Consider the following 72,089-nt stretch of genomic DNA (forward strand, 5'->3'; position numbering starts at 1 on the left):
AAACTGGCTGACACTGACGGCGGCGGTGCACAAATGCTGTGCAGCTAGCGCCATTCGACGGCCAACACCGCGGTTCCTGGTGTGTCCGCTGTGCAGTGCGTGTGATCATTGCTTGTACAGCCCTCTCGCAGTGTCCGGAGCAAGTATGGTGGGTCTGACACACCGGTGTCAATGTGTTCTTTTTTCCATTTCCAGGAGTGTATTTTGAAGAATCATTGATTATTCCTAAGGGATGAGATCTGTGTAGCGGTCCGGATGTAGATTCGGGAGTTTGCTTTTGGAAAGCAGTCTCTGACCGATCCATGTAGGCACGAATATATAGCTGCCCTCGCCGCTTCGAATCTGTCAGTTGCTTTCGCGTGGGCTATAGTCCTCGCCGAAGGTTCCACATGACGTAGCTATTGTTTCCAGGATGAATCATTCAGTGTGCAGAGGAACGAGCGCGTTTCCAAATCTTCCTGACAGACTTCAACTGTCTGTAGGATCGGCTCTCAAAACTAGAATATTTCGCGGCTTCATTCAGAGCATCAGTAGTTATTGACAATTTACAAAAAAATATTTCCAGCTTTTGGGAGTGCTGATAATTATGATAGTAAATAAATGATTAATTCGATCCCTATTTATTACTAGTGTGGTAAGAAATAAACTAAAATTGTCTTTCTGTTCACAAGTAATATCAAGGATTATTTTGTAACAGTGCACATATAAATTTATAGTGTTATTTTAACAGTCAATTCGCTGTTCGTCTCCTTCTCTCTCATATCCCTATCTATCTCCTCCTCCCCCTTTCTCTGTCCATTTCTTGCTCCCCCCGCCTCTGTCCACCTCCTCCCTTCCCCTATCCGTGTCCAGCTCTCCTCCCCCTTCTATGTCCGTTCATCTGTTAATCCCCGCCCTCCAACTTTCTCGCCTTCATCTCAATAAGGGGTTAGTGGTTCTTAACTATATGATATTTATTTCCAATCGTAACTGATATGTGTACAAAATTTGGCTCACATTGTTCCAGAGGTTTTGGATGAGCTTCTCACCCATGGTCTTGCCCGCGTACGTACGTTTCAAATACAGTTCACATACATTTAACGTGCTTTACACGCGTTTATACACATAATTCACATGCATATCAAGCAGATTACGCCCTCGATTTTCGTTTGCACACAGCTCAATCGTTATGACTTTTGCAGGTAATCCCACTGGCATATGTGTCTACTGTATGTGAAATGAGAATTCCTTTAGCAGCAAAGAAGTAAAACATCCCACATGGTCGTGCTGTTTATCACGCTTCTCGGTGTTTAAGGCGTCATTTCTCCTGAACTGTGAATCGTAAAATCATAATTTTGTAGGTACATTCAGCAACATATATGAATACCGTCTGCTAAATGTGTTGCAAATAGAATTAGTAGCAAACAAGTAATAAATTGAAACCTCAAGCATGATAAGCCAGTTTTTCACGTATTTCAGTGTTTTCTGAACTATGTGTTGTAGAGTGATATAATTTTGCTAGTAGCTTATGTAATATATTTGAATACCGTCTGAGAACTGTGTGACGAATACAGTTAGTAGTAAAAGAAGTTATAAATTAAAACGCCTTTTTTCGCGCAGCGGTTTTAAAGCATCAACAGCGAAAATATTATAAGAGACAGACTTTCTCCCTTTAATCATTTTGTTGGGGTTGTCACCGAGAAAAGATTCGTAAAGGTTTTAAACTACGTGTAAAGTTTGTTTCAGGTCACGAAGTATTCACTTTCTCAAATACTGGATGAAGAATATATGGGTAACATCACGTTGTGACGTGTACTGCTTCTTCACCACTGCCGTCACCATTTTGACATGTAGGTGATTCTTACATTCATATTAACTTTTTCTAGACAGTAAGGGATTTGTGTACCAACTTTGGTTGAAATTGGTCCAGTTGTTTAGGAGGAAATGCAGAACATACATAAATATGTACATCCACTTTTATAATATGCATGGATTATTAAACTCTACACACATTTATAAAAGTCTTTCATCGCTCCTTTATTTCAAAATTCATGGCACAACAAACTAAAATTTGCCCTGATGCATGCCTGTATATTTGTTTATAATTTGCCTAGATCACCAAATAAAGAAAAATAAACATCCGTATAACGAAGCAATATTCTGGGTGGGGATGGGGGGGTTACAGTACTCCTCTCGGTTGCACACTTGAATACCACCCTCCATGACTTCATCAATCCTACCTTGGCCCAAACTGCCCCACTGTCCGAAAGCGGTTGTGTTCATGTCTTGAGAACAGATGGAGCCCTCCAATCTGGTGTTCCTTGCATGTTGCAGTAGACGACATCTTTCGATCGGTACAGCAACAATCACAACAGCAACACACCTACACACCTACACGACTTACTGGGTTGAAGTATAACTTTTTGTAACAGCATTGTATTACCTTTTTTTGGTTGTCTTTGAATGAGGATGTCAGGCTGTTGGTTAACTGCTACATTTTCACTGGTAATTAAGAGGGTTGCTGCTCTGATAAACCTCATGTGGGAATGTGTATTTCTGGAGTGGATAATTACTGCTCATGTAGAACGTTTACGGAATCATCTTGATCCCTACTGGCTTATTATTTAATTTTATTATCCAGAAAAAGTCATTTTGAGAAGACACTCAGTTTGAATGAAGTTAAATGGCTGGCTCTGAGCACTATGGGACTTAACATCTATGGTCATCAGTCCCCTAGAACTTAGAACTACTTAAACCTAACTAACCTAAGGACAGGACACAACACCCAGCCATCACGAGGCAGAGGAAATCCCTGACCCCGCCCGGAATCGAACCCGGGAACCTGGGCGTGGGAAGCGAGAACTCTACCGCACGACCACGAGATGCGGGCTTGAATGAAGTTATTACCCTACAAAAATTACTGGTAGCCATTACTTTTATTAGAATCGCTAATGGGAAGTCAGCGAGGATAGTATGAATATAACGTTTCTCCACCAACACACATACTGAGAAATAATTAAAATTCCATTAAGAGTTGATTAAAATTGGTGACAGCAGTCAATTTACAGAAATAACAGATTAATTCTACATATTCAGATAATATCAAATGTCTTGTTCTCATGGCATTCGTTTTATACTCTTTCCGAGATCCCATTATAGTCAGAAATGATGGATGCCAGAAACAAGTTGCATATTACAAAAATGAAACAGTATTTCAGTATTTAGGTAATTTAACAGCAATACAGAGAATAATAATTAAAGGCCACCCAAAAAATTCAATCGTCGAAATCTACAACAAAGTATCGCTAATGATATTACATAATAAACTGAAAATTTGTTTCCAGTATGAGATGAAATTAGTCAAAATAAATTTTCCGAAGTTGGTTTGAAACAATCGAATAATAATATTTGAATTTATTAGTCACTTACAAAAAGAAGCTTCACACAAAATAAAATTTAGATATGGGAAATGTGTGGCGATGAGAAAACATTTGGACCTTAAATCATGTAGGTTATCGATATGAATACAGTTTGTAAATGTAACTGTTTTATTTCTAAAGCTATCAAATTGAAATTCAAAAAAGTGTTTTAGTATATAATTATTTTTGAATAATTTGAGCAAATGACTAATAGGTAACGGAACTCTTTTCAACATGTATTACATTTTTGAAAAACAGCGGATCTAGAAAAATAGTTGTTTGAAATCAGGTTCCTCAGTTTGCAATTCTGTGTAGCACCTAATAACTCAAGTTATCTATTTTATTGCCACCAGGAATTATTTTATTACGTTTGTTATTTTTTAATTTGTAAGGGTGCTGATAACATTGCCGTTGAGCTCCCGTGCAACCCGATCGCATATAATATAGTTTCAATTAATCAGTATCTCAATGAGCAAATATGCTTATTGTAATACGTCACTGAATTATTCAGGGTGTGAGAGTGATCTGACTTTTGTTCCATCGACGAACTGTAGCAATAAAACTTGTGTTAAGGGGGATCTCACTGTCTTAATATCTAAACCATCTCTTGTCAGGTATCAAGGACACTGTATTTAACAGGCACATATTTTTTGCCACCTCCAGTGTAGTCACAATTTGTCGAGTCTGCATTACACAAGAAACGTATGGTACACTCTTCATACTGGGAGCTGTCTCGAAACACAACAGAAAACTTAAGGTACCTGATATACTGTCATTAATTTGAGATGTGTCTCTTATTTGTTCTATCACTTCTTCTACATCTAGATTCGTGTTCTACTAACATGCTTTCTATCTTTTATTAGCCTTTGGAAATGTCCCATACAAACACACACACACACACACACACACACACACACACACACACAAGCACGCATCTGTTTCTTTCCCTTTACAAACAGAATAATTTTTAAAATGGAATTTTATCTACCCATTCGACAGATTAGCCTAGTGTGATTCTCCTTACCGATGTGTATTAACAGGGACACTAAAACATGAAGAATAACCAGTACTCCAGCGCTGATTGCTACCGCCATCCATAAGCATTTCTCAGTCGCCATAGGACACTAATTTTTCCTCATGTTTTACTGTTATTGTTAATATATATCGATAAAACGAATAACGCATCAGACTAATTTAGGGGCGCTGTATGGAATGGACAGTTAAATTTCCAATATAAAAATCATTCGGTTTGTAATGGGAAATAAACCGACGCTTACTGTGGACACTGGGCATCGTATGAAAGAAGTGATGAGCAGGACTTGTTTGTACTGACCACAGAGCTACACGCCGCAAAAACGGAAACACAGATATATATATATGTTTTTTTGTTTATTTACTGAAAACACTACCACTAGACCACGGGTGCATCTTACTCTTACACTTTTGAAATGTAAGGGAAAAGGAACATGATCGAAGAAGTGTAAATTAATCTTGTTTATTTCAAGTATGTTTTATCAAACTTTTACATCAGCACGGACTTTTAAAATCAGGTGAGGACACATACTTGACTTAATGGACTATACAAGGAAAACTTTTTTAATTTTACTTTGTTATACTAATTAGTTATGTACGCACACAGGCCACCCGCCCACCCCCCCCCCCCCCCCAACACCTGCACACCTGCACACCTGCGTGTGCGCACACACACACACACACACACACACACACACACACACACACACACACACACCTGCACGCACACACACACACACACACACACACACACACACACACACACACACATACACACACCTGCACACACACACACATACACACACACCTGCGCGCGCGCACACACACACACATATATATATATATATATATATATATATATATACACTCCTGGAAATGGAAAAAAGAACACATTGACACCGGTGTGTCAGACCCACCATACTTGCTCCGGACACTGCGAGAGGGCTGTACAAGCAATGATCACACGCACTGCACAGCGGACACACCAGGAACCGCGGTGTTGGCCGTTGAATGGCGCTAGCTGCACAGCATTTGTGCACCGCCGCCGTCAGTGTCAGCCAGTTTGCCGTGGCATACGGAGCTCCATCGCAGTCTTTAACACTGGTAGCATGCCGCGACAGCGTGGACGTGAACCGTATGTGCAGTTGACGGACTTTGAGCGAGGGCGTATAGTGGGCATGCGGGAGGCCGGGTGGACGTACCGCCGAATTGCTCAACACGTGGGGCGTGAGGTCTCCACAGTACATCGATGTTGTTGCGAGTGGTCGGCGGAAGGTGCACGTGCCCGTCGACCTGGGACCGGACCGCAGCGACGCACGGATGCACGGCAAGACCGTAGGATCCTACGCAGTGCCGTAGGGGACCGCACCGCCACTTCCCAGCAAATTAGGGACACTGTTGCTCCTGGGGTATCGGCGAGGACCATTCGCAACCGTCTCCATGAAGCTGGGCTACGGTCCCGCACACCGTTAGGCCGTCTTCCACTCACGCCCCAACATCGTCCAGCCCGCCTCCAGTGGCGTCGCGACAGGCGTGAATGGAGGGACGAATGGAGACGTGTCGTCTTCGGCGATGAGAGTCGCTTCTGCCTTGGTGCCAATGATGGTCGTATGCGTGTTTGGCGCCGTGCAGGTGAGCGCCACAATCAGGACTGCATACGACCGAGGCACACAGGGCCAACACCCGGCATCATGGTGTGGGGAGCGATCTCCTACTCTCCTACACTGGCCGTACACCACTGGTGATCGTCGAGGGGACACTGAATAGTGCACGGTACATCCAAACCGTCATCGAACCCATCGTTCTACCATTCCTAGACCGGCAAGGGAACTTGCTGTTCCAACAGGACAATGCACGTCCGCATGTATCCCGTGCCACCCAACGTGCTCTAGAAGGTGTAAGTCAACTACCCTGGCCAGCAAGATCTCCGGATCTGTCCCCCATTGAGCATGTTTGGGACTGGATGAAGCGTCGTCTCACGCGGTCTCCACGTCCAGCACGAACGCTGGTCCAACTGAGGCGCCAGGTGGAAATGGCATGGCAAGCCGTTCCACAGGACTACATCCAGCATCTCTACGATCGTCTCCATGGGAGAATAGCAGCCTGCATTGCTGCGAAAGTTGGATATACACTGTACTAGTGCTGACATTGTGCATGCTCTGTTGCCTGTGTCTATGTGCCTGTGGTTCTGTCAGTGTGATCATGTGATGTATCTGACCCCAGGAATGTGTCAATAAAGTTTCCCCTTCCTGGGACAATGAATTCACGGTGTTCTTATTTCAATTTCCACGAGTATATATATATATATATATATATATATATATATATATATATATATATATATATATGTGTGTGTGTGTGTGTGTGTGTGTGTGTGTGTGTGTGTGTGTGCGCGCAGGTGTGTGTGTATGTGTGTGTGTGTGTGCAGGTGTGTGTGTGTGTGTGTGTGTGTGCATGCAGGTGTGTGTGTGTGTGTGTGTGTGTGTGTGTGTGTGTGCGTGCACACGCAGGTGTGCAGGTGTGCAGGTGTGCAGGTGTCGGGGGGGGGGGGGGGTGGCCTGTGTGCGTACATAACTAATTAGTATAACAAAGTAAAATTAAAAAAGTTTTCCTTGTGTAGTCCATTAAGTAAAGAATGTGTCCTCACCTGATTTCAAAAGTCCGTGCTGATGTAAAAGTTTGATAAAACATACTTGAAATAAACAAGATTAATTTACACTTCTTCGATCATGTTCCTTTTCCCTTACATTTCAAAAGTGTAAGAGTAAGATGCACCCGTGGTCTAGTGGTAGTGTTTTCAGTAAATAAACAAAAAAACATGTCGTCGGTCCTACGTTCCAAACGCACCACAGCATAAATGTTGATTAATAAACAGCACTGGTGGTCGAAGACTTCCAGCATAAGAAGTCACTCTCATTCCGCCAACGGCCTTGTCAAAGAGGGAGGAGGAGTGTGCAGATGTTAAGTTCTTTTCTATGGGGTGAGAAACTGCCCCCAAAGGCGAAACAACCAGCAATGATCAACGGCATGAACATCCAGATGGCGATGGAAACCACTGCATTGAAAGACACATAACGTGTATCCATAGGACATGGGACCTGTAATTTAAAAACTGTAATGATGACCTCTCCAATACCAAAAGATTCCGGAATAGTTCGCCATTCTGATCTCTGGGAGAGGACTGCCAAGGTGCAGGTGACCATCTGAAAAACCATGAATAACCAACGAAAGGATAACGGTCTACGAGTCGGATCGTGGCATCTCAGCAGCCTGAGCGTGGTAGGGAAACTAGAAAATTTGAAAAGGGGAATGCAAAGATGCGATCTAGAAATGGGAAGAAGAAATAGAAGGAAAACAAAGATTTCTGGTCAGATGAGCATAGGATAAATATCAGCAGCAGCAGAAAATGGCCTAATGGGGGTAGGATTCGTTATGAATAAGAAGGTAGGGCAGAGAGTGCCTTGCTGTGAACAGTTGAGTTATAGGATGGTCCTTAACAGAATCAACAGCAAACCAAAACAGACAACGATAGTTCCGGTATGAATGCCAATGTCGAAAGCTGAAGACGAAGAGGTAGAGAAAGTATATGAGGATATTGAAAGGGTAATACACTATGTAAAGGGAGAAGAAAATTTAATAGTGTTGGGGGACTGGTAAGCAATAGTAGGGGAAGGAGAGGAAGAAAAGGTTATACGAGAATACGGGCTTGGGACAAGGAATGAGAGGGCAGAAAGACCAATTGAGTTCGGTAATATATTTCAGCTAGTAATAGGAACTACTCTGCTGAAGAATCACAAGAGGAGAAAGTATACTTGGAAAAGGCTGGATGATGCGGGAGTAAACCTAGATTACATCATTGTCAGATGGAGATTCCGAAATCAGATACTGGATAGTAAGGCGTACACAGGAGCAGATATAGAGTCGTACCACAATGCAGTAGTGATGAAGACTAGGCTGAGAACAGTCAGGAAGTGTGGACTCTGTAACACCTGAAAGGTAATATGACGTTTAGAGAAATTTCTGTTGTGTTCAGACCACCTGATGATATTTTCTGAATGATACCGCTCGTTGCTTAATTTACGGACCTTTATGAAGGCAACATCACAAGCTGAAGATGAAGATGTAAAGAAAATAGTAGATGATATTGAGAGGGCAATACAGTACATAAAGGGAGATGAAAATCTAATAGTCATGGGGGACTGGAATGCCGTTGAAGGGGAAGAGCAGAAGAAAAGGTTACAGGAGAATATTGGCTTGGGTCAAGGAATGAGAAAGCGGAAAGACCAATGGAGTTCTCTAATAAATTGCAGCTGGTAGTAACGAATACTCTGTTCAAAAATTACAAGAGGAGGTGGGATACTTGGAAAAGACTGGGTGACAAGGGAGGATCTTAGCTGCATTACATCATGGTCATACAGACTCTCCGAAATCAGGTACTGGATTGTAAGGCCGATCCAGGAGCAGATATAGACTCAGATCACAATATGGTAGTGATGAAAAGGAAGCTGAAGTTCAAGAGATTAGTAAAGAACAATCAATAAGCAAAGAAGTGGGATATTGAAGTACTAAGGGATGACGAGGCACGCTTGAAGTTCTCTAAGGCTATAGATTCGGCAGTAAAAAATAGCTCAGTAGACAGTACAGATGAAAAGGAATGGACATCTCTAAAAAGGGCAATCACAGAAGTTGAAAAGAAAAACATGCGTACAAAGCAGTAACTGCGAAGAAGCCGTTGGTAACAAAGAAAAATTTCAGTTGATCGATAAAAGAAGGAAGTACAAATTGTTCCAGGAAATTGAGGAATACAAAATACAAGTTGCTGAGGAATGAGAGAAATAGGAAGCGCAGAGAAGCTAAGAAAAATGGCTGAATGAAAAATGTAAAGAAATCCAAAACAAAATTAATTTAGGGATGACTGACTCATCGTATATGAAAGTCAGACTAACCTTCGGTGAAATTAAAAGCAATGCCGGTAACGTCAAGAGTCCAACCTGAATTCCACTGTTCAATGCAGATTGGAGAGCTTATAGGTGGAAAGAGTACGTCGAACGCCTCTATGAAGGGGAGATTTGTCTGAAGTGATGGAAGAAGAAACAGGAGTCGATTTAGAAGAGAATGGGACTCCAGTATTAGAATCCGAATTTAAAAGTTCGTTGGAGGACTTAAGATCAAATGAGGCAAAAGGGATAGATAACATTCCATCAGAACTTCTAAAATCATTGGAGGAAGTGGCAACAAAACGACTATTTACGTTGGTGTGTAGAATGTATGAGTCTGGCAACATACCAACTGACTTCCGGAAAAATATCATCCTGACCTTACCGAAGACTGCAAGAGCTGACAAGTGCGAGAATTATCGCACAGTCAACTTAACAGCTAGTGCATCCAAGTATCTTCCAAGGATAATATACAGAAGAATACAAAAGAAGAGGTGAGGATGTGTTAGATGATGATCATTTGGCTTTAGGACGTTGAGGTTGATAATGGAGTGAAGACTAAAGAAAAATCATGACACGTTCATACGGTTTGTCGACCCGGAAAAGGCGTTCGACACTGAAAAATCGTACAAGATGTTCTAAATTCTGAGAAAAACAGGGGTAATCTATGGGGAGAAATGGGTAACATACAATGTGTATAACAGCCAAGAGGGAACAGTAACAGTTGACGACCAAGAACGAAGAGCTCGGATTGAAAGACAGGGATGTAGTGTTCCGCCCCTACTGTTGAAACTATACATCGAAGAAGCAATGATGGAAAATGAAAGAAAGCTTCAGCTGTGGAATTAAAATTCAAAGTGAATGGATATCATGATACGATTCGCTGGTGACACTGCTATCCTGAGTGAATGTGAAGAAGAATTACGTGATGTGCTGAATAGAATGAACAATCTAATGAGTACAGACTGTGAATTGAGAGTAAATCGAAGCGAGATGAAAGTAATGAGAAGTTTCAGAAATGAGAATAGCGTGAAACTTAATAGCAGGATTGATGGGCACGGAGTAGATGAAGTTAAGGAATTCTGCTACCTAGGCAGAAAAATAACCAGTGACGGACGGAGCAAGGAGGGCGGAAAAGCATATCACTGGCATAAAAGGTATTCCTGGCCAAGATAAATCTGCTAGTATCAAACATAGGCCTTAGTTTGAGGAAGAAATTTCTAAGGAAGTACGTTTGGCGCACAGCATTGTATGGTAGTGAAACATGGACTATGGGAAAACCGGAACTGAAGAGAATTGAAGCAGTTTAGACGTAGTGCAATAGACGAATGTTGAAAATCAGGTGGACTGATAAGGAGACGAATGAGGAGATTCTGCACAGAATCGGAGAGCAAAGGAATGTTTGGGAAACACTGTCAAGCAGAAGGGACAGGATGATGGGGCATCCGTTAAGGCATCATAGAATGACTACCATGGTACTAGAGGGAACTGTGGAAGGAAAATACTGTAGGGGAAGACAGATATTAGAATACATCTAGGAAAGAATTGGGGACTCAGGTTGCAAGTGCTACTCTGGGATGAAGAGTTTGGTACAGGAGAGGAATTCGTGGTGGGCCGCACCAGCCAGTCAGAAGACTGATGACTCACAGCAGCTTGCCTTCGATGTCCTTGTTCGTTCTGTCTTCAGTTACGTCTTCAACTTCAGTTTCAAGGAATGGCTCGTTCTGATGCGAAACCTACGTTTCGGGCGTATAACGACGAAGTGGTGGATGCTGTCCACCATAGTGAGGAGTTCTCTTGTTAGGGGGAGACTGAAGTTCATAGTCGAATCATTGATGCACAGTTTAATATATGCTGAAGTAACATTCTTACACTACGGGTCTTCGATGATGATGTTGTTCCGTGGGCTACTGCTGTAGACCGGTATACGTGACTGGAGGTCATTGTCTGGTCTGTCCTAATTCCATAGATCTATTCTCGCCTCAGATCCCTTGAAAGACAGTGTGGAACAAATTTGGTCTTCTAGTTCATTTAATGGCAGTGACAGCTTCTTGGAACAGTGCCGAAAAAAATTAGATCCTCACTAATGACCGTTTGCTCGGAAATGGGGTCAGTGACACGGACAAATGCAGTAAGTGTGCTCTTACAGATACCATAAAGCATCGATTTATCTTCTGTGGACACTTGACGAACAGGTATTGGCTCCGGGAACACCCGTCTTTCCTTACCAGATCTGTAGACACTACCTACACCACTGACACTGTTCTGCGGCCTGTAACTTTGTTTTTTCAGAAAGTGGAGATCAGTGCAGTAATGTGGCTGCTTGGTCGTTTAGTTCACTTCGTCGTATTGGTGATAGGGTGAGACGATAACATGGATTTTCACCAGTAAATGCTCTCTTCTTATTGTTGCAGCCGACAATTGGCTCGCTTTTAGGACTCTTTTGCCAACATGCTCACTCTTACGTTTTACCGGCACGGCATTGACCGAGGCCGGATGTGGGTGGCGGAGGTTTGTGATGGAGTGGTATGTTTCACAACTCAGTAGAAACGAGATGAGTTGACTTACATTATTGGCAGATGGCTACTGGGAAAAAAAGGTGCAAGCGTGCTAGGGACAGAACCCAGAGGCCCATGCATCGTAATGACCGAGCGGTTCTAGGGGCTTCAGTCTGGAACCGCGCGACCGCTACGGTCGCAGGTTCGAATCCTGCCTCGGGCATGGATGTGTGTGATGTCCTTAGGTTAGTTAGGTTTAAGTAGTTCTAAGTTCTAGGGGACTGATGACCTCAGATGTTAAGTCCTATTATGCTCAGAGCTATTTGAACCAACCCATGCATCGTAACCACGCTATTCATTCTTGCTGTAGACATTTTTGTTGCAGTTGTGCCATACCCAAGAAACGTTCCACTTTATTTAAAGAAGAGCTGTCTGTTCTTCCTGATGAAGAGCTTTAAACCTTCGACGAAAAGCATTTTTTTTTTCAAAGCGGACGTTTTGTTATTTAGGAAGTAGAATTTTTATGTTATATCGCAAAGGAGTTTTACAATGCTTTCAGTGCTTTCGAAGTAGAATTACAGTTTTTTGACGATCTAGAATTATTGATTTATGGCAGAGAAATCATACATCATTAGTTAAAAAGAAGGAAAAGGCTACTAAGGTCCCGACTGGGGAGCGCAGGATGTGTTTTCGATTCCTACATGCATTCCGCAGTTGTTTTTTTTTTAAATTAATTTGTATATTTCTCTGTATCTAAACTTGAGAGGGGGGAAAATGGCGGTAGGCGACTGTCTGAAAACCGAGAGCTCGGAAAAAAGTCATTAGCTTTCTAATCCGTAAATGCTGGAAAAAGTCCCGTTAATTTTTTAAATGTTCGTTTTTTTCCAATACTGGTCCTATTACACGGCTATAATCTTTTAATAATAACCAAAATGTCATACGTCTCTGGTTAGAATCTAGTTGCTGCTTAATATTTTGAATAAAAATTATGAGCAAGGATGGGCCGATGCCTTCTGGCATTAAGGAGCCACACTCGTTCTCCCAATAGCCTTGTGACGCAGAAGAATTAGGAATTATCAAAGACACGAGGATGCAAAGGGCAATGGAAAACACTGAAATAAAAATACAAGATGTGTTCACAGGACATTTGGCATGTAATTGAAAAAGTATCGCGATTATCTCTCCATTGGCGAAAGATTCCTTACTAGTATCCCATTCTCATATACAGGTGGATACTGTCAAGGAGGAGGTGATCTCGAAAAAAATATGGAATAACCAGCGAGGAGATAACATTCTGCGAGTTAGAGGATGGAATGTCAGAAACTTAAACGTACCAGGAAAGTAAGAAAATCTGGAAAAGTTTCTGCAAAATCTCACTCCAGATACAGTGGATGTTGGTGAAGTGAAATCGAAATACGGTAAAGATTTCTGGTCATACGAAACAGAAAAATGTGGTACAGCGAGATTAGGATTCGTTGTGAATATGAAAGTAGGTCAAAGAGTGAACGAGTATGAAAAGTTCATTGACACGATTTATCTCAACGGATTCGACAGCAAACGAACGCCGACAACGATAATTTACATAAGCTTGCCGACGTCGCAGGCAGAAGCTGTTCAAATGTTCAAATGTGTGTGAATTCTTAAGGGACCAAACTGGTAAGGTCATCGGTCCCTAGACTTACAAACTACTTAAACTAACTTAAACGAACTTATGCTAAGAACGACACACACACTCATGCCCGAGGGAGGACTCGAACCTCTGACGGGAAGCGCGGCGCAGTCCGTGACATGACGCCCCTAGCCACGCCGCCACTCCGCGCGGCTGGGCAGAAGCTCAGGACGCGGTGAAATCATATGAGGATAGTAAAGGGGTAATTCCTTTACGTAAAGGGAGATGAAAATATAATAATTTTGGGGCCTACATATCTGACGTCTATTAATATTTGACATTATCTAACAACTGGAAGGCAATGAAATCCTTATTTTTTTGGGGTACAGTAATATTTAGTCGTAACAGAGGAAGTGATTATCTGAGTTAAACACTATTTCTTACTCAAGCACGGATTCGTTAACAAAGGCTGAATGTAGTTAATTCTTCTTAAATTTTTAATTCCTTTTTTTTCATAAAACACATTGATATTTCGCTCATGCCAATGTTACTGAGCAGTTTCAGCTTGTACGGCTGCGTTTGAGAATCTTTCTTCTAAAAATTAGTCGAAATCTCGTGATCTAGTAAAAGCATCGAACTTCAAAGTAAGAGAAATATGTGCAGGTTACGATAAACGGCAGATGTAAGAAACTGGTATTCAGAATTAAACAAGTTAACTGTATGACGCAAATCCACCCTAGCTTCTATCAGTAGAGTGACAGTGACCACATTTAACTTAAATTCTTCATGATAATAAGAAGGTGAAAAACTATGCAAAAGAAGTTAAATAGTTCTTTTCGATTACTATGATTCCAATGAGAACAATAAATTTACAATCGTTATTACAGAAGTGCGTTCAGGAACTCGGAGCCCTAATTCCTTATTTATTGGGTTGTGACCCTTAGACGAACAGGGAAATGTAAATAAATAATATCACTGTAAGATACACCCACTATCATAATATACACGTACAATTAAAGTAATAAATTAATAAACGGGAACTCTTTCTAAAATCACTAAGTGGTTCATAAAGAGGTGTCACAATTTTAAAGCAATTGTAGATGAAAGAGTAGAAGAAAGAGCGTTACAAATGAATGAGGGAGAAGACTAATTGAATTCTACAATATATTTCAGTTGGCAATAGCGAATACTCTGGTCAAGAATCACACGAGTAGGAAGTATACTTGGACAGGACCCGGAGACATGTGAAGATTTCAACTGGATTACATCATGGCCAGTAGAGATTCGAAAATCAGATAATGGATTGTGTGGCGTACCTAGCAGCAGATATACCTGTGGTGATGATGAGCACACTGAAGTTTAAGAGAGTCGGGCGAAAGAATCAGTGTGTAATGAAATGAGATACTGTAGTACTGAGGAATGATGAGGTGTATTTGAAGTAAGATAAGGATGTGGATTCTAAGGATTGTCACAGATTGCAGCTCAGTTGAAGAGGAGTGTACATCTATAGAAGAGGCAGTCACAGATACTGGACAGGTACAAGGAAGGTAGTTTCGAGGAAACATTGGATGGCGGAAGAAACACTTCGACTGGTCGGCGAAAGCAAGGAGTACAAATATGTTCAGGGAAAGACGAGACTAAAGCAATATAACTCTCTTTAGAACAAAATCAAAAGGAAATCGCTGGAGGAAGAACATGAACAAATGGAGAAAAAATCATCGTCGGAACGACTGACTCTGCATACAGGAAAGTGAAAACAATCATCATCGAAATTAAAAACCAACGTTCGTGCCATCAAGATTGTAACGGAAATTAGAGTGTTAAATACAGAGGAGAGATCTTAGGAAAGAGCGCAGTGATCACCTCTTTTAGTGGAAGTAATTATCTGATGGCTTGATAGGAGATGAAACTGGAGTCGGTATGGAAGATGTAGCGTATTCAGAATTAGGACGAGAAATTAAAGAAGCTCTGGAAGATTTGAGATCAATTAACGCAGAAGGAGTAAAAGACATAAAATCAGAATTGCTAGAATTATTGGGTGAAGTGGCAACCAAATGACTACTTAACATGGTGTGTAGATTCAATGAGACTGGCGACATACCCTCAGCAGTTCAGTAAAATTTTGTCCGCACAACTCGGCAGATAGCAACACCGGATGTTTGTTGTTGTACCCTTCAGTCCTGAGACTGGTTTGAGGCAGCTCTCCATGCTACTCTATCCTGTACAAGCTCCTTCATCTCCCAGTACCTACTGCAACCTACATCCCTCTGAATCTGCTAAGTGTATTCATCTCTTTGTCTCCCTCTACGATTTTTACCCTCCACGCTGCCCTCCAATGCTAAATTTGTGATCCTTCGATGCCTCAGAACATGTCCTACCAACCGATCCCTTCTTCTAATCAAGTTGTGCCACAAATTTCTCTTCTCCCCAATCCTATTCAATACCTCCTCATTAGTTACGTGATCTACCCACCTAATCTTCAACATTCTTCTGTAGCACCACATTTCGAAAGCTTCTATTCTCTTCTTGTCCAAACTATTTATCGTCCATGTTTCTCTCCCATACATGGCTACACTCCATACAAATACTTTCAAAAACGACTTGCTGACACTTAAATTTGTACTCGATGTTAACAAATTTCTCTCCCTGAGAAACGCTTTCCTTGCAATTGTCAGTCTACATTTTATATCCTCTCTACTTCGACCATCATCATTTATTTTGCTCCCCAAATAGCAAAACTCCTTTACTACTTTAAGTGACTCATTTCCTAATATAATTCCCTCAGCATCACCTGACTTAATTCGAATACATTCCATTATCCTCGTTTTGCTTTTGTTGATGTTCATCTTATATCCTCCTTTCAAGACACTGTCCATTCCGCCCAACTGCTCTTCCAAGTCCTTTGCTGTCTGTTACAGAATTACAATGTCATCGGCGAACCTCAACGTTTTCATTTCTTCTCCCTGGATTTTAATACCTACTCCAAATTTGTCTTTTGTTTCCTTTACTGCTTGCTCAATATACAGATTGAATAACATCGGGGAGAGGCTACAACCCTGTCTCACTCCCTTCCCAACCACTTCTCCCCTTCATGCCCTTCGAGACTATTATAACTGCCATCTGGTTTCTGTACAAATTGTAAATAGCCTTTCGCTCCCTGTATTTTACCCCTGCCACCTTTAGAATTTGAAAGAGATTATTCCAGTCAACATTGTCAAAAGCTTTTCTAAGTCTGCAAATGCTAGAAACGTAGGTTTGCCTTTCCTTAATCTTTCTTCTAAGATAAGTCGTAAGGTCCGTATTGCCTCACGTGTTCCAACATTTCTACGGAATCCAAACTGATCTTCCCCGAGGTCGGCTTCTACCAGTTTTTCCATTCGTCTGTAAATAATTCACGTTGGTATTTTGCAGTTGTGACTTATTAAACTGATAGTTTGGTAATTTTCACATCTGTCAACACTTGCTTTCTTTGGGATTGGAATTATTGTATTCTTCTTGAAGTCTGAGGGTATTTCGCCTGTCTCGTACATCTTGCTCACCAGATGGTAGAGTTTTGTCAGGACTGGCTCTCCCAAGGCCGTCAGTAGTTATAATGGAATGTTGTCTTCTCCTGGGGCCTTCTTTCGACTCAGGACTTTCAGTGCTCTGTCAAACTCTTCACGCAGTATCGTGAATTATCGCCCAAACATCTTAACAGCTCACGAAGCCAGGATATTGGCAAGAAAAACATACATATAAATGTAAAGGAAAATTGAGGATCTTTTAGACGACGATCAGTGTGATTTAAGGAAAGGTAAAGGCACCAGAGAGGCAGACCTAGATTTGAGTTTATGAGTTTGATAATCAAAGCAAGGCTGAAGAAAGAAAATCAAGTTATGCTCGTATGATTCGTCGCTACAGAAAAAGCATTTGCTACAGGGGAAGGTCGGTGATATTAAGCACATACAAAGAGGGAACAATAACAGTGAAAACTGGAGACCAAAGCGCTTGGTTTAAAGAAAGCTTAAGACAGCAATGTAGTCTTCCGCCCCAACAATTAAATATTCTACTTTGAGGAAGAAATGAACGGAAATAAAGAACGGTTCGCGAGTGGTAATTGAAATGCAGGATGATAACATCGGGATCCTTATTGGAAGTGAACAAGTATTGTAGAATCTGCTAAAAGGGGTGAATTGGCAGAGAACATGGACTGAAAGTAAAAATGAAAAATTCAAAGTGTATAAGATATAACGAGGTCACTGGCGTAAAGACGACGTCCTTCAAAAATTTTTTATGACTGTGAATCCCAGCTACAACAAGTTTATACATATCTCTTAATTTGGGGAAGAAATTTCTGGGAATATACACTGGAGCACAACAATATATGTTAATGAAGTAGCAGTGAATCAAAGGTAGTGGGAAATCTGGGAAAAAAAAATCGAGGCGTCTGAGAAGTGCTGCTGTAGCAGAATGTTGAAAATTAGGTGGACTGGTAAGGTAAGGAATAAGGAGGTTCTCCGCAGAATTCGCGGAGAAAAGAACGTACGGAAAACAGTAAAAAGGGACAGGACGTTGGGATACCTGTGAAGGCATCAAGGGAACAACCTTCATGGTACCAGGGGGAGGTGTAAAGGCTTAAAACCTAGGTGATCACGGGGATTGGAATCCATCTAGCAAACAATTGAGGAACTAGGTAGCAAGTGCAACTCTGAAATGGAGAAATCGGCGTAGGAGAGGAATTCACGGTGGGCGCATCAGAAGACTGCTGCATAAGAAGAAAAAAAGGGGAAATTTTTACATGCATACAAAAACGTTGTTCGTAGCAGAACACGTTATTTGCACATGAAAATACCTCTTACATTTATTTATTCGACCAATGATTTAGTCTATAAATGGTATCAAACTATACAGTTTATTTCAACGACATTGGAATACCGCCTGTGCTCGGAACAGGGGGTCCCAAATGGTCGTCTGTCTAAGCAGTCACACGTGTCACTTCATGGTTCACCGCTACAGACAATGGATACACATAACGACAAGCACTGCACATTCGTTAGAAAACTGGCACTGAAAGCCAGACCTGCTGGAAGTACAATGTTTCGAATCTTTCGCTTAGTTCACATTTTGTGTATTTCATAATCAAAACCCTTCATTTAGACAGAGCAGCGTTATCAAATTCGTTATACTTGTTGCTTGTACGTATGATTTAGTTAGTTTTATACTAATTTTATTTGTCGTCTAATAGCTGTAGAATACTATCGATAAATATTGTACTCCGTGAAAAATAGTACAATTCTTTCAGGGTCATTCATGTGTAGCTTATTTTCCACACACGCCAAAAACTTGTTGTACATTAAAATGTTTTTGCCACACACAGTTATTACATAAATGAAGATAATTAGTATTCTTACTAACAACAGTCGTTAGAAGCTGTAATGTCAAGTTTTACCACTGGGCCCATCCAAGTTATATATGATACACTTCTATTACACCGAAGTCACTAAGCAGATAAGACGCCACTTAACTGTTGTACGTGCAGCACTCGCGGTAAGGAAATGGATAGCTTACCAATTAAAAGACACACCAGTTCCTAGAAGTGAAAACAATGGAGGACATTATAAATTAGCAATCTATGCTTCAAAGCAAAACTACCGAAAGAAATTCTAAAGGAGATCAAAGATACGTTGTGTGAGAGTACCAACAGGCGCAATGGAAGGAAAAACGTTTTATGCGAGTCTGGAATCTTCGAATCTGCCTAAAGAATCCGGTAGGGATACGATATGAGCTCTTGAGGAGGTAGATAAATAGCTTGTAGAATTTACATTTTCTCGTCGAGAAACCAATTATGATCTTTGAACCCAATATTAGGCTACTCCAGGACTTCTTTCCCGTGCAGATACAAATCGTCTATGTTCCATCACTAGCGACTGTTTGGGCAAACCAGGAGGTGCTCCATGTCTTGGACAGCATCAGAACTCCCTTGTCACCACGTTGCCATGACCCCACCTGTTCATGTTTGTTTTTGCTATGCACTACCCTGTTCTTATGCACTTCAGCGTCCTCCATGTTTCCCAGTTTGTTGTGGAGCGACCAAGCCCTGACTGTGCTGGTGAATGGTCAGGCGGTGGTTCTTCAATGACCGTGTTTAAGGTTCGCACTCAGAGACAAATAGAGGATGTCAATCATCGATAGTTTGTCTGAATCTCTCTGTAAATTCATTAGATATTTTCGGAGAGCTGGTACCCGCAAGGCCAGTACTTCCGTATAGCTTTAGTATGGGTGTTGGTTTCATACTCTCTATTGTTGTTCGATGTTTCTCATCAAGGCTTATGTCGACTTTCTTGGCCGTGGTTGTTCTGGTCCACACCGTGCAGGCGTATTCAGCTGCAGAGAAGCACAGTGCTTGTGTGGTGCTTCTCAGGATAGTAGGTTTTGCTCCCCATTTACCGTTTACGAGTTTCTGCAAAACATTATTTCTGGATGCCACATCCTAACGGATCTTTCCACGGTGGTGTCCTTGGGTCAGAGATCTACTTTAAGTCACTTCCAGAAAATATGGTCTATCTGCTTGTTCCAATCTGGTATTTTTTCCAACAAACGTGTTGCTTTCGCATTGTTTTTTGAGACGGAAAGCGCTTGCTTGAGTCATTGAAGGATTCTGTTTAAGGGAATTATTTTGATAAAATTCTTACAAGATTTTCAGTCCTTCTGCCGCGACTGCTCTACATCCTTGAACTTGCTCCCCTGACCTATAATTGCTTGGTCATCTGCATACCGAAATGCTTATTACAGTTAGGTACTGGCTGATCGTTGGTGTATAGGTTAAAAAGGGAGTGGGCCAGAACGCTTCCCTGGGCACGTTCATTTCTTTGGTTTCTCCGTCATCTCTTTTTTCCGTCGAGTACGGCGTAAAATTGTCAATTTTTTAAGAGAGACAACATTCTTGAGAGAAATCTTAATCTCTGAGTTAGTTATACAGTTTCTAGAATGGCAACCTACTGCCGACTGTACCGTATGCAAAGCTGAGGTCGACCACTGATAGACCTGCAATCATTTTAGTTTCTTTCCCTTCTTCTGTATATTCTGTCAGGTACAGAATATGGCCGGTGCTTGATTTCCAGCTCGAACCCTGTTGAGGGATAAGTTTCATATCGAAAGTGTCTGCCACGCGATTCAAAATGAGTTTCACATACAATTTGTACAGGTGACCAAGAACTGATGTAGGTCGGTAGTTCTTTCGTGACTCGGGTTTCTTTCCATGTTTCAGCCGCGCCACTATCCTTGCACATCTTGCGCGTCTTTTAAGTTTCGCGGTAATGGCTGAAGAGCCACAGGATCCACATTTTGACACTCAGGCCAAAAGGTTTGATCTGGTCATTGCATATATCATCGACCCGAGCCGCTTCAGAAGCTTTCATAGTACTGTGGCCCCTGTGGAGTTCTTTCACTGTGAAACATGCTGAGAACGTATGGGTTTCCAATCGTAAGCCGGTGTTGATTTTTACTTTTTGGTGTTTTGCATTAGACTTTCCATTCGATACGAATTAATGGGCCACATGCTTGGGTGTTGCCTCAGCAGGCTGTCTGGAAGCTTTTGTATCATCGTTGAGCCTTTTGGTAAGATTCCAAGATGTTTTGCAGCTCTATGGGACTTCCACACTTTGCAAGTTGTCAGTTCTTTTATTTTGCTTGCTTCGTTTAGCATTTACATCAGTGCTGTAACGCATAGTATGGTTTCTCCATGAAAAGGGTTTTTCTGCTATAGTTTCTTGTATTTAGCGAGGAGTTTCTTAGATGTCTGTGAGAAACCGGGAATGAATTCTTGTCTGCAGCCTCCTGGTATGTGTTGTCTCGAGATTGCTGGCAATATTTTTACAAATGCATAGTAATTTGCAGATTTGGGTATGCGATTCAAAATGGTTTTGTCAAGTTTCTCCTGAAAATTCTTGAGGATATTTTTATTCTAAGCATACTTAGAAGTACAAAAACAAACACTAAACAAAGGTGTTTCTGAAAGTGTGCTGTGAGAACGACAATAAATGCACAGTGTTTCAGAACAGCTACAAATTAAACAAGAATTATCAATCTATAATGCAGAAAAACAACAATGTGTTTGCAGATGGCATTTCTCGATTTGTCCGCAGCTTGTGACCTGGAGGTCACGTTCTCGCTACATGAGCACTGGGTCCCGGGTTCGATTCCTAGCGGGGTCAGGGATTTTCGCCTGCATCGAGATGACTGGGGGTTTGTGTTGTTATTATGATTCATGAATGTGGCAGATTGGACTGAGCAAAGGAAATAAACTAAAAGTAGCGCCCAACAAAACTGTATATTTAGTGCTGAGACGGATACTACAGAGGAATTCAATTTGAACATTAGAAAACCTTGGCACTCAGAGGACGCAAGCCAGGGGTTGTCTAGGACTGCATCTTGAAGAAAAACAGATTTTCTACTACAATTTCTGAGTCATCACTTCTTGCAGTGCTACTGGCAGGATAGTTTCTCTGTCGAAGTTACGCGCTTTGGGGCATCCTGGTTGGCTAGCGCCCTCTATTAAGAACGGCCGCGGCTCGCGAGGCAGGACTCGGTCGGGCGTAGTGAAAGAGGAAGACAGTGCACGGAGCATTGTGAATAGTCAGTCTGCGCTTGGTGTACTGCGAGGACGCACGGTGTTGATATTCCGCCGACTGGGCCTGGCGGAGAGCGAAACTGGAGAGCTGAAGCAGTCACTGGTCAACATAGGCTCTGTTTAACAGCCGTGTCTACCTGGAATCCTAAGGAGAGCGTGAGAATCTACCCTGACGTGCATATTAACAGCGAGCTCCTCGACTAATTTTAAATGGTGAGCCATTTTGTGGTAGAATTTTTGGATGTGATTGCTCCGTGTAGCCTCTTCGATTTTCACTGATCATTCCTTAAACCACTTGGACTTGGGTCCGGGATACTTTGTATTGCATGACCATGTAAATGCGCTGTGCCCTGGTTCCGCTGCATTTATCTTGAATTACAAGTGTGGCCGATATTCGGTGATTCCTTTTTTTATTATTATTAGTAATATGTTAAGTGAGCAATTTTATTAATCAAAGTTTATTCTCTGTATAAAACGTCAGCCGCTAATTTAAATTGGAATTGCAAACCTCTTCCTTGTTGGCAGCTATAATAGTAACAATTTTGCGCCGTCAAACAGTGCTTTGGTATTTAAGGTAGTGTGCGGATTGTCTGGTCATTATCATCTTGAGCTAGTTGTGGATTATAAATTTATCAAGTGAAATTTCGCGACATTAGAGATTGTTTAATGAACTATTGCCTTGATAGTAACTGCGGTTGTCACACTACAACGTTTAACATCTCTTCCTGCATTTGGCGCTACCCAGTGCTTCGCTGCTGGTTTTATTATTTTAGTGAACTGTGTATTAATATTGGGTTTGTGTGTTCTAGAAGCCGTTATTGATGTGCCCAGGTCCTCCTGCCTGTTGCTGTCACTTGAGATCTCTGGCACGGAATTCAGAGCGCGGCCGATATGTGATATCCACATGGCCTAATAATTATCTTAATTTCGCAACTAGTGAGCTCAGATCTGCAGTTATGTTAAAGTTACATTTGTATAAAGTAATTTTTTATCAATTTAAAGTTGGGGCCATCAGGCTGTTTTTATTTTAAAAGTTTTTGAATTATTCTCATTGCTTTTATACAATTAAATAATCGGTGTAGATCACCGCAATTAGCAAATGCTAATTAATCATTGTGTTGTAACCAAGGCTCTGTTTTAATTAACGTGGTGAAAATAAATCTTTGTATCCTCTAATGCAGTCAGCATTCCACTCCAGCAGGGCATCTGCCCTGCTTACCAATCCTATACCTTACCAATATCAAACTAACAATTGACGAAACCTCCAAAATTTTACAGGAACTAGCAAGACTCAACACAACTCAGTACAAATTACCTATCAAGACGATAAGAACCGACCACATTGCGGTGTTAAGATCCATCGCATGCTTCGCCGCAGGTGCTTGGGCTCACAGACAGAACATACAGACTAACAAGACAATTGCAAGACTAAATAAACATAATGTACTCCTGAGAATGAGCGGAGCCTTCACCACTACATCTCTACAGGCACTTTGCGTTGTGATGGAGACATACCCTATGCACATAACAATACGCTATAGAGCTGCACTTTACCGACTTAAGAGGAACAGGCTCGATAAAAATGACAGGAACCAACATTGTAAGCAAAACACAAGTGGAACAATGTCAGATTAAAACATGCAGAGAGAGTGGGACGCTTCCGACACACGTTGCCGAGTACACTCTTTCTTTCCTGACGTACGCGAAACATTACAACTGAAACATGTCCACCTAAGACGGGGGATGCTCCATTTCCTGAGAGGCCAAGGGCCGCATCCAGAACTCACATGGGACTAACTGACGAGGAAATATGCATTTGCGGAAAAACTGGAACACCAGAACACTGCTATGCCACACGTTAGCACATGTGAGACCTATACAGAACGGAAGTGACTTGTCCAGAATAGTGCGTAATCCCGATGATTGGAACACAATAAATAGGGTAGCCGATATTGTATCGAACATATTGCACGAAGAATAAAAGCGCCAAAACCCACTTGGAAAGACGCGTAGATAAGTATAAACAACACAACAAACCACTTAGGAGTTCAATAGCACGAGCGAGGAAGGAACCAACACACACAGTGACACGATTCAGTCGGCCGCGGAGGCCGAGCGGTTCTAGGCGCTTCAGTCCGGAACCGCGCGATTGCTACGGTCGCAGGTTCGAATCCTGCCTCGGGCATGGCTATGTGCGATGTCTTTAGGTTAGGGAGGTTTAAGTAGTTCTAAGTTCTAGGGGACTTATGACCTCAGATGTTAAGTTCCATAGTGCTCAGAGCCATTTGAACCATGATTCAGGAGGGATCAACACGTAAGGGACCCAACCTACAACATATGACACTGCATGTCATAACACAGTCACAAACAACACAACTACCAGTGACAATTATGAAACAAATAAACATTGACACCACATACTAAGACTCTACTAGTAAGGTAACGCCGCTTGGGAGGAGAAGGCTAGAAGAATTTTTATTGCGAGGCTCCTCCTCCCCAACAACACACTGCATATTGTGGAAAGCACACTGCACACAAGCAGTAATGTCTTTTCCATCTTATTTTGTGCAGATAAGTATACTCTCTTCTTTACGTAAAGGTGAAATCATCGAATTTTATATATCAAATTTAATTTCTGTATAATGTATGTATAAAACTAAAAATATATTGATTCCGTTATTTAAGGAACACTGCTTTCAAGTAGCAATGAACTACATTCTACTAACAAATTTATAAATATAAGTGTATTCTTCATGTTAAGCTAAAATTGATGTATTCCATGTATCAAATTAGAATTTAATATGTGTAATATCAGGTGTATGTACTTAGGATGTCATATAGTATATACCACAACTACCAACAATACGACAAACAACTACTGAATATCATGTAGCGGCCTGGCATGCAACAGTTCAAGTAACATATCAATACACAGGAACAGAATAAATATACACAAACACAAACCGCTTCAAGAGAGAATAGCTCGACGTTCTACAGAGACCTTCTCACCTGAAACAGGTACAAAAAGGCTATTATAAACCAACAAGCTACTTAGACTGTATTGCACATCCAAATATAGCATATCACTTCCCTCTGCATATTCAAACTTATTTTCGTAACACTAATTGTATTACATTTTTTTCTTTAACATTGGCATTATATAAATCATATTCTCATCAACTAGGCAGAAACAAATTATATATAACCACTTTAAGAATTGTTAAGCATTCAAGTCCCGGTAACCTTAGAGAAATTATTAGGCATTATGGTACTTACATTATTTAAAGAAAGCATTAACAACACCATGCCAATATCGATTGTGGTAGTAAGAAGTCTACTGTTAGATTTAGAAGCACCTGACCCACGTTGTATTTCAAGGCGGTGGATTACTCTGTAGTGTTAGTGAATAAATAAATGTCAACCACTGTGATACATTGTCAGTAGTAAGAAACGTCTAGGTCGCAAAAATACCATCTGCTTAACTGACGCAGTTCGGCTTTTTCTGAAGATCCTCAGAAAGGCATCTTTGACTGTTTTTATAGTCAATACGAAAAGAGTGACACAAAAATATTGCTCTAAAAAATTGGGACAGAAGAAAAATGAATTTTATTGGCATAAATTAACCCTAACCATGCCCATCAATTTTATCAGCGACACCTCCAGCTAGCTAATGGCTCCACGCTCTGCTTTGAGACCTCTCCTTTCACAGAACAAGGCCTGCGTAACTAATCTGCAACACGTGTCGATTAAAATAGCAGAATTTGCCTTCTGCTACTGGGAACTCACTTTTTGTTGTCTCAGTCCTCATTAATGCAGTTTGCGGAAAGTACCTCCTCCGGACTTTGAAATACACAGCGGGAACACCATATCCGCCACAGCAGGCACACGACTTATATACCTTCATTATGGCTGCCAGCCGACACCGCGACTTAGCGGGTGCCAGGTCGCCCCAGTAAATTATTTAACATTCAGGCGCTTCATTTCCTGTCCGCCATAATAGAGCTTCTGCGAAGTTCTGCGTCCTCGCTTGCTGCCAGCAGTGTTGGAACCGGCTGCTACTCATTTAGGAGGATTAGGGAAAGAACAGTCCGTCATCTTCAGGTCAAATAAAAAACCTCCTTTCTACCTGAAGCTAGTGTGACTACCAATGACATACAGGTCAGTCGCACATGGGCGGGTAGGAAATGACCTTTGCTGTACGCCATGAGCTGCATGCGCAGTATTACATCTGCAGACCGGTAATATAGCATAGTCTCCATCGTTAGCAGCACAGACTGAGGACAGAAAGTCATATGATGCCTCCTAATATCGTGTCGGACTTGCTTTTGCCCAGAGTGGTGCAGGAGCTCGAAATGGCATGAACTCAACAAGTCATTGGAAGTCCTCTGCAGAAATTTTGAGCCATGCTGCCTCTATAGCCGTCCATAATTGCGAAAGTGTTGCTGGTGAAGAATTTTGTGTACGAACTGACCTCCCGATTATGTGCGATAAATGACCGATGAGGTCCGCCTCGGCCGTTCTGGGTTGCCAAATCTTTAGCTCGCACTGTTCAGAATGTTCTTGTGATCAGTTGTGACCCGATTGGCGCATTGGCAACCACAAAACTTCCATCGTCGTTTGGGAGTTGGAAGTCCGTAAACGGTTGCAGATGGTCTCCAAGTAGCCGAAACCATTTCCATTCAATGACCGTTTCACTTGGACCGTTTGGACCGAGTCCGTTCCAAGTAAATAAAGCCCACACTATTATGGAGTCACCAAAAGTTTGCACAGTGCCCTGTTGACTACTTGGGCCCATAGATTTTTGGCGTCTGTCCCACACTCGAACCCTGCCATCGGCTCTTACCATCTGAACTTTTCTGACTAGATGACGATTTTATGGTCGAGGGTCCAACGAGCCCAGGAGAAGCGCTGCAAGCGATGTCGTCCTTTTAGTAAAGGAACTCGCGTCGATGTCTGCTGCTATGGCCCATTAACTCCAATCTCGTCGCACTGTCCCAACGGATGCATTTGTCGTACGTCACGCACTGATTTCTGCAATTATTTCATGCACTGTTAATTGTCTGTTAGCACTAGCAACCCTACTCAAACGCCGCTGCTCTCGGTCGTTATGGAAAGACAGTCAGCCACAGCGTTGTCAGTGTTGAAAGGTAATGCCTGAAATTTGGTATTCACGGCATACGCTTCATACAGTGGATCTCGTAATAGTAAATTCCCTAACGATTTTTGAAATGGAATGGCCATGCCTTTAGCTCCAACAGCAATTCTTGTGCGGCCATAATCACGTCGGAGAGCTTTTCACATGAATATTATGTGTATAAATGCCAGCTCCGCCAATGCAATGCCTTTTTATACTTTGTATACGCGACACTACCGCCATCTGTATATCTTAATATCGTCAGCCCATGGTTTTTGTCATCCAAGTGTATATTACACATGTCCATATCAAATGACGTGCGTGTGAATAATTAAATCTCTATTATGAGAAATTCGATGTGGATCTCTTGAGTACACATGTCTCCGCGCGTACTTGTCGCAGACGCCTAATTTCCAAATGCCCACGCTTCCCGCTCTTAGCATTTTATACGCCTCTCTTGGTGTATATCACGCGGTTTTGCAACAAATACCTACAAGCTGCGGTGTACCAAGCACATAAGACCTTCAGGGAATGGTAAGTTAAAATTTTTTACAATAGTAACGTAGAAGGTAAAGCACAGAATTCGAATTCTTGGAGAAAATAAAAATAAGCTTCGAAATGTGATATCTGCTTAGAAATAAATTTCACTAAGCTATTAGTGTAACTGCACAGCGTATGAATGTACTACTTGACAGAGTACAGATTTCATTCGATTTCAGGCTTTTATCATTATAAATGCAGGAGGTTTTTTAAACGACTAATCGAATTATCATAAAACGGAACGCCAAATAGGTAACTTCTGGGCCGAACCTGGTCATCAATGGAAAGAATGAATCCACCAATCATGAGAATGTATATTCTGTGGTAATCGTAAGAAAAGGTACAATAATGACAGTAAACAATGTGTAAGATAATACTTCTGCAACTACAGTTCGCTAGCATAGACTACGGAGAGTAGCTACAATTGTATCGATGTGTTTAGCAGTACAACACTCCAGGCTGAAGCCTAAACAGACTTCACATTATGACCAACACAAGCGGAAAGTTCCAACGCAGTACTGTTGCGTCCCAGAGTAATTTTTCAGACGGACGTTGAAAATTTTTATGGTTTTCCTTGACCTGTGACAGCGTCAGAGCTGATACGAAAGTAGGCACATGCGCAAAATTTAGATTGCAATGCCGACAAGGAAGCATAGCCAATATTGCTTGTGCCATCGGTGTACCACACACCACCAGCGATGGAGAATCAAATCTCTGATGCATCACAGTCATTGCCCAGAGAAGGGAGTCGAACATCATCTGTTGCACAAATTCAGTAAAATAACAGTGCGGAAGTCACAAGCAAGAGCGACTGTACAGTAAACAGACGCTGCAGTAACCAAACTGAATATCTGAAAAGAAGAATCCAGTGTGCAGTTGCAAGGTCCAGCAAACTAGGCCATATTGGGTCAAGCTTGCCACATTATCACGTTATCGGCACAGACCGAAAGGTAAAAATACTCTGATTTTCAAAACTCACAAAGGAAAATAGGAGCGTTTCAAACCAATAGTGAACAACTGCAGTCTGATTCAAGAGAGCTAGGAAACTTGTTGAGCATAGCCTTTCCGTCCATTGGAACAGTAATAGCTAACTTAATAACTTAGTTTTCGGGAAGAACAACCAAAGATGTATCGTTGATAGTTATTAGTGTTGTAAGGGCTGCCACTGTGTTAGGCAACTGATTAGACAAACTTGTTTAAATATGGTTATAGTGATGCAAAAGCTTATATTACCTATCACATGACTTTCAGCAGTGCCAATTTTTGACCCAGCAACGTATCTATCTTGTCCAGCGTTATTGTAAAAACAGAAGAGCACGAGGTTTTTAGGAGAAACTCAGTGGGTTGGCTCAACAGAAGAGCACGAGATTTCTTGGGAGAATCTCAGTGGGTCACCTCAAAAGCTTGGTGAGGCAGTGGAACGACTTCCTGGCAGTATTCGATCAGTTAACGCACAGATGCATGAGCTAGCGCATAGTGCAGAGGTTAATAGAGACAGCATGCGTGAGGAGGAATACAGGGTCGTATATGTATCTGTAAGGGGCATTCTAACAGACATTTCGAGAAAAGTCAGAATGGAAATCCAAGTGGCTTGTCCACTGCCATTAGGATTACCACATAACTAGAAGAAATCTGTAATACTACTCATCGCCGTGTCAAGAAACAATGTTGCCAGCTAGAATGTTATGCATCTGCAGAAGTAGGATACAGGGCGTGTGATGGCCGAAACAGGAATCGAGATAAACAGCGTGTGGGTAAGTGTTCGTGAAACGTGAAAGCGGGCATTGCTAGTGGAACAAAGTAAGCAAAATAGTAACCAGAAATTGAATGCGCTTCTTAGTCGTAGTGAACAGTAAAGAACATAAATGTTCGGTGAATACATTGGCTCATGTGGAGGTTGTGAGTCTGGACCTACGTAGGCAGAAAGAGAGTGAAGACAGCACAGTAATGGTTACTTGAAGTAGCTGAGAATGGCGTGACGTCATTAGGGATGGCACTGCTAAGCTTCAGTGTTGGAACTAGAAGTTTCCAGAAGCACATGGAAATGTTACCACAAGCTACTGAAGGGGGCTTTGTAATTCTAGAACTCTACTTCCTTCAGAAACATCACGCAAGAACTGACCTTACACAGCGTGCTATTGAAATCGGTGGGACTGTGTTCCCACTGGGGGCAATAACTGCCAGTGAGACAATGTTGCAGGGTCCAGCGATCATGAACATGTTACCAAGTACATTGTGAAGATGTACGCTGAACATCAATTCACATGGTAGCATGCAACCAGATACAGGAAAGCTAGTCTGGGTTATTGTAGGTGCAGACTCACCAGAGGAAGTGTTACGTGTTGTAGAACCATTATAAAGCAGTGATGGATGGGATAAGTCACTTTACTTGGTATGCAGAATCGTGGGATGTGTGATTGCAATGAACGGAGTGTTGGTTCCGTCTAATCTTGATAATTCAGACGTGGGCGAGGTGGGTTTTCCAAAGTTTTTGCTGATTGCTAATTTAGATGTTCTACATGATGATACAGACAAGTAAAGTGAGGACCTTTACTAGAAGCAAACCATTGGTGCATCTGCATCACGTGAGAAAGTAAAGCACGTACGACTAAACTCTAGAAATCAATGTAACCCTTGTTACTGCAGTTTATGGATTTATGCAATCCAAGTACTCCACTTCTAGCAGCAACACCAGTCACACAGTGCAAAATACCAACAGGCAATAATGCACAGGCATATAAGAAACTGTACAGGGTCCCAGGTTGTTTGCAACTTTTGATGGAAGAATTTGTTATCAGCATCTTTGTGATGATATTATTGAACATAGTGGGAGTCATTGTAGCGCACCCATAGTCATTTCCCCAAAACGTTAGTGGATGGAGCTAGGAAGTACAGATTCTTCTCTGACCATCGGTAGCTTAATGCGAGAACTGTTACCAGTGTTTACCTCATACCAGACATAACAGAGGTTCTACACAACTTTGCTTGGTATAAGTATTTTTATACGGGGGCTTCAAGTAGTTGCCATAACCAACTAGGAGTAGTTACAGAGGACCAGTCGAAAACTACATTACTGTTCCACGGGACCACTTCTAGTACGAGTATACCGAACGCCGTTCGGACTCAAATTGCACTGGGTGCTTTTCAGAGACTGTTGGATGGAGTACTGAAGGGGTTAAAACCAAACGGTGCATGGTGAATCTGAATGCCATCATAGTGTTTTCGAAGAACATGGAAAAACATCTACACGAGTGGAGGAGGTGTTCAAGAGACTGTGGAAATCATGTCTAAATCTGAGTATTAGTACATATAATTTTGCAGCAACACAAGTAAACTGTGCCGATGTGAGTTATCTTTACAACACATTCGCTACTCCCAAAATAATTTTAGCTTCACCCTACAGCAACCTCTTGTCCTCACACCCTCCACCCAATAGTTTCTGGCCTGTCTGTCCTCACCACCTCCCAATCCACATATCCTCATCTCATTGTGTGCCGCTCTCTACCAACGCACTCTCCTGTCTTTCCCCCTTCTCTGGTCCTCTTCTTTTCCCCCCAACACTCCTTCCCCCCACCACAACTCCATGACGCTTGTAACACCACCATCTACATCCTGCACACTCCATCTGACCATGGTGAGTTCTCTCCTGAGCAGCTGTAACGTCTTACTGCTGGCCTTTCCCCATCCCACTCTGGACTGCTGCTTTCATTTGACATGTCGAGTTGCATTCTGTCAGAGTGGCTGGAGACCGTGGTCACAGGTGCATTAGGTGTGCTTGCTTGTGTGAATAACTGTGTGTGTGTGTGTGTGTGTGTGTGTGTGTGTGTGTGTGCGTGTGTGTGTTATTCCTTTTCTGTATAAGGATTTAGCCCAAAGCTCAGTATGTAACAGCCCTTTTGTTCTTAGCTGCAACTCGACATGTGATCTTTGTGGTGAGGAGCCACCTGTTCTTTTCAAAACACTGTTGATAATTGATGTAATTTATGATATTATTTTCTACTACTCAAATGCAGGCAATCTTTTTTTACATTAAAGCATAACACTGATTAATCAATTTTTTTGAATTATTAGTGAAAGTAAAATAGCTCCGTAATCATTAACTCAGACGGGCAGGGAAAAGTTAAGACCGAATGTAAGATATCAAAAGATTGGAGATTAAAAATACAATAAAAAGAATTCTAAAAGACGACTGATATAGTCTAAAATAATATTTAAATATTTCAGTTCATACCTTAGGGTGTTTCCATACAGTAGAAATATAGGACAGTCGATCTCAGAACTCCTGTTCACACCTGGTTTAGTTTCCAAGGCAATGCTTACGTTTAAATTTTGTGATCGGAAAGCTCTGGATGAATCGTGTCCCTGAAACATGCAAGTCAATAATCACATACCAGAAAAAAACAGAGGTTGATGAAATATTTGTTTCTCAAGCACGTGATCAGTGAGGAAGGTGTAGAGACTACTCTGGCTGTGATGTCAGCACTTCGTAATTTTTTGCCGCCATAGACAGTGAAACATCTGAATCAATGCCTGTAATTTATGGTAACAATGCACAATGAAGATGCAATGTAATAATGGAATAAAGGCAACAAACAAAGGATCTACTAACGAGAACAGTAGATGTAGATTTTAACGAAATGAAAGTGATCAAGAGAAATCTTCGAATGTATGTAACAACGCAAGTCACTAAAAATGAATCCAATTCTGATTTATAAATATATAGACCAAAATTCGGGATGAAAGAGTCATTCAGATGATCCTCCGATTTATAACCAGACTCGGGTATGAAAAGATGCAATCTATCACCCTTCCGTGGTCGATTCTGCTCATACAAGGGGAGATGAAGAAGTTTCTGTTGAGGGCGCCGCTGCATAGAATATGCAACGTAGCGCGAATCCGATGCGGATGTATAAGCATCGACATCTAGGACAGCAATTAATGTGACATTCGTGTTGTTCCGACGTGTGTGCGGCAAATGCGGAAACGAACTACTGCGACACTTTTACCATGTGCTTTCAAGAAGGACCAACGCGTTGTTATTCTTGGCCACCGAAGGACAAACACTGGTACATATCTAGTGGACAATTAAGAATATATACGGGACAGCACCTCTGTGGGCCAAGTTTGTTGCAGCACACGTCCCCATATCGCAAATATGGTACGGACGAATTTACGTCAACTCAATTGGGAAAAAGTTGAGCACCCACCGTATAGGCTTGATCTCTCACCATGAGCTTATCACGTGGTTGTCCCTTTAAAAAACATCTTGAAATGCCACGACTCATGTCGGACGAGGATTGCAGCTGGCAACTGGAAACTTCTTGGCGCAGCAGCTCACTGTGTTTTACCAAACTGGTGTCTTCAACCTGGCCGCACCGATGGGATGATCGCCTCAGCGCTCACGGAGATTTTCTCTATTAGGCATGCTGACTCTGGGCTGTATGACCTCTGATCGGAATCATTTTCGTTCCCGCTGATAGAGTCATCCTAAAGGCAAATAATCTGCCTAAAAATAACAAAGAATTTATGTGCTTCCTCAAGTTTAAACAAAAAAAAATCGGAACCAATGGAAATCACACAACGTTATTATAGACCTTGTGCGACCCCATAGAATAACCGAATTTGAGTATATGGCTCCCAGCCCCCAAATATACGAACAAATTTCTGGAAATGACTTTAAGAAACAGATCAATTTTGTAAGATAGTAATATATAGTGGCTGAACTTAGAAGGCTGCAAGCAATAGAAGCAGACCTGTGGTTACTTTAGGAGGTATACCTGGAAAGTTGGCAACACCAATTTTCCCCTGATTTCATTTGCGTCACAGTTTCAGAAGTTGTGTAGACTATCAATACAGCTATAATCAGAAGTATAATGAATAAATTTTGGAATGTGTAGCAAATATCCGAGTTCTATTTCATACTGGAATTACAGTAATAATAACAAAAATAATATTGATAATAATAGTAATAACAATAATAATAATAATATACAAAAGCGATGGTGTCCTCAATAATATGTACGAACAATATTCATACCTAGTAGAGCTAAATATCGAAAATTCTGGAAAGCGGACAGTTGCGCTTTGTTAATAACTGCAGACATAAATGCGAAAAGGGCACTCAGATTTCGCAGGCACACAGATGAGTCCAGAAGACCTTAAACGTAATACAAGAACTGGAGCTGTCAGTGGCGAATCGTGAGGGGTAATAAGAAAATACCACAGCAGATTCGGTCATCATCATCAACTTAACCAACTGGAGATGTAAAAAATCTCCTAGCTGACAATCCATTCAGAATCTACAGCAAACACAACAAAATTAAACTCACAATTGAAGAAAATATAAAGCTTTTGCAAAACATGTAAACCATATAAAAACGAATTGGATCAAGCAACATGATGTAATATCCCACGTCAACTAAATGTCTAGTAGTGTAAAGCTAATGGCTCAATCTCAACAAGGAAAAGTACAAAACTAGCACCTCGAATTTACACTAAAATGTGGTATCACACCACTGCAGAAGATTCCAGTGTGGGTGGGCGTGGGGGTATAGTAATCAGAAGTCGAGTTCAGGTTTCGGTCTCCTCGTGACGGGCCCATATTTAACTGTGTGATTCCAAAGGTTCCGAAATTTTGTGTAAACCTGATATAGCATGTCAATTCTTTGATATGTGTAAGCAGATTAGTTGCGTTCACGATTACTGTACCTCTGGCGCAGTTCTAGATGAAGGGGTTTGTATAAGACTTCTCTGCCCTCTTTTGAGTGTTGCGTTTAAGTCTATATATTTATAAATTTCAATGAGTGTTCCCTTTCCTACCACAATGTACGTGAAGGGGGAGCGCTGCACGTGTTCCAACCATTAGCCCTTGATTTAGCTGGTTTATTGTTATGCGATCATCCAAGAAATACTGTGGGCTATGTCCAGCATTAAACTTGAGTTGACTGTGCTGGAATCAATAGTTTCCATTTCTATGGTTGGTGAGCCATCTTGCTCTCAAGTTAAGAGACTGAGACCAGTGATATATATTATGTTGAGAGGGCACAAAGTTCCCCGACCCGTTAGAGCGATTATATTTTACTGATGAGATACGGAGGGCATTAAAATTCCTGTTGGAATTACTATATAGAAGAGAATTTTTCGAATTAAGTGCTGAATATTGTTATCAGTTGCTGTGTCCTATGGTGAATGGGCGACTGGAACAGACATTGATGGAAGATATGCCGCGTAGACTGTCGTTCACTTCATTTCGTGACTTATTTTGCTGTAAATATCTGAATGTCTGCGCCCGACTTTAGCATGTACACAAAGACTTACAACATTATGATGAACGACTATAGAAATAAACCTAAACGATAAAAGAAAATGCTAGAATTCTGTGTTGAACCGTAGTGAAGAGGAAATAGTCGAAAATATTTTTGGAGTACTGCGTTCCAGCGATAGTTGTACGGCGTGTGCTTTTTTCCGGCCACAGAACATTCTGAGTTTTGAAGAGTTGATGCAGCGCACGCTGATCAGGGACGGGAGTAATAATTGACCACTGGGTGGCAAGGAGCGGCAGATAGTAACCCAGCCAGCAGCTAGTGTCGTCTGCAGCATAGGGTGTAATAGGGAGTGGGCATATTGGAAGGAATTGCACTCGGCTGGGAAACTTCAAAGACGTTTGGCGGTTTATTAAGTGGGGTCCAAAGGGGATTTTGCATAAGGGCTCTATGCAGATACCTGGGTCTCGAGTTCACATTGTGTTATGTCTCTAACCGGGAAGCCCTATTGTGTTCTTCTCGAAACCGGTAGTCCTGTCTTCCTGATACAGAAGGAGCGGGTGTTAACGCAATTGAAGCGTTGCAAACAGCCGGCGATGACCCGTGGAACCGAATCCTGTCTACTTGCCAATCCCGCGCAAATGCCAGTTTTGTGGATGATTAAGATTAAGGTCTGAATTGGTGATTGTATGTGAAAATTTCGAGTTAAGGTGTACCGTAATCTATCTGAGTCGGCTATTTTTTCGGTTCGGTCTTTATCTGCAATGTTTGATTATACCCCAGTAGAGTAAGAGAAAGTTTTACTTTCAATTTGTGCTCCAGAAGATTTTTTAAGTTTTGTAAATATGTAGTGAATGGTGGTGTAGGGCTCCAGGAGCACGTAATTAACTCTGTGGGTACGGATATTGGCGTGTATAACATCGGGCATTTGCCGCCAGAAGAGGGGGGGGGGGGGGGCTGAAGAATTCAGTGATTTATCCACTGACACGTTAGGGGAAGTTAATGAAGCCAAGGATAAAATGGATCTGACGAGTAACTTTGCTGTAAGTCGTGCACCGTACAGAATGTCAGGACATCGAAGGAAAGCGTTGAGGGCCAATATTGATGAAATACTACGTGAGGGAATTAATAGGCCATCCGAATCACATACTACTGTCTTAAATTTGCGGAATCAGCCGACTGATGCTACAGAAACAGTTTCATCGTATTAACTGAGAAGAAATGTGCTAGATTTTTCTATATGTTCTTTGCTTTAAGTTTTAATAGTCTATAAAAATACCATACAGATGAAGTATTTAAGGTTTTGCGAAATTCTTTGCCGATATTTTTATTTTATTTTCTCTTAACTTTCATTTCCTTCCTTTCGTTTTTTTATTCCTATTACAATTTAAAATGAATTCATCCTCTTTAACAAACTTGTCGAATTGGTTTTGGTTGTAGGCTGAGCAACTTCCCGAAACTCGTACATAAAATTTAAGTTTAAATTATTTAATTTTCATGGAAAATAAGAGGGATATTCGGAAAGCAAGGTCCGATCAGGTGCTAAATGGAAACCACAGTGTAAATCCGATGAAGCTTTGCACAGATGTGTTGGACGGGGTCCGTAGTACGCCCGTTGACAGCGTCCGTCGATCGTTTCAGTTCTGAGCACACAGTGAGTTTGTGAAGATGTCTAGAATTCGATGTCTTGCGCCAAGTGTGGTTCTCTCCCGTCATATTTCGCCTGATTTCATGCAGCCCACATAAGGTAACAGTCATATATTTCCTTTATAATAAATCTCGGCTGCACACTGCAGGGACTAGAAAGATGTTCCTGGTGTGTTTTGGATGGGAAACCTGTGAACTCCCACCATATAGCCGTGTCATGACTCACCCTGATTTTCATCTCTGCTCACATGACGGGCTGGCTATGAAGGCATTACATTTGGCACAGACAACGAGCTGCAGACGTGTGTAGAGAATTGGTTGAGAGTGCAGGTGGCTGAAGTCTATGACGAGGGTATTGAAAAGTTAGTACTACGCTTCGATATATCTCTACATCTACATCTACATTAATATTGTGCAATTCACATTTAAGTTCCTGTTAGTGTGTTCATCGAACCACCTTTACAATTCTCTATTATTCCAATCTTCTATAGCGCGCTTTCCGTACGAGCACTGATTTTCCTCATTTTATCATAGTGATTGTTTCTCCCTATGTTGGTCAATGTCAACAAAATATTTTCGAATTCGGAGGCGAAAATTGGTGATTGGAATTTCGTGAGAAGGATCCACCCCAACGGTAAACGCCTTTGTTTTAATGATGTCCACCCCAAATTCTGTGTCATTTCAGTGATACTCTCTTCCCTATTTCTAGATAATACAAAACGTGATGCCCTTCTTTGAACTTTTTCGATATACTCCGTCGATCCTATCTGGTAAGGATCCCACACCACGCTGCAGTATTCTAAAAATGACGGACAAGCGTTGTGTAGGCTCTCTCCTTAGTAGATCTGTTACAGTTTCTAAGTGTCCTGCCCATAAAACGCAGTCTTTGGTTAGCCTTCCCCATAACATTTTCTATGTGTTCCTTCCAATTTAACTTGTTCGTGGTTGTAATTCCTAGGCATTTAGTTGAATTTACGGCTTTTACATTTGACTAATTTATCGAGTAACCGAAGTTTTACTGATTCCATTTAGCACTCATATGAATGACCTCACACTTTTCGTTATTTATAGTCAACTGCAAATTTTCGCGCCATGCAGATATCTCCCCCCATGAACCATGGACCTGGCTGTTGGTGCGGAGGCTTGCGTGCCTCAACGATACAGATTGCCGTACCGTAGGTGCAACCACAACGGAGGTGTATCTGTTGAGAGGCCAGACAAACGTGTGGTTCCTGAAGAGGGGCAGCAGCTTTTTCAGTAGTTGCAGGGGCAACAGTCTGGATGATTGACTGATCTGGCCTTATAACACTAACCAAAACGGCCTTGCTGTTGTGGTACTGCTAACGGCTGAAAGCAAGGGGAAACTACAGCCGTAATTTTTTCCGAGGGCGTGCAGCTTTACTGTATGGTTAAATGATGATGGCGTCCTCTTGGGTAAAATATTCCGGAGGTAAAATAGTCCCCCATTCGGATCTCCGGGCGGGGACTACTCACGAGGACGTCGTTATCAGCAGAAAGAAAACTGGCATTCTACGGATCGGAGCGTGGAATGTCAGATCCCTTAATCGGGCAGGTAGGTTAGAAAATTTAAAAAGGGAAATGGATAGGTTAAAGTTAGATATAGTGGAAATCAGTGAAGTTCGGTGGCAGGAGGAACAAGACCTTTGGGCAGGTGAATACAGGGTTATAATTACAAAATCAAATAGGGGTAATGCAGGAGTAGGTTTAATAATGAATAAAAAATAGGAGTGCGGGTAAGCTACTACAAACAGTATAGTTAACGTATTATAGTGGCCAAGATAGACACGAAGCCCACGCCTACTACAGTAGTACAAGTTTATATGCCAACTAGTTCTGCAGATGACGAAGAAATTGAAGAAATGTATGATGAGATAAAAGAAATTATTCAGGTAGTGAAGGGAGACGAAAATTTAACAGTCATGGGTGACTGGAATCCGACAGTAGGAAAAGGGAGAGAAAGAAACATAGTAGGTGAATATGGATTGTGGCTAAGAAATGAAAGAGGAAGCCGTCTGGTAGCATTTTGCACAGAGCATAACTTAATCATAGCTAACACTTGGTTCATGAATCATAAAAGAAGGTTGTATACATGGAAGAATCCTGCAGATACTAAAAGGTATCAGATAGATTGTTTAATGGTAAGACAGAGATTTAGGAACCGGGTTTTAAATTGTAGGACATTTCCAGGGGCACATGTGGACTCTGACCACAATTTATTGGATATGTACTGTAGATTAAAACTGAAGAAATTCCAAAAAGGTGGGAATTTAAGGAGATGGGAACTGGATAAACTGACTAAACCAGAGGTTGTAGAGAGTTTCAGGGAGAGCATAAGGGAACAATTGACAGGAATGGGGGAAAGAAATACAGTAGAAGACGAATGGGTAGCTTTGAGGGATGACGTAGTGAAGGCAGCAGAGGATCAAGTAGGTAAAAAGACAAGGGCTAGTAGAAATCCTTGGGTAACAGAAGAAATATTGAATTTAATTGATGAAAGGAGAAAGTATAAAAATGCAGTAAATGAAGCAGGCAAAAAGGAATACAAACGTCTCAAAAATGAGATCGACAGGAAGTGCAAAATGGCTGAGCAGGCATGGCTAGAGGACAAATGTAAGGATGTAGAGGCTTATCTCACTAGGGGTAAGATAGATACAGCCTACAGGAAAATCAAAGAGATCTTTGGAGAAAAGAGGGCCACTTGTATGAATATCAAGAGCTCCGATGGAAACCCAGTTCTGAGCAAAGAGGGGAAAGCAGAAAGGTGGAAGGAGTATATAGAGGATCTATACAAGTGCGATGTACTTGAGGACAATATTGTGGAAATGGAAGAGGATGTAGATGAGGATGAAATGGGAGATACGATACTGCGTGAAGAGTTTGACAGACCACTGAAAGACCTGAGTCGAAACAAGGGCCCAGGAGTACACAACATTCCATTAGAACTACTGATGGCCTTGGGAGAGCCAGTCCTGACAAAACTCTACCATCTGGTGAGCAAGATAATGAGACAGGCGAAATACCCTCAGACTTCAAGAAGAATATAATAATTCCAATCCCAAAGAAAGCAAGTGTTGACAGATGTGAAAATTACCGAACTATCAGTTTAAAAAGTCACAGCTGCAAAATACTAACGCGAATTCTTTACAGAGGAATGGAAAAACTGGTAGAAGCCGACCTCGGGGAAGATTAGTTTGGATTCCGTAGAAATGTTGGAACACGTGAGGTAATACTGACCTTACGACTTATCTTAGAAGATAGATTAAGGAAAGGCCAACCTACGTTTCTAGCATCTGTAGACTTAGAGAAAGCTTTTGACAATGTTGACTGGAATACTCTCATTCAAATTCTAAAGGTGGCAGGGGTAAAATACAGGGAGCGAAAGGCTATTTACAATTTGTACAGAAACCAGATGGCAGTTATAAGAGTCGAGGGGCATGAAGGGGAAACAGTGGTTGGGAAGGGAGTGAGACAGGGCTGTAGCCTCTCCCCGATATTATTCAATCTGTATGTTGAGCAAGCAGTAAAGGAAACAAAAGTAAAATTTGGAGTAGGTATAAAAATCCAGGGAAAGGAATTAAAAACTTTGAGTTTCGCCGATGACATTGTAATTCTGTCAGAGGCAGCAAAGGACTTGGAAGAGCAGTTGAACGGAATGGACAGTGTCTTGAAAGGAGGATATAAGATGAACATCAACAAAAGCAAAACTAGGATAATGGAATGTAGTCGAATTAATTCGGGTGATGGTGAGGGAATTAGATTAGGAAATGAGACACTTATATCAGTAAAGGAGTTTTGATATTTGGGAAGCAAAATAACTGATGACGGTCGAAGTAGAGAGGATATAAAATGTAGACTGGCAATGGCAAGGAAAGCGTTTCTGAAGAAGAGAAATTTGTTAACATCGAGTATAGATTTAAGTGTCAGGAAGTCGTTTCTAAAAGTATTTGTGTGGAGTGTACCATTGTATGGAAGTGAAACATGGGCAATAAATAGTTTGGACAAGAAGAGAATAGAAGCTTTCGAAATGTGATGCTACAGAAAAATGTTGAAGATTAGATGTGTAGATCACGTAACTAATGAGTAGGTATTAAATAGGATTGGCGAGAAGAGAAGTTTGTGGCACAACTTGACTAGATGAAGGGATCGGTTGGTAGGACATGTCCTGAGGCTTCAAGGGATCACGAATTAACATTGGAGGGCAGCGTGGAGGGTAAAAATCGTAGAGGGTGACCAAGAGATGAATACACTAAGCAGATTCAGAAGGATGTAGTTTGCAGTAGGTACTGGGAGATGAAGAAGCTTGCACAGGATAGATTAGCATGGAGAGCTGCATCTATCCAGTCTCAGGACTGAAGACCACAACAACAACAACAACAGATATCTTTTCTAAATCATAGTACAATTTTTTTTATCTAAGACTGAGTGCTGTCTATGTAGAGAAGTAGCTGGAAGCTGTGGCTAACTGTTAAAGATAAAATATGTTTGATTTTTCACAGTAGTTTCCATTTCGTTGAGGATCGGGCCTTGCTTTCTGAACTGCCCTTGCATTTTCTTAATTCTCAAGATTTTTCCAAATGTTTCCTGTTGTAAGGTGGCAAGAGTTTGCACTTTACCCTATAACATGGTATAAGAGTGAGCTTTTGTATCATTTGATAGGGGCAGTATCGTTTTATTACAAATACAGAACATTGCTGACATTGACAACTACACCTTGGCACTAATAACTGAACCTCACTTACGTGTTGGGTAACTGGTCTAAAATGTAGTGTTGCTGTGAAAAGCTCAGTGGAGGAACCGGACAAGGGCACCTCGGCCGGAGTGCAGCGTGAAGTGGGCCGACAGGGTAGCAAGTGGAGTGTCAGCCGACAGCTGGTCCCACATAGGCCCTTTCTGCAGAGGCATGCCAAACCAGGAGGTGTATGGAGATGGAACAGCAGCATGGCTATTGTAAGTGACTCGTCGCCGACCCAGAGACACCGTTGGCGCTAGCTTTCAAGAAGATGCGGCTGGAAGGACGACCGGGCCGCGTACAATGACGAACGGCAAATGTTTTAGACACTGCAGATTCTGCCTTCAATAATTTGGGCAGCGGGCCAGCGCCCCCAGCAGCCAGCATGCACTCTACTCCTCCAGCCTGTTTCCCGCGATTTTTAAAGTGTTCGTTTCCAATTGGTAGATTTGTATGAAGCGAGGGGAGAGGGAATTTGTTCTAAGAGGTTCAACGGGAGAAAAAAAAACTTGAGTTTGTGGGTGGCGGGAACTTTTTTAGAGTGAGGAGAATGTGAGTACGAACGGAGCGTACTGAGACTTCGATTCGCCATCTCCTACTTAGGAAAGAGGTAACCAGAGGTGAGCTGGAGAGCCAGAAGTTTTTAGAAAGAACAGATCTGTCTGAGCCATCGAGCTGCACAGACTTCTTACAGAGTCCTTCAGCTGGATAGAACTTACGTTACGGATAGTACCTCGTTCAGACAAATTAGTTTTTAGTTTATGGCGACTGAACTTGGACTCTTGCGTCTGGCATACAGTTTTCTGGTGAGATCTTTCTCTGTTATATATTTACGATTAAGATGGTTGTGAATTTCGCCTCTTTGGTTGACAGTTCAGGTTTTTCGTTGGTTGTTGGCAGTGAAGCTATTTTGACAGGACTTAGACTTACCAGTTTCTGGACAGTAGCCTGCCATCTGTTGTTTTAGATTTCAGCACAGAAAATATTATGGATCTACAGCGTTGTCGCAGCGTATGATACTTTTAGAGTCGTCACTGCACGCAGCCACCACGTTGTCTTAGAGAGTTCTGTAACGTATTTATTGTTTTTGTTAATAATATGGGCTTAACTCCAAGTAAACTGGTTCTACAAGACAAAATTTATTCCTTCAGTAGAAGTATAGCTCACCTTCGATCATTTAATTTGTTCATATGTTGTGTATACACTGAGTATCGATCAGAGGCAGTATTTGATCTGTCAGTGGGGCACAAGATTTGTTATCTCATTATCACCCTGGATAAGTTCATGTGGCAAGGTACTCTTACAGGGCCACAGTAATTGCTTTCTGTAACTTGTGCTCGAAACATCTCCAGCGGGGGGAGGGAGGAGAGATGTTTGTGAGTGAAAGGGCTAACTTTTGAGATAGACTTTCAGACATTTGTTGCGTAAGTAATTTAGTGATAGGAGGCCTACATCGCATATCTCTAAATCGCACATAGAGAGGAATAAAATGAACGCACGAAGGTAACGAAGTTGACGATCGACTGAGGGAGTTTTAGACAATATTTACTATTTAATCATCAGACAATCGAAGCTACTTTCGTCATCGGCTCCTTATTTGCATATTATATACATTCTAATAATGATTTGGTAACATTATCAGTACTCTCAGATAGGTTTGAAACATTCCTTTCGCTACGTGTGTACGGAATAATATGAGCGTAACGCTGCTCCATTAGAGCTTAGAAATGCGCGACGTGTTAGCTATTGAAGAGTGTTTTATCGGAAAAGCGTATACTGTTTAGAGATGTGGATCAGTTCCGGGTAATTGTTACAGTAGCGTACAAGGCCATTAAAAGCCTTAGCAAAAAGCGTCGTTAGTTTGATAGAATGTAGCCAACTGGAGAATAGAAAGATTGGACTAGAAGATCAATATCTTTAAAGAAACTAATACCCGTCATCGACATAAAAGAGACCATATATCCACATATTTCTATAGATGCTGCAGACAAGATAATTCAGTGCAAATAAAACGATTTTGAGGTGTTCTTCCAACAAGAAATTCAATTTAAAAATCGATGTCTTGACATTTTACTCTACTTTCGTACGGATTAGACAGTTGGTTTTGTACAATAGCAAACGACGAAACTATATAGGAACGACTGAGTTCCAAGCAATTCTGACGTCACGTCCACAATGGAATGGAGTCAGTGAGGAATGGACTGGGAGACTGAGTAATCTGCTGGAGGGAAGGAGTGAGAGGCGAGCTAGCAAAGGGGCAATCGACCTCATGCCGGCACCGGAGATAACGCCGTGCTACACAGCCATGTGTTGCGGAGTAATCTGGTCGGTGACAAATGGAGCACCGCAACTACCGACCGCTGCGACTGTGACCACATCCAGCAGACAGACAGCAAAGCTGTAGTGCTGTGGGGAGTTCAGTTCAGGTTCTCACATCAAAGTGGGTCACGATGAGTATTTCTGTGGCGTTATTTTAACGGAGACACTCATATTGTATTCATAGACCACAAAGAACAGACCTGTGCAAAATCTTGCGGAAAATTGTACCTCTTTAAATGATCTAACGCCATCGATGTATACAATAAAATACCACTGATTAACCCTTGACTTAAAATTGAGGCCTGCAACTGGAATAGCCTAACAGACTTAACTGCAAACTGTTAGATCAACAAGATTGTTTCGTTCCTTCTTCTACATGTGTAAATCCAGATTCGAAGGGTCCCTTGCTAACACAGCTAGACTTTGTGACAACAAACATGTAACTAATGTCACAACCCTTCACTTTCTAAGTCAGCGTCCTCTGCCTAATGCGAATCCATCAGAATCACATATATTATACTCTCTTGAGGCTTGCATTTATGATCATTCTTCATTTAATCTTTTGTCAGCTTGCCTTTATGCTCGCTGGCCCTTGTGGCCGAGCGGTTCTAGGCGCTTCAGTCCGGAACCGCGCTGCTGCTACGGTCGCAATTTCGAATCCTGCCTCGGGCATGGATATGTGTGAAGTTTTTAGGTTAGTTAGGTTTAAATCTAGGGGACTGATGACCTCAGATGTTAAGTCCCATAGTGCTCATAGACATTTGAACCTTTATGCCCCATTAGCAACAAACAACTGCCATTACATAAAAGTACAACAACAAAACATACATTTACATATAACAATACATTCATTCAAATATAGCTTCCGATTTATAATTTGTATAAGAAAAACCAGTAACACATTCATTAAATCAACATTATGACCATAGACATCAAACAAGGCAAGAAGAACACTATTCGGTTCACTCACATAGATAGAGTTTCTTCACAACAACCGTCCTTCAGTTACCGATAACAGATGACTCACTGTATATAACCCACATATATTTAGGTCACAGATTGTTCGAAGGTAAACAGTTGTGAACACGTCAATACCTACAAATGTTATTTAATCTAGCATTTCAGAACTAGTCAGGTATCGGTTCGATAGTGTAAGTACACGTTCGACACTAGTCATCAACAACCAAACTGGTCAGTGCAGCTGAGGTAGGAAAATGAAGAAGTAATGTTTGAACACATTTGTTGATGCTTTTGAGTCAGTGGTTCTGATGTTATCGGGATCTAACCGTTGTATATTGTCTGCTGTGAACTACTATGGAACACTCTAAGAAAACCATTTAGGATTATAATGACACAATGCACCCAGCGGCTCTTTTTCCATCGAGAACAATTTTTTTTTATTTTGTGGAAGAGACTCAACTACCTTGACTAAATGGTAATCACTTAGTCACTTGTTTCGTTATAGACCTTCTATAAGAGGGATTTTTTTTACTGCATTGTATGCAGAATTGTGATTGACCAAAGCTAACCCTGAAATCTTTTTATTTTCTTGTCATTCTATACATTCCATTGAGTACAGAATTTGGTTGGTGCATGATGTACCAGATCTAAAACAAGCCTATTAATGTAAAAGTTTCAGACAGATAAAGAATGAGTCTCTAACACAATCTGCACAGGTGACAAAGACGTAGGGCGGCAGGCTTTTGGCGAATCCGGTTTATTTCCACGCGTCAGCAGGGCCACTATCCTTGCCTGTCGCCACGTCTTGGGGGGAACTGTAAGTTTCTCGGAAACTGTTGAAGAGCCATAGAGTCCACATTTTGGTTCACAGGCCAAAATGTTTTGTCTGCTCCGTGCACAATTATCATCTACCTCAGCCACTTGACACTTTTTCGTAATACTGAAGTCACGTTAAGATTCACTGCTCAGATCACTCATTGTGAAAAGTTCTGAGAACGTGTGGCTTCCCGATTGTAAGACCCTGTTAATTTTTACTTTTTGGTGTTTTGCATTGAACTTTCCATTCAAGAGTAGTTGATAGCCCACTTGGTTAGGTATTACCACAACAGGCTGTCTGCAAGCTTTCGGATCACTGCTGAGATTTATGGTAGGATTTCAAGTTATTTTCCTGTGGTGTGTGACTTACACTGTCTGCATTGTCTCAATCCATCTATTTTGCTTCACTTCATTTCGCATTTCCATCACTGTTGCACCACATATTATGATTTCTTACATAAAAGTGTCTTTCTATATAGATTCTCATATCTAGTTTTGAGTTTCCTAGGCGTATGTGAGAAATGTTGGATGAATTGCTGTCTCGTAGTATGTATTGTCTTGAGATTATTTCATTATTTTTACAAGTGCCCGGTAATTTTAAGATGTAGTGGTCAGGTCGTGAGATCCACAATGGATTTGTCAAGTCCCTTCTGAAAGGATCTTCATTTGGCCTTCCTGAAGTTGAATCTTCTGCAAAATGGCACCGTAGTGGTCTTAGCTGTGGAATCACCTGTATTCCAGTTACATGAAATGTATTCGAAGAAACATCAGCTGTGCAATGGAATGACGACAACGCCAGTTAATGTGTGACCGTAACTCTAACCCGTATTTGTCGCTTTAAGCGAGCGGTCGCCGTAACCGCTTTGTACATCCGTGCACGACTCGCTGCCAGACTCAACCTTCCATATATCATCGTTCCTGAGACACAACCTTTACTCGCACACACTTTACGTAATTCCATTTCAAAGGAGGACATTGGCAATGCCTGTGTAGTTAAGAAGACCGATGCATGTATGACCAAAGGAGCACTGAATCGTTCTTCATAATAACACAGGCAATGCATTATCGTATTGTATTCCAATTCATCCATGGTGGGCTCGAGGAATGGGGTGACACACATTTTAATACAACAGACTTCAGACTTGAATGCATTGGCGTACAGTTATCGCGGTTGTAGCCACACTTCTAAATTTGATCGGTAAAGGAGTAGGGAACTTTTGATTCCTTAAGGATAGAAAGACCGCTTGTATCTGCTCACTCCTCCAGCAGGTGTCTGTTCGTGTCTGTTCAAATGTTCAAATGTGTTTCAATTCCTAAGACACCAAACTGCTGAAGTCATCGGTACCTAGACCTACACACTACTTAAACTAACTTAAATTAGCTTATACTAAGAACAACACACACACCCATGGCCGAGGGAGGACTCGAACCTCCGGCAGGAGGGGCCGCGCAATCCTTGACATGGCGCCTGAAACCACGCGACCACTCCGCGCGGCCCTGTCCGTTCCGTTGTAGCCCCAGTTGATGCTGCGGCAATTAAAATCTCCCACTATGAATTTTTAGTTTGGTTCTTAATACTGTCAGTGATGAGGAAGCGAATTTTTCATCTGGAGATTTGTACACGGATGTGATTGTGAAGTTTTCGTTTTCGATTCTTAGTATTTCAATGGCATTATTTATTATTTTATCGACAAAGGTCGATATCATGTCTGATCTAACGAATATGGTACTGACATACATGAAGTAAGGTGTTTCTACAGGTAGTCAGATGCACTATATTTCTAGTGATTTCCTTCTGCGCCTATGTGAGTTTTTGAATGCATAATATTTCCCACTTATGTGTTTGGCATCATGTCGATAACATGTCTTCCTTGTTCTTTGTAATTATTAAGACGTTTAGGTTTACAATCGTCAGAGTTGACTCTGTAAGCGATTAATTGGGTTCTAATTGGCCTTGAAGATAGATTTCCGGTGGTGGATGCACTGGCCATCATTTTTGTAGATAACGTTCCCAGCGAATGTTGGCATTCTCTGTTCTGTTTTCCCGCTTGGAGAATGCGTTGTTTGAGGCTCCTTCTTTGTTGTTTGTAGAGGAAAACCATAGGCTCGAACAAAGAAATAAAATACTTAACCGCTCATGTGTTTTATTTACGGCAATGGCAGTTTGAGCTAGAAATAATATCACAAATACAGTTCCCATTATTGTGTCAAAGATGCTGTAAGCAAAGAAAACAAACAGTAGTTTTTGTCTCGGAAACAGATGTTTACGTAGGCTGCTAAGGCTGTGAAATGTAAAATGGCGAAACAAGTAGTCCTGCACAAATTAATTTTGAAGGTATTAGATCGGCACATAAAATCATGTCTTTAAAAGCCAGAAAGGAAATAGACTACGATAAACTTTTGTCGTCTGCTAGCATAACATGAACTGTTTTCATGAAGAAAAGGTGTCTCATAGCAATGTGTGAAAAGAGACAACACACGAAAAAATATTAAACCTGAAGCGGGCCTTTGGTCCGTGACGCGAACTCACATGGCGCCGCGTGATTTCACACTAGCGGCCCCGGCCAGAATACACGCACTTCTAGCGATGTGTGGTGTGAGAGTCCAGTGACACAGATGTAATTGGAAACGTTTATTGGCAGATTCGGATTAATTGTCTGCTCTCTTGTACCGTCAGTAACTACAAAAGAGGGTCGTCTGGCTCACAATGGACAGCGAGACAGGGTTAAAATATCCGCTGTTACAACGTCAACAATCAAATCCCTCTAAACACTTTCAGAACGATTCCGAGATACGAATGCAGGAGTCGAATATGTACGCCGCTGCCAGCTCGTACACCGCTTCCAGTTACCTACAAGTAACTCTCAGCGGTAACCACAACCAACAACAAACACGTTTATATGGCTCTGAGCACTACGGGACATAACATCTATGGTCATCAGTCCCCTAGAACGTAGAACTACTGAAACCTAACGAACCTAAGGACATCACAGAGCACCCAGTCATCACGAGGCAGAGAAAATCCCCGGCCCCACCGGGAATCGAACCCGGGAACCCGGGCGCGGGAAGCGAGAACGCTACCGCAGGATCACGAGCTGCGGACACACACGTTTATAGATCAGAGTCAATAGGGAAAGAGTCACATAAAAGTATAACTCCCAAACTGGGACAGGAAAAAATGAATTTTTATTGACATAAATTAACCTTACCTATGTCCATAATTTTTATCAACTGCATCTCCAGCCCTGATTTGAAGTCTCTTTTTTTTCCGAAAAAGTCCTGCGTAACTAATCTGCAACACTTGTCATGTAAAATAGCAGAGTGCGTAAGCAGGTACCTCCATCAGTACCTGGGAAAACTCTTTATGCTCTCTCAGTCTTCATTACTGTAGTTTGCAGACAGGAGCGCAAGATCACCAACTCCACACTTCGAAATACGCAAAGGGAACTTCGTCTCCGCCACAGAGAAAACACGACTTCTACACCATCGTTATGGTTGCCAGCTGACTATCCGAATTAGCAGGCGTCATACCCCTCATCTAAATTATTTAACAAAAATGGTTCAAATGGCTCTGAGCACTATGGGACTTAACATCTATGGTCATCAATCCCCTAGAACCACTTAAACCTAACTAACCTAAGGACGTCATGCAACACCCAGTCATAAATTATTTAACATTCAGACGTTTCATTTCCTGTCCTCGCCAATAGATCGTCTGTAAAGTGCTGCTTCCTTCCAGGCTGTCATGCATGTAGGTGCCACCCACAACCCATTTAGAAGGATTAGAAAAGGACTAGTCCACCATCTTCAGGCTCAGCAAAAGCTCTCTTCTCACTGAAGCCAAGGCGACCAAACAATTAACAGTGTTTTCATACGTACGCAGAGGGGAAATGATCTTGCTGTACATCATGAGCTGCATGTAACGTATTTCATCGACAGTCCGACAGAGAGACGTCTACAGACATTAAAGTAACCTTTGGCGTACCACAGGGGAGTGTTATGGGGCCATTGCTTTTCACAATATATATAAATGACCTTGTGGATAGTGTCGGAAGTAACACGCGGCTTTTCGCGGATGATGCTGTAATATACAGTGAAGTTGCAGCATTAGAAAATTGCAGCGAAATGCAGGAAGATCTGCAGCGGATAGGCACTTGGTGCAGGGAGTGGCAACTGACCCTCAACATAGACTAATGGAATGTATTGCGAATGCATAGAAAGAAGGATCCTTTATTGTATGATTATATGATAGCAGAACAAACACTGGTAGCAGTTACTTCTGTAAAATATCTGGGAGTATGCGTACAGAACGATTTGAAGTGGAATGTTCATATAAAATTAAATGTTGGTAAGGTGGGTGCAAGGTTGAGATTAATTGGGAGAGTCCTTAGAAAATGTAGTCAATCTACAAAGGAGGTGGCTTGCAAAACACTCGTTCGATCTATACTTGAGTGTTGCTCATCAGTGTGGGATCCGTACCAGGTCGGGTTGACAGAGGAAACAGAGAAGATCCAAAGAAGAGCGGCGCGTTTCGTCACAGGGGTATTTGGTAAGCGTGATAGCGCTACGGAGATGTTTAGCAAACTCAAGTGGCAGACTCTGCGAGAGAGGCGCTCTGCATCGCGGTGTAGCTTCCTGTCCAGGTTTCGAGAGGGTGCGTTTCTGGATGAGGTATCGAATATATTGCTTCCCCCTACTTATACATCCCGAGGAGATCACGAATGTAAAATTAGAGAGATTAGAGCGCGCACGGAGGCATTCCGGCAGTCGCTCTTCCCGCGAACCATATACGACTGGAACAGGAAAGGGAGGTAATGACAGTGGCATGTAAAGTGCCCTACGCCACACGCCGTTGGGTGGCTTTAGGAGTATAAATGTAGATGTAGACGTAGATCGCAAGTTTCCATGTTAAGATGATGTGTGTATAAATTTTAAAACGCCTGTGATGACAAAGCTGATGTGGGCCTCTGAAATACACATCTGACTGTGCCTATATGTGACAGACGCCAAACGCTGGATTCCCACGCTTCCTGGTCACAATATTTTATACGCATCTCATGCCACCTAGGAAAATGACTTTCAATAAATACTTACTAGCTGTGCAGTAACAAGCACACAGGAAAAAGTATATGGCAAAGTACGGAAATATGAATTCTTGGAATAAATAAAAATAAGCTTCGAAATGGAATGTCAGCTTAGAAACAAATTTCATCAAGCTATCCATGTTACTACGCAAAATTTGAACATACTGCCTGACAGGGTAGAGGTCTTTAACACGTCGGTTACAGGAAGTTTGCTAACGACAAATCGAATGAACATAAAGCGCACCACCAGGTATGAAACAACAGGGCCGATCCTGGTCATAAAGGAAAGAATGCAGCATCGAGTCATTAGGGCGTATATGAAGTAATTATCGCTAGGAATCGTAAAATAATTACAACAAACAGTGGGCGATGCAATATTTCTTACAATGACAGTTCGCTTGGATAGGCTATGGAGATTAACGACAATTATATCAACATGTTTAGTAGTGCAACAGTTTAAACTAAGGCCTAAATAGAATTCACATCGTGAGCAATAAAAGCGAAGAGAAAACCTCCATGTGCAGAACGGCTGCTCTGCAGAATGATATTCTAGGGCGGGGGGGGGGAATGAGGAAATTTCTTAGATTTTACCTTTGCTGGAACCAGCGCCATAGCTGATGACAAGGCATGTTAGGACGCAATACTTGGAATAGAATAGGGAAAAAAAGAAAAAAAATGCACGTAGCATCGTCATATAACAAGTTAATTGCCACACATAACACGCGTTGGTAGATAAAAACTCTGATGTAGCAGAGTGAGCACACAGAAAAGAGAGTACATATGTTGACCGCGCATGGTAAAGTAACTACACCTAAGCCATATGCAAGAGCGGTTTTACCGCAAACAGAGTCCGCAGAAAAAAAAAAAACTATGTGAAGAGTTGAATTGGAACAGAACAGCGCAGTGGACTTAGTTTCAGAAAACTTCGTCACTTTTGATGAAGATTGTCACATGGTAAAATCACTGGTATAGACTGATGGGCACAAATACTCTAACTTCCAAAGACCAGTTTTCAGTGTTCATCTCCGCAAGGAGTGGTCGTGCGGTTAGGAGATGCTACGTCACTAATTGCGTGGCCCCTTCCGCCAGAGGATGGAGTCCTCCCTCGGGGATGAGTGTGCGTTTTGTTCTTAGCGTAAGTTACTTTAAGTAGTGTGTAGGTCTAGGGACCGATGAGCCGGCCGCGGTGGTCGTGCGGTTCTAGGCGCTGCAGTCCGGAACTGCGGGACTCCTACGGCCGCAGGTTCGAATCCTGCCTCGGCCATGGATGTGTGTGATGTCCTTAGGTTAGTTAGGTTTAAGTAGTTCGAAGTTCTAGGGGACTGATGACCTAAGATGTTAAGTCCCAAAGTGCTCAGAGAAATTTGAACCATTTTAGGGACCGATGACTTCATCAGTCTGCTCCCTTAGAAATTCACACGCATTTGAACATTTCAGTTTTCATCCAACCTGTCCTGGTGTGGCACAATTTGCCAGATGATATCGATCTTCAATGCAACACCCAGCTCAGTCTAAATGGGTCAGCAACTGTGGGCTGCCGCCACATCGTCTTCATTTCCACCGATAATAAGACTCCTACCACAAGTACCTCTGGAGACTTAGCTGACCATACTTTGGAAGCTCCTAAACCATCATCATCATTGGCCATTCTCTCGCTGAGAGGCCATGAACAACTTCAGCACATCCATCTCAAGCAGAGCTGCTGGGTACCTGTCCAGGGCATCATCTATGACATCAACGAGAACTTGCTGGTAACTGGGTAACTACGCTGCTGGCAATCAAGACCACATGGCAACAGCTGTAGTACGTCCGGTCCGAAACACTGTGCGAAAATGCTGCCCAGTGCATGTGCACCCAAATCGCTGCAGCGGCAACAACCATGTGGTGTGCAGAAGCCAGCACGTAAAACCATTGTGTGAGCTTCACCTGCTAGCCTGACTACTAACCACCTCAGAGAAGACATGAGCAAAAATATGTTCTGTGGTAACAATGTCTTAACAGCCACTTCGTGTATACATCAGTCACTCTCACTACACTCTGCACCGTGCTATCCTGACAACCATAGATGCTACTGCTCCAGCAGGACAAGTCCTCTGCACCTTGTACCACAGCCACACACACTGCGTTAGCACCCAAAGTCACCTCTTCAGCCCCTTCTCAAGCTCCACTGCTACAGTTTGCTGTTCGCTTGTCAGTTGCTTACTGTGTAGTGAGGGGCAAAGTTAGAAAATAGGGAAAGACAAAAAAAATGTTGAAGATTAATTTTACTAAACCATAGGAGCCTGTGTACGACTTTGTTTTTGTCAAATTACTAAGTTGACTGGGCACTAGTTGCCGTGTACTGATAGACGAATGTATACGTGTGATAGTTGTAGAATGTTGGCGATAAGGCACAACAGTGGGCGGTATCCTGGGCGCTAGTTGACGTGTATTGACAGACAAATGCTTACGTGTGATAGTTGTAGACTATTTGGCGACAAGGCTCAACAGTTGACAGTATCATGGGCATTAGTTGGGGTGTAAAGATAGACGAATCTTTACGTGTGATGGTTGTAGAATGTTTGCCGACGAGGCACATCAGTGGATGGTATCCTGGGCACTAGTTGCCGTATACTGATAGAAGAATGCTTCCGTGTGATAGTTGCAGGATGTTGGCGACTAGGCACAACAGTGGACAGTTTCCTGAGCGCTAGTTGAAGTGTACTGACAGACGAATGCTAACGTGTGATAGTTGTAGAATGTTTGGCGACAAGGCACAACACTGGACAGTATCCTGGGCACTAGCTCACGTGTACTGATAGACGAATTCTTAGGTGTGGTAGTTGTAAAATGTCTCCTGACAAGGCACAACCCTGGACAGTATCCTGGGCACTAGTTACCGTGTACTGATAGACGAAATCTTCCATGTGATAGTTGTAGAATATTTAACAACAAGGCACAACAGTGGACTGTATCCTTGGGGCTAGTTGCCATGTACTGGTAGACTAATTCTCACGTGTGATAGACGTAGAACGTTTGCCGACAAGGAACAACGGTGGACAATATCCTGGGCACTAGTTGCCGTTAACTGACAGACGAATGCTTACGTGTCGTAGTAGTGAAATGTTTCCCAACAAGGCTCAACACTGGACAGTATCCTGGGCACTAGTTGCCGTGTACTGATAGACGAATGCTTCCATGTGAAAGTTGTAGAATATTTGGCAACAAGGCACAACAGGGGACAGTATCCTTGGGGCTAGTTGCCGTGTACTGGTAGACTATTTCTTACGTGTGATAGCTGTAGAATGTTTGCCAACAAGGCACAACAGTGGACTATATCCTGGGCCTTTGTTGCCGTGTACTGACAGACGAATTCTTACGTGTGGTAGTTGTAAAACGTTTCCTGACAAGGCACAACACTGGACTGTATCCTAGGCACTAGTTACCGTGTACGGATAGACGAAAGCTTCCGTGTGATAGTTGTAGAATATTTGACGACAAGGCACAAAAGTGGACAGTATCCTGGGCGCTAGTTGCCGTGTACTGATAGACGATTGCTTACGTGTGGTAGTTGTAAAATGTTTCCTGACAAGGGTCAACTCAGGACAGTATCCTGGGCACCAGTTGCCGCGTACTGATAGACGAATGCTTATGTGTGATAGTTGTAGAATGTTTGGCGACAAGGCACAACAGTGGACAGTATCCTGGGGGCTAGTTGCCGTGTACTGGTAGACTAAGTCTTACGTGCGATAGATGTAAAATGTTTCCGGAAAAGGGACAACAGTGGACAGTATCCTGGCGGCAGGTGGTCGTGTACGGATAGACTAATTCTTGCGTGTGATAAATGTCGAATGTTTGCTGACAAGGCATAACTGTGGACAATATCCTGCGCACTAGTTGCCGTGTACTGATAGACGTATGCTTACGTGTGATAGTTGTAGAATGTTTGGCAACAAGGCACCACAGTGGATAGTATCCTGGGCACTAGTTGCCGAGTACTGAAAGCCAGATGCTTACGTGTGATAGTTGTAGAGTGTTTGCCGACAAGGCACAACAGTAGACAGTAACCTGGGCGCTAGTTACCGTGTACTGATAGACGAATGCTTACGTGTGATAGTTGTAGAATGTTTGGCGACAAGGCACAAACGTGGACACTATCTTCGGCGCTAGTTGCCTTGTACTGTTAAACGAATGCTTACGTGTGATTGTTGTAGAATGTTTGGCGACAAGGCACAAATGTAAACAGGTTCCGGCGCGCTAGTTGCCGTGTACTGATTAACGAACGGTTACGTGTGATCGTTGTAGAATGTTTGGCAACAAGGCACAGCAGTTGACAATATCCTGGGCGCTAGTGACCGTGTACTGATAGATGAATGCTTACGTGTGATAGTTGTAGAATGTTTGGCAACAAGGCACAACAGTGGACTGTATCATGGGCGCTAGTTGTCATGTACTGCTAGACGAATGTTTACGTGTGACAGTTGTAGAATGTTTGGCGACAAGGCACAACAGTGGACACAATGCTGAGCACTAGTTGCCATGTACTGATAGACAAATGCTTACGAGTGATAGTTGTAGAATGTTTGCCGACAAGGCACAATAGTGGACAATATCCTGGGTACTAGTTGCCGTGTACTGATAGACGAATGCTTACGTGTGGTAGTTGTAAAATATTTCCCGACAAGGTTCAACACTGGACAGTATCCTGGGAACTAGTTGCCGTCTACTGATAGACGAATGCTTCCGTGTGATAGTTGTAGAATATTTGCCATCAAGGCACAACAGTGAACAGTATCCTGGGGGGTTGTTGCCGTGTACTGATAGACAAATTCTTACGTGTGATAATTGTCGAATGTTTGACGACAAGGCATAACTGTGGACAATATCCTGCGCACTAGTTGCCGTGTAATGACAGTCGAATGCTTATGTGTGAAATTTGTAGAATGTTTGGCGACAAGGCACCACAGTGGATAGTATCCTGGGCACTAGTTGCCGAGTACTGAAAGCCAAATGCTTACGTGTGATAGTTGTAGAGTGTTTGCCGACAAGGCACAACAGTAGACAGTATCCTGGGCGCTAGTTACCGTGTACTGATAGACGAATTCTTACAAGTGATAGTTGTAGAATATTTGGCGACAAGACACAAAAGTGGACGGTATTTTCGGCGCTAGTTGACTTGTACTGAGAAACGAATGCTTACGTGTGATTGTTGTAGAATGTTTGGCGACAAGGCACAAAAGTGGACAGGTTCCTGGGCGCTAGTTTCCGTGTACTGATAAATGAATGCTTACGTCTGATTGTTGTAGAAAGTTTGGCAACAAGGCACAACAGTTGACAACATCCTGGCCGTTAGATGCCGTGTACTGTTAGATGATTGCTTACGTGTGATAGTTGTAGAATGTTTGGCAACAAGGTACAACAGTGGACAGTATCCTGGGGGCTAAATGTCATGTACTGCTAGACGAATGCTTATGTGTGACAGTTGTAGAATGTTTGGCGACAAGGCACAAAGGTGGACAGTTTCCTGGGCGCTAGTTGCCGTGTACTGACAAACGAATGCTTATGTGTGGTAGTTGTTCAATGTTTCCCGACAAGGCACAACACTGGACAGTATGCCGGGCTCTACTTGCCATGTACTGATAGACGAATACTTCCATGTGATAGTTGTAGAATATTTGGCAACAAGGCACAACAGTGGACAGTATCCTGGGTGCTAGTTGCTGTGTACTGGTAGACTAATTCTGACGTGTGATAGATGTAAAATGTATCCCGACAAGGCACAATAGTGGACAATATCCTGGGTACTAGTTGCCGTGTACTGATAGACGAATGCTTACGTGTGGTAGTTATAAAATATATCCCGACAAGGCTCAACACTGGACAGTATCCTGGGCACTAGTTGCCGTGTACTGATAGACAAATGCTTCTGTGTGATAGTTATAGAATATTCAGCAACAAGGCACAACATTGGACAGTATCCTGGGGGCTAGTTGCAGTGTACTGGTAGACTAATTCTTACGTGTGATAGATGTAAAATGTTTCCCGATAATGCCCAACACAGGACACTATCCTGAGCACCAGCTGCCGTGTACTGATAGACAAATGCTTCCGTGTGATAGTTGCAGAATATTTGCCAACAAGGCACAAGAGTGGACAGTATCCTGGGGGCTAGTTACAGTGTACTGGTAGACTAATTCTTACGTGTGATAGATGTAGAATGTTTCCCGACAAGGCACAACAGCGGGCAGTATCCTGGGAACTAGTCGCCGTGTACTGATTGACAAATTCTTACGTGTGATAATTGTCAAATGTTTGACGACAAGGCATAACTGTGGACAATATCCTGCGCACTAGTTGCCATGTAATGATAGTCGAATGCTTACTTGTGATATTTGTAGAATGTTTGGCAACAAGGCACCACAGTGGATAGTATCCTGGGCACTAGTTGCGGAGTACTGAAAGCCAAATGCTTATGTGTGATAGTTGTAAAGTGTTTGCCGACAAGGCACAACAGTAGACAGTATCCTGGGCGCTAGTTACCGTGTACTGATAGACGAATGCTTACAAGTGATAGTTGTAGAATATTTGGCGACAAGGCACAAAAGTGGACAGTATCTTCGGTGCTAGTTGACTTGTACTGAGAAACGAATGCTTACGTGTGATTGTTGTAGAATGTTTGGCGACAAGGCACAACAGTTGACATTATCCTGGGCGCTAGTTACCGTGTACTGATAGACGAATGCTCACGTGCGCTAGTTGTAGAATAATTGGCGACATGGCACAAAGGTGGACAGTTTCCTGGGCGCTAGTTGCCATGTACTGACAAACGAATGCTTATGTGTGGTAGTTGTTCAATGTTTCCCGACTAGGCACAACACTGGACAGTATCCCGGGCACTAGTTGCTGTGTACTGATAGACGAATGCGTACGTATGATAGTTGTAGAATATTTGGCGACAAGGCACAAAAGTGGACAGTATCTTCGTCGCTAGTTGACTTGTACTGAGAAACGAATGCTTACGTGTGATTGTTGTAGAATGTTTGGCAAAAAGGCACAACAGTGGACGTAATCCTTGGGGATAGTTGCCATCTACTGGTAGAATAATTATTACGTGTGATAGATGTTGAATGTTGCCGACAAGGCACAACAGTGGACAATATCCTGGGCACTAGTTGCGGTGTACTGATAGGCAAATGCTTACATGTGATAGTTGTAGAATGTCTGGCAGCAAGGCACAACAGTGGACAGTATCCTGGGCAGTAGTTGTCATGTACTGATAGACGAATGCTTATGTGTGATTGTTGTAGAATGTTTGTCGAGAAGACACAAAAGTGGACGGTGTCACGGGATCTAGTTGCCGTGTACTGGTAGAGTAATTCTCACATGTGATAGATGTAATATGTTTCCCGACAAGGCACAACAGTGGACAATATCCTGGGCACTAGTTGCTGCTTACTGATAAACGAATGCTTAGTTGTGGTATTTGCAAAATGCTTCCCGACAAGGCACAACACTGGACAGTATCCAAGGCACTAGTTGCCGTGTACTGATTGACGAATGATCCCGTGAATTAGTTGTAGAATATTTGCCAAAAAGGCACAACAGTGGACAGTACCCTGGGGGTTACTTGCCGTGTACTGGTAGACTAATTCTTACGGGTGATAGATGTAAAATGTTTTCTGACAAGGCTCAACAGTGGACAGTATCCTGATGGCTAGTTGCCATGTACTGATAGACTAATTCCTATTGTTATAGATGCCGAATGCTTGCCGACAAGGCACAACAGTGGAGAATATCCTCGGCTCTAGTTGCCGTGCACTGATAGACAAAAGCTTACATGTGATAGTTGTAGGATGATTGGCAAAAGGCATAACAGTGGACAGTATCCTGGGCACTAGTTGCCGAGTACTGAATGCCAAATTCTTACGTGTGATAGTTGTGGAGTGTTTGCCAACAAGGCATAACAGTAGACAATATCCCGGGCACTAGTTGAAGTGTACTGATAGACGAATGCTTCCGTGTCATAGTTGTAGAATGTTTGGCAACAAGGCACAATAGTGGACAGTATCCTGGGCAATAGTTGCCGTGTACTGATAAACGAATGCTTACGAGTGATAGTTGTAGAATGTTTGGCAACAGGACACAGCAGTGGGCGGTATCCTGGGCGCTAGTTGTCATGTACTGACAGACGAATGCTTATGTGTGATAGTTTTAAAATGTTTGGCGACAAGGCACAAAAGTGAACAGTAACCTGGGCGCTAGTTCACGTGTACTGATGGACGAATTCTTCCGATTGATAGTTGTAGAATATTTGGCAACAAGGCACAACAGTGGATAGTAACCTGGGGTCTGGTTGCTGTGTACTGGTAGAGTAATACTTGCGTGTGATAGATGTAGAATATTTGCCGACAAGGCACAACAGTGGACAATTTCCTGGGCACTAGTTGCCGAGTACTGAAAGACAAATGCTTACGTGTGATAGTTGCAAAGTGTTTGCCGACAAGGCACAACAGTAAGCAGTATCCAGGGCGCAGGTTGCCTTGTACTGATAAACGAATGCTTACGAGTGATTGTTGTAGAATGTTTGGCAACAATGCACAACAGTAGACAGTATACTGGGCGCTAGTTGTCATGTACTGATAGACGAATGCTTATGTGTGATAGTTGTAGAATGATTGGCGTCAAGGCACTAAAGTAGAAAGTTTCCTGGGCGCTAGTTGCCGTGTACTGATAGACGATAGCTTATGTGTGATAGTTGTAGAATATTTACCACCAAGGCACAACAGTGGACAGTATCCTGGAGTTTAGTTGCCGAGTACTTATAGACTAATTCTTACGTGTGATAGATGTTGAATGTTTGCCGACAAGGCACAACAGTGGATAATTTCCTGGGCACTAGTTGCAATGTACTGACAGACGAATGCTTATGTGTGATAGTTGTAGAATGTTTGGCGACAAGGCACAAAGGTTGGACAGTATCCAGGCGCTAAATGCCGTGTACTGATAGACGAATGCTTACGTTGGGTAGTTGTAAAATGTTTCCCGACAAGGCACTACACTGGAGTGTATCCTGGACACTAGTTCCCGTGTACAGATAAACGTATGCTTACATGTGATAGTTGTAGAATGTTTGGCAACAAGGCACAACAGTGGACAGTAACCTGGGGGCTAGTTGCTGTGTACTGGTAGACTAATACCTGCGTGTGATAGATGTAGAATATTTGCCGACAAGGCACAATGGTGGACAATATCCTGGGCACTAGTTGTCGTGTACTAATAGACGAATGCTTACGTGTGGTAGTTGTAAAATTTTCCCCGACAAAGCACAACACTGGACAGTATCCTGATCGCTAGTTACCGTGTACTAAAAGACGAATGCTTCCGTGTGGTAGTTGTAGAATATTTGGCAACAAGGCACAACAGTGGACATTATCCCAGGGGCTAGTTGCCGAGTACTGATTGACTAATTCTGACGTGTGATTGATGTAGAATGTTTGCCGACAAGGCAGAACAGTGGACAATATCCAGGGTACTAGTTAACGTGTACTGATAGTCGAATGCTTACGTGTGACTGTTGTAGAATGTCTGACAACAAGGCACAACAGTGGAGAGTATCCTGGGCACTAGTTGTCATGTACTGATAAACGAATGCTTATGTGTGATTGATGTAGAGTGTTTGCCGAGAAGACACATAAGTGGACAGTATCATGGGATCTATTTCCGTGTACTGGTAGACCAATTCTTACGTGTGTTAGATGTCGAATGTTTGCCGACAAGGTATAACTGTCTACAACATCCTGCGCACTAGTTACCCTGTACTGATAGACGATTGCTTACGTGTGATAGTTGTAGAATGTTTGGCAACAAGGCACCACAGTGGATAGTATCGTGGGCACTATTTGCCGAGTACTGAAAGCCAAATGCTTACGTGTGATAGTTGAAGAATGTCTGCCGACAAGTCACAACAGTGGACAATATCTGCGGCACTACTTGCCGTGTACTGATAGACGAATGTTTACGTGTGGTTGTTGGAAAATGTTTCCCGACAAGGCTCAACACTAGACAGTATCCTGGGCACTACTTGCCGTGTACTGATAGACGACTGCTTACGTGTGATAGTTGTAGAATGTTTGCCGACAAGGCTCAAAAGTGGACAGTATATTCGGCGCTAGGTGACTTGTACTGAGAAACGAATGCCTACGTGTGATTGTTGTAGAATGTTTGGCGACAAGGCACCAAAGTTGACAGTTTCCTGGGCACTAGTTGCCGTGTACTGATTAACGAATGCTTATGAGTGATAGTTGTAGAATGTTTATCAACAAGGCACAACAGTTGACAATATCCTGGGCGCTAGTTACCGTGCACTGATAGACGAATGCTTACGTGTGATAGTTGTTGAATGTTTGGCAGCAAGGCGCAACAATGGACAGTATCCTGGGCACTAGTTTTCGATTACTGAAAGCCGAAAGGATACGTGTGATAGTTGTATAATGTTTGGCGACAAGGCACAACAGTGGACAGTATCCTGTACGCTAGTTGCCATTTATTGACACACGAATGCTTGAGTGTGATAGTTGTAGAATGTTTGGCGACAAGGCACAAAAGTGGACAGTATCCTGGTGGGTAGTTGCCGTGTAATTATAGACTAATTATTACGTGTGATAGATGCAGAATGTTTGCCGACAAGGCACAACAGTGGACAATATCCAGGGCACTAGTTGCTGCTAACTGATAGGCAAATGCTTACGTGTGATAGTTGTAGAATGTCTGGCAACATGGCACAACAGTGGAGAGTATCCTGGGCACTAGTTGTCATGTACTGATAAACGAATGCTTATGTGTGATTGATGTAGAATGTTTGCCGAGAAGACACATAAGTGGACTGTATCATGGGATCTATTTCCGTGTACTGGTAGAGTAATTCTTACATGTGATAGATGTAAAATGTATCCCGACAAGGCACAACAGTGGACAATATCCTGGGCACTAGTTGCCGTCAACTGATAAACGAATACCTAGTTGTGGTAGTTGTAAAATGCTTCCCAGCATGACACAACGCTGGACAGTATCCAAGGCACTAGTTGCCGTGTACACATAGTCGAATGATCCCGGGTATTAGTTGTAGAATATTTGCCAAAAAGGCACAACAGTGGACAGTACCCTGGGGGCTACTTGCCGTGTACTGGTAGACTAATTCTTACGTGTGATAGATGTAAAATGTTTTCTGACAAAGCACAACAGTAGACAGTATCCTGGGGGCTAGTTGCCGTGTACGGATAGACTAATTCTTACGTGTGATCGATGTCGAATGTTTGCCGACAAGGCACAACAGTGGACAATAACCTCAGCTCTAGTTGCCGTGTACTGATAGACGAATGCTTCCGTGTCATAGCTGTAGAATGTTTGGCAACAAGGCACAATAGTGGACAGTATCCTGGGCACTAGTTCCTGTGTACTGATAAACGAATGCTTACGAGGGATAGTTGTAGAATGTTTGGCAACAAGGCACAACTGTGGGTGGTATCCTGGTTGCTAGTTGTCATGTAGTGACAGACGAATGCTTATGTGTGATAGATTTAGAATGTTTTTGGACAAGGCACAATAGTGGACAGTAACCTGGGCGCTAGTTCACGTGTACTGACAGACGAATGCTTCCGAGTGATAGTTGTAGATTATTTGGCAACAAGGCACAACAGTGGAATAGTATCCTGGGGGCTAGTTGCTGTGTACTGGTAGACTAATACTGGCGTGTGATAGATGTAGAATATTTGCTGACAAGGCACAACTGTGGACAATATCCCGGGCATTAGTTGCCGAGTACTGAAAGACAAATGCTTACGTGTGATGGTTGTAAAGTGTTTGCCGCCAAGGCACAACAGTAAACAGTTTCCTGGGTGCAGGTTGCCTTGTACTGATAAACGAATGCTTACGAGTGATTGTTGTAGAATGTTTGGCAAAAATGCACAACAGTGGACAGTAAGCTGGGCGCTAGTTGTCATGTACTGATAGCCGAATGCTTGTGTGTGATAGATGTAGAATGTTTGGCGACAAGGCACAGCATTGGGTAGTATCCTGGGCGCTTGTTGTCATGTACCGTGAGACGAATGCTTATGTGTGATGGTTTTAGAATGTTTGGCGACAAGGCACAAAAGTGGACAGTAACCTGGGCGCTAGTTCACGTGTACTGATAGACGAATGCTTCCGAGTGATAGTTGTAGATTATTTGGCAACAAGGCACAACAGTGGAATAGTATATTGGGGGCTAGTTGCTGTGTACTGGTAGACTAATACTGGCGTGTGATAGATGTAGAATATTTGCCGACAAGGCACAACGGTAGACAATATCCTCAGCTCTAGTTGCCATGTACTGATAGACTAATTCTAACGTGTGATAGATGTAGAATCTTTGCCGTCATGGCACAACAGTGGACAATATCCTAGGCAACAGTTAACGTGTACTGATAGTCGAATGCTTACGTGTGATAGTTGTAGAATGTTTGGCAACAAGGCGCAAGAATGGACATATCCTAGCCACTAGTTTTCGAGTACTAAAAGCCGAAAGCATATGTGTGATAGGTGTAGAATGTTTGGCGACAAGTCACTAATGTGGACCGTATCCTGGGCGCTAGCTGCCGAGTACTGATAGACGAATGCTTACGTGTGGTAGTTGTAAAATGTTTCCCGAAAAGGCACAACACTGGACAGTATCCTGGGCACTATTTGCCGTGTACTGATAAACGAATACCTACGTATGATAGTTGTAGAATGTTTGGCAACAAGGCACAACAGTGGAGAGTATCCTGGGCGCTAGTTGTCATGTACTCATGGACGGATTCTTATGTGTGATAGTTGTAGAATGTTTGGTGACAAGGCACAACAGTGGAAAGTATCACGAACGCTAGTTGTCATGTACTGATAGACGAATTCTTATGTGTGATAGTCGTAGAATGTTTGCCGACAAGGCACAACAGAGGACAATATCCTTGTCACTAGTTGCCGTGTACTGTTAGACGAATGCTTACGTGTGATAGTTGTAGAATGTTTGGCAACATGGCACAACAGTGGACAGTATCCTGGGCGCTAGTTGTCATGTACTGATAGACGAATGCTTATGTGTGATAGTTGTAGAATGTTTGGCGACAAGGCACAAATGTGGAAAGTATCATGGGCGCTAGTTGCTGTGTACTGATAGACGAATGCTTACGTGTGGTAGTTGTGAAATGCTTCCCGACAAGGCACAACACTGGACAATATCCTGGGCACTAGTTGCCGTGTACAGATAGACGAATGCTTCCATGTGATAGTTGTAGAATATTTGGCAACCAGGCACAACAGTGGTCAGTATCATGGGGGCTAGTTGCCGTATACTGGTAGAGTAAATCTTACATCTGAAAGACGTAAAATGCTTCCCGACAAGGCACAACAGTGGGCAATATCCTGGGCGCTATTTGCCGTGTACTGATAGACGAATGGTTACGTGTGGTAGTTGTAAAACGCTTCCCGACAAGGCACAACATTGGGCAGTATCCTGGGGGGCCTGTTGCCGTGTACTGACAGACTAATTCTGACATGTGATAGATGTAGAATGTTTGCCACAAGGCACAACAGGGGACAATATCCTGGGCGCTAGTTATCATGTACTGATAGATGAATGGTTATGTGTGATAGTTGTAAAATGTTTGGCGACAAGGCACAAAAGTGGACAGAATCCTGGGAGCTGATTGCCATGTACTGATAGGCGAATGCTTACGTTGGGTAGTTGTAGAATGTTTCCCGACAAGGCACAACTCTGGACTGTATCCTGGGCACTAGCTGCCGTGTACTGATAGACGAATTCTTACGTGTGTTAGTTGTAGAATATTAGGCAACAAGGCACAACAGTGGACGGTATCCTGGGCGCTAGTTGTCATGTACTGATAGACGAATGCTTGTGTGTGATAGTTGTAGAAAGTTTGGCGACAAGGCACAAAAGTGGGCAGTATCCTGGGTGCTAGTAGCCGTGTACTGATAGACGAATGCTTACGTGTTGTAATTGTAAAATGTTTCCTGACAAGGCACAACACTGGACTGTATCCTGGGCACTAGTTGCCGAGTACTGATAGACGAATGCTTCCGTGTGACAGTTGTAGAATATTTGGCAACAAGGCACAACAGTGGACATTATCCTGGGGGGCCTGTTGCCGTGTACTGACAGACTAATTCTGACATGTGATAGATGTAGAATGTTTGCCACAAGGCACAACAGGGGACAATATCCTGGGCGCTAGTTATCATGTACTGATAGATGAATGGTTATGTGTGATAGTTGTAAAATGTTTGGCGACAAGGCACAAAAGTGGACAGAATCCTGGGAGCTGATTGCCATGTACTGATAGGCGAATGCTTACGTTGGGTAGTTGTAGAATGTTTCCCGACAAGGCACAACTCTGGACTGTATCCTGGGCACTAGCTGCCGTGTACTGATAGACGAATTCTTACGTGTGTTAGTTGTAGAATATTAGGCAACAAGGCACAACAGTGGACGGTATCCTGGGCGCTAGTTGTCATGTACTGATAGACGAATGCTTGTGTGTGATAGTTGTAGAAAGTTTGGCGACAAGGCACAAAAGTGGGCAGTATCCTGGGTGCTAGTAGCCGTGTACTGATAGACGAATGCTTACGTGTTGTAATTGTAAAATGTTTCCTGACAAGGCACAACACTGGACTGTATCCTGGGCACTAGTTGCCGAGTACTGATAGACGAATGCTTCCGTGTGACAGTTGTAGAATATTTGGCAACAAGGCACAACAGTGGACATTATCCTGGGGGGCCTGTTGCCGTGTACTGACAGACTAATTCTGACATGTGATAGATGTAGAATGTTTGCCACAAGGCACAACAGGGGACAATATCCTGGGCGCTAGTTATCATGTACTGATAGATGAATGGTTATGTGTGATAGTTGTAAAATGTTTGGCGACAAGGCACAAAAGTGGACAGAATCCTGGGCGCTGATTGCCATGTACTGATAGGCGAATGCTTACGTTGGGTAGTTGTAGAATGTTTCCCGACAAGGCACAACTCTGGACTGTATCCTGGGCACTAGCTGCCGTGTACTGATAGACGAATTCTTACGTGTGATAGTTGTAGAATAATAGGCAACAAGGCACAACAGTGGACGGTATCTTGGGCGCTAGTTGTCATGTACTGATAGACGAATGCTTGTGTGTGATAGTTGTAGAAAGTATGGCGACAAGGCACAAAAGTGGGCAGTATCCTGGGTGCTAGTAGCCGTGTACTGATAGACGGATGCTTACGTGTGGTAGTTGTAAAATGTTTCCCGACAAAGCACAACACTGGACAGGATCCTGGGCACTAGATTCCGTGTACTGATAGACGAATGCTTCCGTGTGATAGTTGTAGAATATTTGGCAACAAGACACAACAGTGGACAGTATCCTTGACGCTAGTTTCCGTGTACTGGTAGACTAATTCTCCTTGTGATAGATGTAGAATGTTTGCCGACAATGCACAACAGTGGACAATATCCTGGGCACCAGTTGCCGTGTACTAATTGACGAATGCTTACATGTGATAGTAGTAGAATGTTTGATTTCCAGGCACACCAGTGGACGATATCCTGGGCACTAGTTGCCAAGTACTGAAAGACGAATGCTATCGTGTGATAGTTTTAGAATGTTTGGCGACTATTCACAACAGTGGACAGTATCGTATCTGGCATGAAACGTCATAAGTGTTAAGGTAGTAATATAATTCCTTCCTTTTTTTTCGCTTCATAGGTACTATCCCGTGATTTTTCCTGGAGGTCAGAAAAATGCCAGAAACGCATGAGACGACTTGGCGCGTTGCTGAAGGGGCAGATAGCCACGTTATTAGGAACTAGCGCTAAAAATACCGAAATTAATGTAGCATTACAAAGGATGTAGAATTTCTGCAAAGCCTTACTCGGCAATCAGAGGAGGAAGGAGACAGAAACTTTGTTGAACGTACCCATTCCTTCCATTGATCCCGTAGCAGCTAATCTAGAGACTCATTTTTCGGGAGAACAACCGAAGATTTATTTGTATTTATCAGCAAAGTAAGGGCTGTCATTATTTTGGGACAGAGGGCACATGGAAAACGTATCAGTAGGTCCATGTTACGGTTATGGTTAGTGGGTGTGGTAAAGACATATACTACACAACACGAGACTCTTGGAAAAGTGAAAATGTTTGACCAGATGGCCATTGGAATTGTCAAGTGGTATCAAAAGCTAAACAGAATGGGTATTTTTAGGGAGAAACACAGTGGATTATCTTAATAAAGCAGTTAGTTAGTGGAATTATTCTTTGAAAGAGTTAGAGACAGTAACGAAGAGATGTATGAGCTAACACAAAAGGCAGAGGCTGAGAGAGTCATCCCGTGCGAGTTGGAATACAGGGATTTGTGTGTGCTAGTTAGAGGTATTTTCACTGACATTTTGGGAAAGTCAGAATCAAAAATCCAAGTGATTTGTTCGCTGCCATTAGGGTTACCATACTACTGGAGGCACTTATACATTGTTATTTGGCGCCAAAATAACTATAGCGTTGAAAGTATCAAAGATAAATTTGTTCCAAAATAATTATTTAACAAACCTGCATCTAACTGTGTCTGTAATCTTGTTTCATGCACTCCTCCATTTTGCCAGTAATGAAACATATATTTGACTCAGCAATCATGTTTAAGAGAATAATGCCGTTTGTGCAATGGCATTAAAATGGTCCTGAAAAATTAACTTTTGGCCCTTATATTTACTTAATGGAATTTTGTCTTGACTTGAATAATGCCAGTGGCACAATGGCATAAAATTAGTTGCTTGAAATAACTTTGCTCTGATAACTTTAGTTACACCAAAATCGATTTCAAACCATGAAATGCACATATATATATTGCATAGAAGCCTCATTTTCTCTACGTACTTTCATTTCGTGGGTAACTTTACTTTACTATTCACTTTCATATTCAATACAAGGAAAGGATGTGGATTATGATTCAGGCTGTTAGTTTTAAACACAATGTTGATCTCAATATATATACATTGTTAAAAATTTATGTCATATACAATAACTACCAACATTTTTGCAACATGAATCACTCTTACAAAAAAATTTTACAAAACGCTTACCGCATCAAAACTCAGACATACAGATCCTAACTCTGTACATTATCTAACAAAAATCATTTTGAAATCGATTTATAGCTTCCCCCATTAACGTGCTAAAGTTTGCTCAGTGTACAACCTGAGAACTGCATAGCGCGAATCCTACCTTAAAGCTGTCACCACATATCTGCTTCCTCTGGGCACCTAGCTACGACTCCGAGTGTCTTACTGTGCGCGCCCGGCTCTCTTAACCATCAAAGATCCTCGTACTCAAAGATATTATACCCTTTCCACCTTGCGGTTGGCAACTATCGTGTTTATTTTCTGGATCTACCCTGATCAGACCTTAGCACATACTCTTCAGAGTCTTCTACTCTGAGGTGATTATGGATGTGGGTGAACGGCCCACGACAAGAAGCAGCGTTGCAGCTAGCATGTTATGAGTGTGATGAAGTAGGAAAAGGTCGCGTGATTTCCGAAGCACAAAGCAAGATATACGGCATATCGGTAAGATATAGTTTTTTGGAACATAATTTATTGGTAGACGAAGGGTCTAATGTGTCGGTCATTAGTTGGACCTCTTAGGTAGGAGGACACTAAAGTCTCCACGATGTAGGTTATGTGGTGTGGGTGGCATTGAAGTGACGTCATTGAAGACATCATGGCTCAGTTTAACGTCGGAGCTAAACGCTTTTAGCAGCATATCGAAGTTAGTGAAGGGTATTGTGCAGTCGTAGAATTCGAATTTCTTGATAAACATCACTTGGAAAAGGACGTTTCGCAGTGTACAGTTGAACTCGATGGGACAGTGTTTCCCCTGGGGCCAACTACTGCAAGTGATTCAATGTCGCAAGGATCAGTACTCACGGACGTCGTGCCACATGAACTGCAGGTCCATACACTTGAAATCGATTTGCATGGTCGCACACCACAAGGAACTGGAATATTGACCTGTCTTAAGGTAGGTACAGACTAACCCCAGGAAGTGCAAAAACTAGGGAAAAATCATAGTAATGCGAACAATTTAAGCATGAGAAATGGAGTTTTATAAGCTCTGGGCAAGGACGCTGCTAATGGCAAAGAACTCAGGCTGCTGACGCTGGCTATCAGACTTGAAGGTCACAGTTTGTGACGCACGACGTTGTATTGTGCAGCACGGCGAAGTGTGGACCAAGTGTGGTGATACCTGTGGTGTTCACGACAAAGTTTAGAAACAAGTGTGTGCGATGCGCTGACATGTCAAGGTAATTGCAGAGCAAGTAACCAATGAGTAGCTGAAAAGTTTTGGTGGAGAAACAGGTCCTGCGTGTCTTGTGCACAACGAGCTGATCTTACTCACTGACAAATTCCTGTACCTATACTTCCAGAAGCGTCTAAACCATTTGAAGTGCTGGATATTTTACACCTATTTAAACATCACCACAGGTAATTGTAACATAGTCATCATAAGACATCATTTTTTAGGTTTATGGTGATGACTACAACTCCTGATCACCAACAAGTAACACAAGTAATGATGAATAATTGGTTGTTCACATTTGGCATTCCAGGTGCTGTGATCATGGATCAAGGACACTAGTTTTATCCCCGATTTAATGATACAGTTCTGTTGATTACTTCACATTCGCAAACTTTAAATAAGTCCTTTCCACCATCAAGCAAATGGGAGAATCCACCATCAAGCAAATGGGAGAATGAAGAGACTATAGCAGACAATTTCTAAAGTGTTAAGCTACTTTATCAATAGTATTTACGGAAACTGGGATACATTTCTTCAGTACATCAATATGTCGTATAATTCCAAGGTACATACAACTGCTGATGTTTCATCCCATGAAATAGTAGATGGCTGGCAAATGGCTTTACCTTTCAACCCTGGGACCAATGTGTAATTGGTAAAAATAAGTTGTGAAACGTTGCGAGACATTTGACAAAAGTGAAACGACAAACACTAGAGCTTTAGACCTCATGAGAGGACAGGACAACGTATGCGGAGAATGCCATAATATAGAGTTGGGATATGGGTTATGGTGTTCTGTGTCGAATATTTTGGGTGGTTACAGTACTTTTCATTCTTAGTAAAGTATGTCGGTAGCTAAAACGGAAGGTAGTTTTATTGTATTTTACGAAGTGTTGTTGAAATATATAGACACATCTTTTAGAGGAGCAGGCAGGGGCCGGCCTTTGTTGCCGAGCGGTTGTAGGCGCTTCAGTCCGGAATCGTGCGACCGCTACGGTCGCAGGTTCGAATCCTGCCTCGGGCATGGATGTGTGTGATGTCCTTAGGTTAGTTAGGTTTAAGTAGTTCGAGGTTCTTGGGGACTGATGACCTCAGATGTCAAGTTCCATAGTGCGTAGAGCCATCCGAGCAGGAGGGGAAACGAGGAAGGTTCCTCTCTCTCAGAAGACATACCAACGTAGCCGTCCAAGTGGAATATCAGAAGGTAAGAATAACTGTCGACCCAAATTGGATGACAGGCTGATGCAAAGGTTTGTGAGGTGTAGTTTTCTTGAGAAAAGCAGAAACAAGTAAATATCAAAGGACAGTTTTAGTATTGCGTCCTTATGTCAGACAGCGGTTACAGACAGGGTTTACTCAGATCTTCACCAAAAGGGAAGCTGAAGTGTGTGACGTGAGTGAAACTATGGGACAGCGGAGCAATAATATATGGCATGAGTTGTGACATGGGCACTACGTTCCATCACGCAGCTGCGGTCACCGGTACGAATAAACTCAAGTGGACGCAACCTCCATTGTATTGGTCAGAAAAGCCATTAGACGTGCTGTCAACAAGAAACATAAATTTCGTGAATAATATCCTGAAGCCAGACAGCCTATGAAACTTCCTGGCAGATTAAAAGTGTGTGCCGGACCGAGACTCTAAATCGGGACCTGTGCCTTTCGCGGGCAAGCGCTCTACCATCTGAGCTACCCATGCACGACTCACGCCCCGTCCTCACAGCTTTACTTCTGCAAGTACCTCGTCTCATCGAACACAGTCGATGTAGATTTTAAAGAAATGAACAAGGATCAAGCGAAATGTTCCAATATACGGAACAATGCAATGTCAGTAAAAAAACGTAGCCGATTCTGATTTATAAGTAGGTAGACCTAAACGTGAAGCACAACGCCAGATGTAAGAGTCTTGCAGACGACCCTACGGCATATCGCCAGAATTGATCCTGCTGATAGATTAATCCTGAAGGTACTTATCTGCCTACATATAACAAAGACTTTACGTGCTGCTTCAAGTTTACACAAACCAACAGAACCACGAAAAAAAAGCGTCATACAACGTCAGTATGCAAGTGCACGGAATAAATGAATTCCAAGCTCGTCCAAACACAATTGGATAATGACGTAAATGTAAGTACACTACTCGTGATTGCAATCTCCCATGGAGAGAGGTACATGGCTCAATATGAGTCTGAGCAGAGCCAGAGCGAATACAAGTCCAAGCCCCGGGCCTGACCTACACAGACGTCTCTCCTGGCCTGTTATCTGTACTGAACTCTCTTGCGGTGTGTTATATTGTACGTCAAGGGACAGTTGAACCTGTCACAACTGTGTTTCAGCTACCAGTGCGTAATTCAGATGGGTTATTGTCATCGAACCGTCCAAGAAATGTTGTGCAACTGCATTACTTTTATTGACAGCGACGACCATGCAATCACCCTATGGGTATTACAGCATCGGTTCCATGATATTAGCTGGGAGGGAATAGGCTAGACTTTTCTACACGATATTTCCCGCAAGTTTTCATTTTTTATCAAACATATCATGGAGGTGCTAAATTTTTCTTATGCTGATCATACTTTATTTTCCTTCCGTTCTTTTATTTTGATTCCCTTAGTTTTATTCTCCTTTTTTATTACATTCCAAATTGAATTGTGCTACTTAACCAACTGTTCGAGATGGTTTTGTCCTGAGCACGAGCAGTTTGTCGACATTTATGTATAAACTGTAAACTCGAAATTGACCAGAAAATGTAATCAGATTGCAACTAGGAACTGGTAGCATAAGAGAGTTGTGTCCTTCCTTCTTTTAAAATTTTGTTCTTTATTAACATTAGCAAGACGTCAGTACAACCAACATTTAACTAATCTTGCAATCTTTCATTTGCTAAGTCAGCGTACTCTTCGTAACACAAGCCTATCAAAAATTCACACTTTCCTCTCTTCATGTTTGTACTTATCACACTCTCATTTAAACTTCAGTTCACCTGCCTTTCTTCCATTTTATCAAGAAACTTCCAACATTACATTAAAGTACAAAATCGAGACATACATTTACAGAAAACATTACGCACATTCAGATATAAGTTACAACTTAGTATTTGTACAATAAAAGCTAGTAAAGCATTAATGAAATCAATATTATAATCGTAGACAA

Source organism: Schistocerca serialis, chromosome 4, assembly GCF_023864345.2.
Source record: "Schistocerca serialis cubense isolate TAMUIC-IGC-003099 chromosome 4, iqSchSeri2.2, whole genome shotgun sequence".
Lineage (NCBI taxonomy): Eukaryota > Metazoa > Arthropoda > Insecta > Orthoptera > Acrididae > Schistocerca > Schistocerca serialis.